This window comes from Xenopus laevis, chromosome 3S (assembly GCF_017654675.1).
Source record: "Xenopus laevis strain J_2021 chromosome 3S, Xenopus_laevis_v10.1, whole genome shotgun sequence".
Classification (NCBI taxonomy): Eukaryota; Metazoa; Chordata; class Amphibia; order Anura; family Pipidae; genus Xenopus; species Xenopus laevis.
The window spans coordinates 80803686-80875774 of record NC_054376.1 but is presented as its reverse complement, the minus strand read 5'-3'; the positions used below and the strand labels follow the sequence as shown (position 1 = coordinate 80875774).

The following is a 72089-nucleotide window of genomic DNA, read 5'->3' as shown; positions in this document are numbered from 1 at the left end:
AGAAATTCCACTTTTAACTATATATACAGTATATGTACATATATATATATATATATATATATATATATATATATATATATATATATATATATATATATATATATATATATATATATATATATATATATATATATATATATATATATATATAACAAGGGAAAGTTGTGCTCACCACTAATTTTTAAAACCATTAGACGGGGGTGCAATGAGGGTGTGACCACAAAATACATATAGTCAAATACAAGAGTGCTCTGCACTCAACCCATTATCAATATATTTAAGACAGCGACATTTTGTGCATACTGCTACTAAAAAATGCCTTACCCTTTAAACAACACAGAGATTGTTTGTCCATATATTGCAATATATTTAAGCTGGCCAACTAGAAAGCAGCTAGTAAGTTGCAGGTAAAACTTAGTCCCTTTGTAAAATGTATAATTAAGCAATTGAATTCTTAATGAATCAGATGAAAATTAAGCATAGGACTGGTCAGATATGGGATGACTTTGACGTAGTTGGCCAGCTTAAATATATTGCAATATATGGATGGACAAACAATCCCCTTGAGCACAACTTTCCCTTGTTTTTTATATATATATATATATATATATATATATATATATATATATATATATATATATATATATATATATATATAATCACATACAAGTTATGAGTGAAAGTGACCAGTTTTGCTTTGCTGCAAAATTCACAAAATGGTGACATTTTATCAAAATGTTGCCAACTGCAGTTTTTGTGTCTGAATGTAATAGAAACCGTAGCTTCTAAGGGGCCCCATTTACTAACAATCAAATTTCACAAATCTTTGTGGTTTTCTGATATTTCTAGAAAGCTCTGAAAATTCGAGATTTATTAGGTGTAAAAACCATGAAAACCTCTAAGGCAAAACTTGTTGAGGTACTAAAGAATAAATGGGAACTGCGCTGATCCTATTAGACCATTTAAATCAATTGGGACTTTTAGAGGTTTTCGGATTTTTTCTTTGCTAGAAATTGTCCAGAAAACTCAAATTTTTAGTTGTTTTTTGTTTTTGTTTTCCTTTGCACTTTTTATAATTGGGTCTTTTGATAAATTCAATGACAATCATGGCTTTAGAGTTTGTGACTTTCAAAAAGCTCTAAAACCACTAAAATCTTACCATTACCATTATCAGGCCATCCCTTAGCTTATTGCAAGATTACTGATATAATCACAGGTACCCTGCTAGGGTTTGAGGACAGCAAAAAAGCATTTACCTCTAAATTAGTGATGGGCGAATTTATTCACCAGGCGCGAATTTGTGGTGAATTTGCGTGATTTGCCGCGGGCAAATAAATTCGTGAAACCCCCTCGAAAAGCTGGCGTAAAAAAAAAAGGACGACCGTTTTTTTGATGCCAGCTTCCGTTTTTACAGCATCAAAAAAACGAGACACCGGCGCCGTTTTACGAATTTTTCGCCATTGCGCAAATTTGCCCATCACTACTAGGGATGTAGCGAACTGCCGATTCGCTGTTCGTGAACGTTCGCATTTTTTGCCGGTGTTCGCGAACGGCGTTCGCGAACACCGGCAAAAAATGCGAACGTTCGCGAACAGTCCGCGAACTACGAACACCCGCTAAAATCGTTCGATTCGAACGATGGAAGGATTTTAATCGTTCGATCGAACGATTTTCATTCGAATCGAACGATCGAAGCATTCGATCAAATGCTTTTCATTCGATCGAATGCTTACAATCGTTCGAACGAATGGAAATCGTTCGATTTTTAGCGGTCGAAGGAATTCGAATGGTCGAATGGTCGAATGATTTGTATTCGAATCGAACGCGAACTCAAAATGCGAACGTCGGGCGACGTTCGCGAACATTCGGCGGACGCGAACGGTCGAAGTTCGCGCTAACAAGTTCGCCGGCGAACAGTTCGCTACATCCCTAATCACTACTCTAAATATAAACATAACTGGCACATAGCAAAAATATTCCACAAATCTGCACTAGAATTTCATCATGTTTCTTGTTTCACAAGGAAAAACTCTCACTGACTCCAATGCATTTGAATTGAGAAAAATGCAGGGAAAACATGCCCATTGATTCAAATGCATCTGGTGCAAGATTAAAGGCAAGAAAAAATACAAACTGCATTGCATTTGACTTGAGAAAAAACACCGATTGACTCTAATGCAAAACTCAGCGGTTTCGCACAACCCTATTTGGGAAATTTATTTGAATACATTACATTGAATACTTGAGAATTGGGCATATTCAAATAAGGTGTCTGGAGCACATTAAACTGTTCAAAAAAATATATAAATGATTTACTTAATTAAACATTCAGTACAAGGGATTGTCTAATTATTAGAGAAACTGCATGTGTTTACATTTTACACTTAGAGGAACATGGAATTTTTTCAGACTTTTTTAAATAACTGGTTTAAGGATAATAGATCTCACACCTGTATCAGTTTTTAAAATAAATGCCTCTAGACCCTAAAGTACAATTGTAACTGCGGTATTGTAAAATATCATGGTCCTTTAGGGTAAATGTATTCCCGTGTCACAAAAACAAACAAAAACATTAAGCCCAAACTAATATTTAGGCAGATCACATCCTGTTCCAATAATAATGAGCTGAACTTTTAAAGCTTCTTTATGGTGAAGCCTTTAGGGCTGTTTTAGTACTCAGGAACATTACAAAGCATAACTATTAACATTAAGAATATAATATTGTAGTGTCTGGTATCTCTCACACTGTAAGCCAAATGTAAAACACACTTACATATAATGGATGACTGACTGACTGGCAGCTAACCAAGACATGTAAATCATACACTTTCCTAAGTGCTTAAAGCTGTGCTGCTCTCTAAAATATATTTATTTTCACTCCTTATAATATTTTAAATGAATACATGAATATATTCAGAGAACAATATAAACTACAGATTACAAGCAAGAATGTCACACTAAATAATATTCAGTTATGAGACATTTAACATTTCCCAGCAATGCCTTCTGGACTTATTTTAACAGATATTAGCAATATTTCAGAATCAATGGATTTGTATTGCATGTGTAATGTATAAATATGTATCAAGTTGTTTAAGTGTGAACTTGTTAGCATTTATCCATACAATTAACAGGTCAAAACTTGGTTACAGTTTGCAAAGAGAAATACTTTACAGGAATTCATGGCAGAAAAGAAAAAATGTGTACATCTATTTATCCTATTTTAATACATAGCTGCTTTATTGTATATGACTAGAGAATATCAAAGCTAAAGATGAACTACAACTCCCATCTTGGAGACTCTGGGGCAAATTCACTAAGCGCCGAAGCGCCGAACGCTAGCGTTAATTCGCTAGCGTTTGGCATTTTCGTTACTGCGCAAATTCACTAATGAACGCTGGCGTAGATTCGCTAGGGTTACTTCGCACCCTTATGCCAGGCAAATTTTCGCTAGCGACGTAACTATGCAAATTCACTAACTTGCGCAATGTACTGAACGCTACCTTTTACGCTAGACTTCCTTCGCAACCTCAGACCAGGCGAAGCGCAATAGAGTAGATAGGGATTGTTTCAAAAAAAGTCAAAATTTTTTCTAAGTCCCAAAAAACGCTGGCGTGTTTTCTACATTATGGGTGATAGGCTGAAAAAGATCGAAAAAATTTTTGGGGCTCCCCTTCCTCCCCCCTACATTTCCTGACTCATGGCAACTTACCTAGACAGTGGGCACATGTGTAGGTCAAAATAAAAATTTTATTTGATGATTTGAAGGTTTTCTTGGCATTTGTAGTGCTGATACGTATTCCTCCATTGAAATTTGAATTTGGCGCCGTATGCAAATTAGCCTTCGCTAGCGTAACTTCGCTTTACATAGCGAATCAACGCTAGTGCAACTTCGCAACCTTACGCTACCCCTGAGCGCAACTTCGGATTTTAGTGAATTTGCGGAGCGCTGGCGAAACTACGCCTGGTGAAGTGCGGCGAAATGCGGCGAAGTTGCGCCTGGCGCAAATTAGAATCTTAGTGAATTTGCCCCTCTGGGTCTTTGCAGCGTCTTGATATATCAGATTTGCCAACCACACTATGGGGGTTATTTATCAAAGACCGATTTTATCTCATCATTTTCTGCTGCAAACTCTGATCAAATCTGCTTGGGTTTTTTACGCTTATTTATTATTAAATTTTCCTGAAAATTTGCTTTGCTGGGAAAAATCTGATTTTCGCGATTTTTTTCGGATTTTCCCCCCGAAAAGGTATGCTTTTTGCCAGAAAACTCTTGATTTCTTCCAATTACTTATATGCAACTTCGACAGGTCTGAGATGACAGATTTTCTAATTCAGACTTTTCCATCCTCGGGGTTTAATAAATTCCGAAAAATTTGTGATTTTTTTAAAAGTACGATTTTATTAAAAAAAAATCACAAATTTTTTCATGATTTTTGCATTTGGAGTTTAGTAAATAACCCCTTAAATAAAGACTATTTTCCGGTATGTCCCCAGTAGCTCAGCATAATGATAATAATAATAATAATAATGGTGATAAATGCAACAAAAATTATAAAAAGTCTTTGAGATTTTATTTACTTAGGTTAAAATACCCTACCCCATACAGTCATATGAAAAAGTTTGGGAACCCCTCTTAATTCTTTGGAGTTTTGTTTATCATTGGTTGAGCTTTCAAAGTAGCAAGGTCCTTTTAATATATAACATGCCTTATGGAAACAGTAGTATTTCAGCAGTGACATAAAGTATATTGGATCAACAGAAAATATGCAATACGCATCATAGCAAAATTAGACAGGTGCATAAATTTGGGAACCCCAACAGAGATATTACATCAGTACTTAGTTGAGCCTCCTTTTCAAATGTAACAGCCTCTAGACACCTCCTATAGCCTTTGATGAGTGTCTGGATTCTTAATGGTGGTATTTTTGACCATTCGTTCATACAAAATCTCTCCAGTTCAGTTGAATTTGAAAGCTGCTGAGCATGGACAGCCTGCTTCAAATCATCCCATAGATTTTCGATGATATTCAAGTCAGGGGACACAATATTGTAATTCTCCCTCTGCATTAATGCCTTTATAAATTTCCAAGTGTGTTTAGGGTCATTGTCTTGTTGAAATATCCAACCCCTGCATAACTTCAACTTTGTGACTGATGCTTGAATATCCCGAAGAATTTTTGATATTGGGTTGAATTCATCTGACCCTTGACTTTAGCAAGGGCCTCAGTCCCTGAACTAGCCACACAGCCCCACAGCATGATGGAACCTCCACCAAATTTGACAGTAGGTAACAGGCATGCAGTGTTCTTCTTCCGCCATGCAAAGCGCTTTTTGTTATGACCAAATAACTAAATTTTTGTCTCATCAGTCCAAAGCACTTTATTCCAAAATGACTGTGGGTTGTCTAAATGAGCTTTTGCATACAACAAGCGACTCTGTTTGTGGCGTAAGTGCAGAAAAGGCTTCGTTCTCATCACCCTGCCATACAGATGTTCTTTGTCCAATTTGCACTGAATTGTAGAACGATGTACAGATCTACGATGTACACCATCTGCAGCAAGATGTTCTTGCAGGTCTTTGGAGGTGATCTTTGGGTTGTCTATAACCATTCTCACAATCCTCCGCATATGCCTCTCTTGTATTTTTCTTGGCCTGCCAGACCTGGGTTTTACAACAACTGTGCCTGTGGCCTTCTATTACCTGATTACATTCCTTACAGTTGAAACTGGCAGTTTAAACCTCTGAGATAGCTTTTTGTAGCCTTACCCCAAACCATGACACTGAACAATCTTTGTTTTCAGATCTTTTGAGGATTGCTTTGAGGATCCTATGCTGTCACTCTTCAGAGAAGAGTCAAACAGAAGCACAACTTGCAATTGGCCACCTTAAATACCTTTTCTCATGATTGGACACACCTGCCTATGAAGTTCAAGGCTTAGCGAGCTAATCCAACCAATTTGGTGTTGCCAATAATCAGTATTGAGCAGTTCCATGCATTCAAATTAGCAAAATTACTAAAAAATTACCCAAAATTTTGCACAGCCAGTTTTTCACATTTTATTCAGTTTCATACAACTGAATACTGCTTCACTAAAAAATCTTTGTTCAGAAAACACCCCAGTACTCAGATGTTCCTGGGAACAACTTTTTGTTGAAAGTGTTCCCAAACTTTTTTTATATGACTGTATATACATATAAAACAACATTGTGAGGTTGAAAAACCAATAGATAAACTCTGCCTTGGAGAAGCAACTTAATGATCTGAAGAAGAGCAAAACAATAATACCACAAGAACTACATACTTTACAAAACTTTTAAAAATAATTCTCTTGGAATGGAAGTTGGGAGTTGAATGCATAAACAGAATCCCAAAACCAAAGGCAACCCCAAACAAAGCACCAAGAGGTGTGTTAACCATGTTTCTTTTCTACAACACAAAAAAGAAGGTACTACTTGCAGCAAGACAAGTCTAAGACAAGACAGATTATGCCTATAAATCTTCAATGACAATCTGATGTGGTCAAAACTGTCAATAAGAAGTCTTACAGCTACACCACCAAATTGCTGTGGAAAGCAAAATTGCATACCACTGGGAATACCCATGAAACTTTGGGTAACCAGAAATGGAATCTAAAAGGAGCAAAACATCCCTTGCAAGATGGAAATTACAAATAAGATACAATTTTTCTAGGAATCTATAGAACTAATGGTAACCTAAAATGTTTGCTATTTCATCCCCAATTAGATTAATACTATATATACAAAATACCCATGCCACCCTACAGTAATGGGTTTATATAAAAAAGGCCACTGAAACTGTAAAATGGTGGTAACTATATTTTTAGTGTTACATCTCTTTTACAATCGATACAATCACAATCAATGCAAATAAATATTCTTCATGCATCACTAGAAGGACTGAAAACTAGATAACAGTTTGAACGGAAGAAAATCTATATTCAATACCTACTAAATATCACAAATTTGGTAAGTATCCATCACCCTTAAACCCACTGACAGCACTGTCATTATATATACTATAAGTATGGCATTATATATACTATAAGTTGGTCAAGTAATAGTTTTGGGGGTAAAGTTTTCCTTGGAAAATGGAATATTTAGGATTTATTTGTAAAATGGTCTGAAGAACAAATAGAATGCTCTCGCATTGCTACAGAATACAACACATCTCACATCTCACATCTCTTGAATGATCACAAACATTTTTAAATGAAAAAGTATGAAACAGCAAACAGAACTGCAAAGGGGGATTTCAGACTTAATGACAAAAATACATTTCCATAACAACAGGAGCATCAACTTTTATATACCACTTAGAAAAACATATGAAATTAATTTGGTGATGGCATCTCATTCCCTACAAAATGCTCAACATAGATATGTAATATGTAATAAAATAACAAATGCTAGAGAAAACATGCTCAACAAGGAACTACAACACACATGTGGTGGCATTGTGTCTCAGTCAAAGAACCTTTGGTCAACTCATTCACATACATAAAAGACCCTAAAACCAGAAATTCTGTAAAATCCTGAAACAGATTTCTCCACTCTACTTTTACATATATTTAAGGCAACCACAACTGTCATTGCCAACAATAGGAAAACTACAACTACTCTCAATCTTCTGGAATATTACCTTAAAACGACTATAAATCCACAATGGAAAAAATGTCTGTATCAAACAATTACAAATCGACAAACTTTATTAAAATATGGTAAATCTATCTCAAAAGAAATAAGAGTTCAAAACATAAACCTGAAGAAACCTGACAAAGTCTATTGTATGTAAACATATGTAATCATACAACATTAAAAACAAATACTTTTCCCACCAGAGAGAGAGAGAGTTTAAATTTTATATTTGTTGAATATTTGAATGTATCTATGAAGGTTTTCATTCATATAGGTCATGGTATACAGTAGCTAGTGGACCAAGTGTTCTAGAATATGAGCAGCTATTGAACGAATAAAGATAACACACTCACAAACAGGACTGTCATCAGAGGGGAGAACCATACTGGGCCAAAGGAAAGTCAAAATGGAGCCAAAAGCTTTCGTTAGGAGCCAAAGTTGTTGAATGGTTGTAGAGGATAATGAAGAAGACCTTTAAAGGTATGTTCCACTGAATACCAATAGTCTTTAAAAAAAATAATCCTGGAAACCAATGTTTTTTTTTAATTATTGGGGGGCTGGCCACCAATGTTTTCTTTTTAACTTATGGGGGCCTTGACTACCAATTTGTTTTAACTTGAAGGGGGGCTCTGGCCATCAATGGCTTTTTATAACTTGAGGGGGCTGGCTAGTAAAGTTTTTTTTATCTTGGGGGGCTGGCCACCAATTAATTTTTTTAACTTGTACAGTTTTAGTGCTGATGGCGGTATGGTCTTTTTACTGTGGTGTGGGTGAGATCTGACACGGGGCTCAGGGCCCAGCTGTGGTGGGCAGGATCCAGGGGGCCAGAAGATGTTGTTGCTAATGGCGGCCCTGCTCACCAACATGCAATGATAATGTTTCTATTGAACAAATTCAGGTAGGTGTTAACTTCATCTCATAGTGATATGAAAGTGTGATTCAGTCACAATGGTAGCATGATTCCCATTAAGGCAGGTGTTTAACATCTACCTGAATAAGTTCAATTGAACAAATGTGATTGGATGTTGGTGACTGTAATTATCCTTAAAGGGATTCTGTCACGGGAAAACATGTTTTTTTCAAAACACATCAGTTCATAATGCTTCTCCAGCAGAATTCAAAATAGCAAACACATTTCTTTAAATTTAATTTTGAAATTTGATATGGGGCTAGACATATTGTCAGTTGACATGTGCTCTGATAAACTTCAATCACGCTATACTACTGCACTGCAAGTTGAAGTGATGTCACCCCATCCCTTTCGCTCCCAGCAGCTAACAAAATAACAATGGGAAGGAAACCAATAATAGCTCTTTGACACAAGATAAGGGTTCCCTGATAGATATGAGAATAGCACTTAATAGTAAAAATTCCATTATGAAGTGCTAGCTCTTTCTAAAAGCTCAGGATCAGACAAAATGACCTAAGATGGCTGCCTATGCACCAATATTACAAGTATTTTGTTGGTTCAGGAATAACATTTTATATGGTGAAGTGAATTATTTGCAGTGTAAACAATGTAATTTAGAAATAAAAACTACACCATAAAAATCTTGACAGTATCCCTCTAAGGGTTTAAAATGCTGGGGAATTCCTTTTCAATCAGTTGAACCTATGAAGCCACTTGGATGAGTGTTGAAAGTTATGGGGTCCCATATATGGAAACATCTAGAGAGATCAGAATTACTGGAAGGTAACTCCTTTACAGTTCATGTTAAGCAAACAATTCAAAAGGATTTCCGTTTTTTCTGTAGCAAAAATACAGTACCTTGTACTTGATGGTAACTACAATGAATCCATATGGTGGCAAAACAATCCTATTGTTTAAATTATTTTTAGGAGACATAAGGTACAGTGATCCAAATTAGAGATCCCTTACCCAGAAAAGCCCAGGTCCCTAGTGTATTTTTCTAAATTGGTATCTTCAGCAGAATCAAGATGTTAAAAATATTACAATAGAACCTCTATTTTACATTTTTCAGGGGACCACAAACAAATGGTGTAAAATAACTGTATAAGCTAAACAATTGTTTCAAATTTGATATTCAGTGGATTCACATGAAAAGAGGCTTAAAAAAATACTTGCACTTGATAAATTCTAACAATGTAATCTATGGAAACTTAACGCTTGGTGAGAAAAGAAAAAATATGCAGATAAACCCAAAACAACGAATATAGGTTGAGAAATATTTCAGATTTTTGATAAATATATAGTGAATAAAGTACCCCCTCTTGTAAAATATAAGGATATTATAAGTTACCGAGGAGTTTCATGACCATATACAGGTCATGGAACTCCGAGGTAACTTCTAATATCTAATATCTTCTAATATCCTCATATTTTGCAACTGGGGGTACTTTATTTATTATAATACACAAGTTTCAATTCAACTCACCGTTTATAACTGATGACATCATAACTCACCGTTTATAAGGATATAATTTACAAGATATTCATGGCCTTTGTGTATTATATATGTATACTCAACAATTAACAATGACATATTGAAACATAACTTTTTTGAGTTGTAGGAAACAGTTAATACTAGCAAACTGCTCTGTGTTTAATTTTTACTATGAGAAAAAAATGAATTCTTAGTAGGTCAATAAAATAAGCAATTATAGCGAGAATAATTGGTTTATATTTTCAGCAGATATTTGTTTGAGTGGGCTATGTTGTACAAATGTGAAATGGCATCAACATCCCAAGAGTATTTGATCTGATTTGTAATGTACTTTAGAAGAAAGTAGTCTAATACTAAACAGCATCCAGGGAATTTTAGATATAGTTTTCCAATGAGCATTTAGATTTAGTTTAGTCACATCTGAAAAGAATGTAACAAATGCTATATTTTGCCCATGCTCTATTCCGTGTAGGTTAGGTAGACTAACTAAGATCAACGTATTAGTGGATTTCTAAATTACTTCTATTTTTATATCATACGTGTTCCACATTCATGGGAACAATAATTAAGTAAATTACTTAACCTGTTAATTTCTAAATGCAAAGAATATTAAACAATGCTTTGTGGATGTATGTAAAACAGAAATTATTGAATAAAAAAATACACTAATTGCACAATATCAGCTACGTTTTACTAAGTTTACTTTTTTTATAAATAAAAAATATCCTTTCAATTCAAATAAATTTGCTTTAAGTGGTTGAGTATCATAACTCAAGTCAGCATTAAAATGAATGAAACAAAGGAAGGTTACCTAATGTGGCATGATAAGGCTTGGCAGGGTCAAGCACCTCTCTTTCAATGCTTAAGTTCCTCCATATATTGAGTCCAGGGTAGCCAAGTAGCCCAGTGTTTTCATATGGCAGTTTGAGATTTGCCATGGATTTCCTCAAATTTGCGGATTTCTTCCATCTCTGTAATCCATTCAGATATTGTCAGGACACGTGTGGATTTCCACTTTATAGGAATCAAAATTTTTGCCGCATTTAAAGCGTATTGCATCAGGGAGTTTTTATAGATATGTATCAAAATCACATTTTGGTGGAGCAATATGGTTGCAGGTGTCTTGTCGATATCAATCTAAAGTTTACCCTTGCAGAACTTCAGACCAGTATTTCTGTATATTTGGGCAGACCCAGAAAATGTGTAATAAGGTACCTCGTTTTTTGTCACAACACCAGCATTTATCAGATGTACCTTGAAAAATTTTGCTCAACTTAGTGGGTGTATTATACCATCTTGTCAATAATTTGTAATTGTTTTCCAAAATGCGACAGCTTCTAGGTCCAGTACAGGATTTAAGGATGATCTCCTCTTGTTCCTGTTCTGAAAAGGTATAGTTGAGTGATTCACCCCATTTGGCAAGATGTGGTTGAGGGGGTAGCTGTGCATCCGGGTACGTTATAAGTGATTGGTAGATAGTAGAAATATTGCGTCTAGGAGGCGTGGTGAGCCGACAGAGTGTTTCAAAATCTGTGCACATAGGGGCTTCTGTCATCGGGGGAAGGCTAGTGCGAATAAAACTTGCCAGTTGTTGATATCAATTGATGGCAATTAAAAACGTTCCTTTATGTTTTCCCATGGAGGAAGTGTTCCATTGGGGCATAAGTATAAAAATTTTTATTTCAATTGTGTTACATATTTCCTAATTTGACCAGGAGGAATTTTAGCCTATTCTTCTATACATAACAGCTTCAGCTTTTGGATGTTGGTGGGAATATGCATTTTAGGTCTTTCCACCACATTTTAATTAGATTAAGATCAGAACTTGACCATTCCAGAGCATTCCCTTTATTCTTCTTTAACCTTTCTTTGGTAGAAGGACTTGTGTGTTTAGGATGTTGTCTTGTTGTCTTGTTGCATGATCCACTGTCTCTTGAGATTCAGTTCATGAACAGATGTCTTGACATTTTCCTTTAGAATTTTCCGGTATAGTTCAGAATTCATCAATGATGGCAAGCTGCTCAGAACCAGATACAGAAAAACAGGCCCAAACCAAAATGCTTCATAACCATGTTTCACAGATGGAATAAGGTTCTTATGCTGGAATGCAGTGTTTTTCTTTCTTTCTTTCTCCCAATGTAATGCTCCTCATTTAAGACAGAAAGTATTAGCTGGAGATAAAGGATATGTACGACCTCTGGGGAGCATGGTCCCGGGAAGAAGAGTGATGGGACAATCATAGGGGCAGAGAGGAGGGAGGAATTCTGTTGACTTTTTTTTACAGAAGACATCAGAGACTCCTTGTAGATAGCTGCCAAAGACTGGAGATCAGTAATGAAGGTTGTCACCAGATGAATGGGATTATTGGGTAAATCTTGTTGGCGGACCTTTTAATGAAAGGGATGTGCAACCAGGGTAATCCTAAAACAACAGCAGCCAAGGGGCAATTCATAATGAGAAAAGATAATTTTTCCTTATGCAGATTCTGACTGTCAAAGGTAACTCCCCATTAGTCTCAGAGATGATTTCTGATGTCAGTGGTCTATTATCAATTGCCAGGACTTGCAATGGGGTAGATAAGAGAAACAGGGGAATACCGAAATGCTTGGCAAAAGCAGAGTCCATGAGGTTTCCTGTAGCCCCAGAGTCTAGGAAGGCCTGCATGTTGACAGTCTAGGAGGTCAACCAACCAACCAATGCAGGGGTCCCCAACCTTTTCTACACGTGCCACATTTAGATGTAAAATTTAAATGTAGCATAAGCATGCAAGAAGTTCCTAGGGGTGCAAAATATTGAATGTTATTGCCAATTGGTAACCCCTATGTGGACTTGCAGCATACAAGACACTCTGTTTGGCAGTACACATGTATTCGTGCAACTAAAGCTTGTCTTCAAGCTAGGAATTCGAAAATAAGCACCTGTTTTGAGGTCACTGCAAGCACCTTCCAAGGGGTTGGAGAGCAACATGTTGTTTGCAAGCCACTGGTTGGGGATCACTGCTGTAATGGAAGGGGAAATAGTTGAGTTTTTTTGGGGAGAAGGTTCAATACCGCCCAGATAAAATTTCCCAATCTTATCTAGGCGCTGGAGTTTCTCTGCTTCAAGGGACACCACAGTATTGGCATAACCGGCGAAGTGTCTCCCGAGTTACTCTTGCTCAGAGAGATGTGCCCTGCCAATTTGCATAGGTTCTATGGAAGAATTAGCAGGAAACTGCGAGGTAGGAATCGGAAGGAGAGGCCATTGAAATTGAGGAGCCAGTGTAGGCTGGAAATTTTTTGCCACGTTCTTTCTCAGCTTGTTGTTCCCTAAGACGTTGTTCCACCTTTATAGCGAGAGCAATCAGGTCCTCCAGTTGTTCTAGAAGATCTTGAGACACCAGGAAGGCCCTGATAAAAGTGTCATGAACAGCACCCTAAATCCAGAACCAGTGCTAGGCTCCTTAGTCTAGGCTCTTGCTTCTGCCTTTAACAGCTGCCTTTCACCTCGGGAGGAGCCCTCAGCTAATTGGATGCCACCAGGTCTTACTAAGAGAGGAGCAAAGCTAGACCACCACGGAAACTATTTGTCGTTACAAAAACACAGCCACATACAGCTCATTTTTCCAGTGAGATTCCACCACAGGGTTCTGAAATTGACAGCAAACTCACGAGCTCAGTGATTTCTTTGCCAGATCTACAGGAGGCGAGAAAAAGCATTAGCAACACATCCATATGCATCAAAAACAGTTTGAGAGGTCTGGAGGAAGGCCTTGACATCATCAATTAAGGGGGGGATTTTTCTCCAAGAAGGAAGATGCCCATTCCAGTGCTTTGCCTTCCAATCTGGAGATTATGTATCCCACCTTGGCCTGCTCTGAAGCATAATGCATGGGTTTAAACTTAAACTGAATAAAACATTGGTTCACAAAACCACTGCAGGCCTGGAGATCCCCATTATTGGGAGGGGGTGGTGAAAAATGGCGTTCATTAGTTGGTGTGGAAGCTGGAGGAGGTGGAGCTACTGAAGCAGGGTTCCCAGCAACTGCTGAAGCAGAAGGCATCTGGGAGAGAAGAGCTTCAAGGACTTGCCCTATGTGAGTTTGCTGAGCTTTACAGGCCTCCATGCAAGTCTCCAAACCCTGGAGAACCTTTTTCAGGCAGAACTATCTCAGTAGGGTCCATGGCCCAAGATACTGTCAGGGCCAAATGGCTCTAGAAGAGGGAAAGTCCGGACCAAGCAGGAAGAGCTAGATTTAGAATTCGTAATAGCAGAGGGCTAAAGAAGGCTGTAGTCGTATACAAGCAAGGGTTCAGAGGCAGGCAGCAGACGTGGTCAAAAACAAAGCAGAGGGTCAAAGTCCAAGAAACAGTCAATAGATGATCAGGAACACACAGAAACACTGACAAGTAAGACCTATCTCTGAGCATTGAACCTGTGTCTTGGCTTCCTTTTTATTGTGAAATTTCTTGCATGGTATGGTGCAATGACCTCAATTTGCATCACTGGAGGCTGCCATCCTGGCTCTGAAGTGAAGGGCTTTGGAAAAGAGTGTTCCTGACACCCCCATCTGCTAGAATGGCTAAAGATGGTAAAAATGTGAAAACTATAAAAATAAATAATGAAGACCAATTGCAAGGTTGCTAAGAAAAGTTGCTATATCATACTAAAAGGTGAACTACTGTTAAATCATTTGCATTCCTCTAGATTTCATATTTCAACTAAACATCTTGAGTATCTGTTAAAGATACCCATGGGACTTTGCCTTATTATCTTTATTCTGTATTTATAGTTAATGCACTTTTAGTTCAGTACTATAAATAGTACAATAGTTACATCAAGTAATTTGCAAGCCTTACCATTTCAAAGATTTTTAACTTTTTTTTTGCAGTACACAAAAAAGGATCTTTTACCCAGAATGCTTGGGACATAGGGATTTCCACATAACAATGTTTTCTGTAATGTGGAGCACCATGCCTAACGTGTAAAAAAATTGTAACTAGTAAAGAATAACAAATGACTTGTTTAAATTGGACTTATGGAAAATTGCATTGCCCAATATACAGTAGCAACTTTTTAAATGACAGATTTCCAAATACAGGTATGGGATCCATTTTCCAGAAACCTATTATCCAGAAAGCTCTGAATTACGGAAAGGCTGTCTCCCATAGACTCCATTGTATCCAAATAATTCAAATTTTTATAAATGATTGTTTTTTTTTCTTTATTTATAAAACAGTACCTTCTACTTGACCTAAACGAAGATATAATTAATCCTTATTGGAAGCAAAACCAGGCTATTTGGTTTATTTAATATTTACATTACTTTCTAGTAGACTTAAGGTATGAAGATCCACATTATGGAAAGATCCGTTATCCAGAATATCACAGGTCCCGAGCATTCTGGTTAACAGGTCCCATACCTGTAATAGATAATACACCTGTATCTATAATACATACACAAAATGACAAGACTTAAAGAAACAACTCGAAGGATTTTACTTAAATGTGCAAGGACATGACAGTCATCAGATAACATTCTACTGCATGCATGACCTTAACATTTGTGACAGTTTGATAGAGAATGATTAGTATGCAATGCTCCACTTGTGCAGGACAAAAAAACAAAACTGGTTAGTGATATATACATAACACAATAACCTGTGACCAAGAAAACCTTGATCTGCATGTGTAGTTTTGAAGAGGTTTGCCATTTTTAACAGGCCTTAACATGTGAGGAAAGCAAGTGCTTGAACAAGAAGCATTCCTTTAAACTTTGTAGCTGGCAATGAGCCCTTAAAGAAGAACTCATTAAAGAAGTGTATACAGAACTGTATTAAAGATGTTTCTGTATTAAAGCCAAGAGCCACAGCTGCCAAATTTCTGCATAGTGAATGCGCTCTTTGAGTACAACTGCGGCTTAGCATCTGATGGTGCTTAGGTAGAATAGTGAATAAATAAATTAGAAGGAGCATTTAAAGGACGAGTAACATCAAAAACATTTTTAAAAATATTTGTTAGTATACATTGAAAAAAATACCACCAAGACAAATTAAATTTTAAAATCGCAAAGCCTTTATTAAGAAATAACTTACAGAAACGCTGCTTCTGCTCCTCTTCAGAAAAGGTGACATGGCGACGATCCATCTTGCGGCGCTCGATTTCTTCTCCCATATTCTTCTGACAGCATGTGAAGGAGTGTGGCCTGGGAGGAGCAACAAGGGGCACTAAGCCGTGCACCCCCCCCCCCCCCGAGCGGGACAGGCGCAGCTCCGGGGCACAGTGACACCAATTAGCCATTGGTTGTGGTTCAATGTCCAATCAGTGTGCCCACAGCTCCCGGGCACTATTTCTTTTCCACCAAAAAATTAAAAATGACACAGTGGAGGTTACATGGTACGTGTCCATGGACATTGCTACCTTGTAACAACTCACTGTGTTTTGGCTCTGCGGTGTGTACATTCTAAAGGCAAAGGAAGGAATTGAGGGATAAGCTTACGAGGTGAAATATTACTGGAATCCCACTAAATATTTCAGGTAGATTGATCTTGCAACTGGTCCAGAGTATATGATGGCCAAATTGAGCAAAAATCCCCTTTTTTCACAGCCATGTTGGGGCACACTCTTGTGCATAATGAGCTAATGCGACAGTGTTTATTTTTAAGTGGCCTTTAATTAGCCTTTTCAAACTCAAATGTCACTCTCCGCCTATGATCACAGCAGTACATTTTTGGCAATGTGTATGGGCAGAAGGGGCTACACCAGGCAAAGCCCAGTTTGGCTATTTAGAAATGCAGTCAGTGTTATGATACTCAGTACCACCATGGCTATTATACATCTTTTAATCCAGATTTACCTGTAACTATCTACAATCTCGCATGACTTGGTTTACCTAGCTACCCCAATTTAAATTGGATGGTTGAGACGTAGGTCCCTAATAAAAGACACCAATGATTTCACTGAAAAAACAAAATACGCACCTTACCATAAGCCCACCGGCTACTGTTTTTGGCTCCTAATGTCAGCAACAAACCAGTTTACTTACTAAGGAAGAACTGAGATAAGCTGTCAGATGACATAGTGATCATATACAAACATAAGCATATGATCACTGCATACATAGAAAAAGTTAGCTTTCTGGCCATCCTTTAGAATAATTGTCACTCAATACCATTAGAACCATTACATCACAAAACAATGAAGTGATTGTTACAAATGCCTCATTAAGTATGTAGGTTTATTGAGATTTTCTGGGGAGAGTTCTGTAATGGTTACAAACTTACTGGGCTCTAAAGTACTTTAGATATTTGGGTTGTAATGAAAAATACTTACATATCATTCTGCAGAATACCTACAATCTAAATTTGGGAATCAGCGAATGAGTTGCATTTAGACCCGCTACTATGGGTTTAAGGCAAAAAGAAACAAAAACCTTTTGTATGAGAAAAAGAACGCTATGTAATTTGGGTTTTATTAGAGATCCACTGGAATCGTATTCACATGGTAAAAAGGCCTGTGTTGGCAGACCTAGATGGAGAGTGATTTTTGAGTTTGAAAAGTCGAATTAAAGGACCCATATCACCTAACAGAACACACTTTTCTTGTGAGGTGAAACAATAGAATTTTTATAAGAATGGGAAAATAAATTCAGTGTAAACACAATGTATAACACTGCTGTGGCGATGCATACGTATAAGAAGGTTGAATTTTGAAGTTATGTGAATTTTATTAACTGTAATAAATTCGAATGTATTCACAACTCAAATGGGAGGTTATTTGTGAAAAAAAAACATCTAACAATCGATTGAATAAGAACAACCAGACAATTTTAAAGAAGTTCGAATTGAGTTAAAAAAAAAAAAACTCGAATGTCAGGAAGGCAATTAACATTTTCAAATGGTTCAACGCATCTCTGCCATTGACTTCTACATAAACTCGGCAGGTTTTAGGTGGCGAAGTATTGAGTTAGAACTGTTTCCATGGTCAAGGTGTGATAAATCTGACATTTAAGGTTATGTGCGTAAAATAAACACTGTGGGGCTCATTTATAAACTTCAGGCAGGGCAGATTGGTTCGCACAGCAAACGTATTTGCCCTGCGCATAGTTACATTTAAAAAGCTGAATAAGAGTGTGCAAACAGAATTGCGCATTTTTTTTTTGCAATGTATGTTTATAAGAGCTTTTTAAATATGTCAAGAAATCACAAATGACGTCACAACTTTGGGGGCGGAGAAAATATTCAGAAAACAGTTTCTCAAATTGTAAATTTAAGTTACTGTTAACGCTATTTTCGCGTGCAACAACCTTGCGCAGGGGGCGCGCCGCGCACTCACGCAAACACCCGTCTCATTTTTTGCTAAAATGTATTCACAATGCGGAAAAAAACAGAAAGACGGGCAGAGCAGTGCATTGTATTTCAGTTCAGGAAAAAGCCTGTGCAGAACAAACATTTGCGAATAAATACACGCTGCGTGAACTTTATAAATGACCCCCTGTGGTTCTTTATGTTGTTTCTTTTTCACAAAACACTCTCATAATGTCCTCAGGCAACTCGGGGCAGGAAGGAGTTAAAGTGCAGCAAGATGAATTTAGATCCACACTGCCTATACACAGCAATTCAGCTTTTACGTGTGACTCACTCTTCACTTACTCATTGGTTTCTGAATGGACGTCAAAGTAAAGGCATTAAAATATATGAATAAAAATCGATAAAGTCTGACCTATACCTATACACACACTGTGTTTAAACACGAGGCTCAACTTAAAAAATTGTTTATTGCACATAAATCAGCTGTGAGCATGTAGATCCCGCCCCCTCCCGCTCCGCAGTCAGCTGATCTCACAGGCTGCTGCAGACTCCAGAGGCAGTAAGTACAAACTAAAGTCGCTGCTTCCAATTGAACAGTGCGAAGTTGGAATGCTTTGCTCAAGCTCCCCGGTTTTAAGGAAATTCACACCGCTGGTTTGGGGAGGCTTAGCCTCCCCAGGGCTTCATTATAATCTCGTGCTGGTGCCATTTGGGGAGTTCTTTTTACTTGACTGGCTATCGTGCTGTGGCATCTGGACTCTTGAGTGAGGTATCCGCGCTGCTGTTGCGTCTTATCGCTGTGTAGCCATTCCCTGCTGCTGCTCAACTCACTCACTCTCTCTCTCTCTCTCTCTCTCAACCTAAATAACAACTGCACTTGCTATATAAGAAACTGGATAACTACAGATAAAACAAGTAGCCTTTCTCACTTTCTCCAGCATCTTTAACTGTACCTTCCACTATGGAGGGAGTTAATGTCTATAGCAGATGCGAAGGTAGAGCTGGGAGTTGTAGTTACAACTTGTGGGTTAATTGTCAGTGGGAAAGCTGTATAGCAGCAGTGTAGTTACACTAGGGGGCCCAGGTAGGGCTTTCCTTGTTTTCATGAAGCATGGTGGCAGGGATTGGAGCTTGTTTGGGTTAATGTAAGTAAAGTACAGGCTAAGACATGCACAGGTAGAAATCACTTGTATGGTACTGTGCATTAGGAACATAAGCAGTGCAAGTTGGATTCCTGCACAGACCAGCAGAATAAAAAGGGAAATGTTAAGACTAAATAAAAGTAGAGTAGAAATGCTGGTTATTAATGGTACCTTAATGCTGTCAATCATCCCTAGTTGTTGGTGTATTCTGTGAGATTTGTCCATTTACAATATAAATAAAAGAATCCTGGCCGTTGGGGGGAAAAAAGAAAAAAAGAAATGCTGGTTATTAGAGTGGATCAGTTTCATATTCAGCCCAGCTTTCTGGGCAGCGTGAGGCTGAGCAAAGTCATTATGGGTGTGGGGGAATGTATCATGTGTAAGGGGTGAAGCCTGGCTCATGTGAAGGTGCGCTCTGGCTCATCCCCAGGCTTTGGGCAGGGCCACCTCTGGATGAATGTATCAAAGTGTCACATCTGGCGCTTCTGCTTTAAGCTTGACTCAGGGACTGGGAGGGGGGCAGCCCCCCCCCTGAACCGCCTCCTTTGTGTCTTTCAGGGCGGGCATCTGTCTGCCAAAGGGGGGGGATATGAGGCTCCGGATATGATGAAAAATTGGGATTGAAACTGAGAGAGAAGAGTGAGTAAGAGGGGAAGGAAACAAACTTCTTTTCATGCAAGGTAAAGTAAAGATAGAAAGTGGGACGTGCCTGAGCTGGACTAATTATCGTATTGCTCTGTTACCTCCTAAGTAAAGGAGTAGAGCTAGAGAGAAAAAATTGTTTACTGATCTGTCTGCAAAAATACACCGGTCAGGTTTGTGTGACAGCAGGTACTAAACCATTCATATGCTGGGAGTTAAAGTTAAGCTGCAGTTGCCCATTCCGGGGATATAGTGATAATACATGTAATCGATAGAAGATAGTTACCTTCATGTGCAAGAAAGTGATGCTGTGAAATTTGTAATATGCTCAGTATCAATCAGCCAGCAAAAGTTGATCATTAACCCTGAGATTTAGGTTTCCCGTAAAACTGATTTTCCTTCACATTGAAAGTGGCTATGGCTTACCTAAACACAATGTAAAAACTGTGTAAAGTAATGCAGTTAGGAAACATGTTTTATTGTATGTCTTTAAACATCATTTGCACCTTTTGTTCTGATGTTCACCTAATATATACTGTATCTGTTTACTTTCTGTCAAACAACAGAAACCTATCTTTTTGACTGAAACTTTAGATAAACTCCCAGAAGCAGAGCTACTGTCCTTCAAGACAACGCAGGATCAAATAACCTTTATCTAATAGCTTCATAGTTATTTAGTATACAGGTATGGGAAATAGAATGCACGGGAACTGGTTTTGCAGATTATGGATCTTTCCATAGTTTAGATCTTTGTACCTTAAGGGTGGTGGAACACTTGAAGATTCAGAGAGATTAGTCGCCTAGTGACAAATCTTCTTTTCTTCGTGCGACTAATCTCCCTGAAATGCCTTCCCACAGGCAAGAATATGATTCGCCGGTGGGATGGCAAACAAATCGCTACGGGTTTTTGAAGTTTCCTCGTGAGGCAACTTCGGAAATGTATGACATCCGGCCAGTGATTCATATTCTTGCCGGCAAGAAGGCATTTGGGGAGATTAGTCGCCCGCAGTAGGGGAGATTTGCAGCTGGGCGTCTAATCTCTCCATCTCCCACTAACCTAAATCTATTAGAAAATTATGTAAATGTTAATTTGGTTTTGTTTCCAATAAGGATTTAAATATATTTTAGTTTGGATCATGCACACAGTATCGTTTTATTATTACAGAGAAAAAGGAAATCACTTTTTTTTGGGATAAAATGGAGTCTATGGAAGACAGCCTTTCCATAATTCGGAGCTTTCTGGATAATGGGTTTTCAGTTAACGGATCCTGTACTACTGATGCTTCGAATGTCTGCGGATGGTTTAAGTGCCACATGGGGCTAAATCTTAGGGCTGAACTTCACAGACATTTTTCGTTGGATCGGCGCACGACGACAAAACGCAGACGGCAGGTCGGATGTAGTCCAGGCTTTAAAATATAATGGGACTCAACGAAAAGTCACAGGTAAAAACTACAAAGTTAGACTTTCGGATGAAGATGGTGCTTTCTGCGTTCACATCTGACAGTCGTGACGGATGTAATGTAGTTTTTACCTGCGATTTTTTGTTGAGTCCAATTATATTTTGACGCCTGCGTTTGTATCTGACTTGTCGCCGTGTGTTTCGTCACCGTGCGCCGATCTGATGAAAAACGTCCTTGGAGTTCAGCCCTTAAAGGGGTTGTTCACCTTCAAACAACTAGTTGTTTTCAGATAGATCACCAGAAATAACAAAGTTTTCCAATACTTTTCTATTTTCTATGTGTCACTGTTTTTATATTATTGAAGTGTAAACTGTAATTTTTCACCTTTTAAAGCAGCTCTGAGAGGGGAGTCGTCGACCCTGTAAACTGTTCTAAATTGATACATTTAGTTGATACATTTCTTATCTTTGTCCCTGCTGAGCAGAATCCCTGGGTTTCATTACAGGCAACTGTTGGAATTGATACAATAGTTGCTAATACTACATAGATGCTGCAGAGTAATGTATCAACTAAATGTTGCAAAATTGTTTAGCGTCTACACCTGAATTACTGAGCTGCCAGACTGAAACATCAGAGACCGGAAAATTCAACTTTAAACTTTGATTGTGGAAAAACAGTAAAAATTAAACAATGGAGAGTAATTGAAAAAAGTCTTTATTTCTGGGGAACAATCAAAGTGTTTGGAAGTGAACAACCCTTTTAAGATGTGTCATTAGCGGACCTGCTGGCCTGTTTCCCATGTCTCTGCCTTGACAGGGACAACTTTGGCCTGTGTGCTGACACATAGCTAAAGCATTTGATACAGTGCCACACAAAAGGTTACTGGTTAAATTAAGGAATGTTGGCCTGGAACATAGTATTTGTACCTGGATAGAGAACTGGCTAAAAGATAGACTACAAAGAGTGGAGGTAAATGGAACATTTTCTAATTGACCCAGTGTTGTTAGTGGAGTACCGCAAGGCTCTGTACTAGGTCCCTTGCTTTTCAACTTGTTTATTAATAACCTGGACGTGGGCATTAAAAGTTCTGTTTCTATTTTTGCAGATGATACTAAATTGTGCAGAACTATAGGTTCCATGCAGGATGCTGCCATTTTGCACAGTGATTTGTCTAAGTTGGAAAACTGGGCACCAAACTGGAAAATGAGGTTCAATGTTGATAAATGCAAGGTTATGCACTCTGGCCAAAAATAATATAAATTGCAGGTTATACACTAAATGGCAGTGTGTTGGGAGTTTCCTTAAATGAGAAGGATCTAGGGGTTTTTGTAGATAATAAGTTGTCTAATTCTGGGCAGTGTCATTCTGTGGTGACTAAAGCAAATAAAGTTCTGACTTGCATAAAAAAGGGCATTAACTCAAGGGATGAAAACATAATTATGCCTCTTTATAGGTCCCTGGTAAGGCCCCATCTGGAGTATGCAGTGCAGTTTTGGACTCCAGTCCTTAAGAGGGATATAAATGAGCTGGAGAGAGTGCAGAGACGTGCAACTAAATTGGTTAGAGGGATGGAAGACTTAAATTATGAGGGTAGACTGTCAAGGTTGGGGTTGTTTTCTCAGGAAAAAAGGCGCTTGCGAGGGGACATGATTACACTTTACAAGTACATTAGAGGACATTATAGACAAATAGCAGGGGACCTTTTTACCCATAAAGTGGATCAGCGTACCAGAGGCCACCCCTTCAGACTAGAAGAAAAGAACTTTCATTTGAAGCAACGTAGGTGGTTGTTCACGGTCAGGACAGTGAGGTTGTGGAATGCACTGCCAGATGATGATGTGATGGCTGATTCAGTTAATGCCTTTAAGAATGGCTTGTGATTTTTTGGACAGACATAATATCAAAGGCTACTGTGATACTAAACTCTATAGTTAGTATAGATATGGGTATATATAATTTATGTAAAAATATGGAGTGGTGTGTGTACGGATGCTGGGTTTTCATTTGGAGGGGTTGTACTTGATGGACTTGTGTAAACACTAGTTATGCATTTTTGCTGGAACTGTGCCTGTCAGTGCAGAGACACAGAAGAGCGCATGGGAGCACATTGGCGAAGAGAAGCTGAGGTACAGCCCAGTGTGCCATTAACCTAAAGAGATACTGTCCTCAGATCTGTGCTTCCTTTTTTCTGAACTATTTCTTTTTTTTTTTTTTTCAAGTGTTTTTCTTTTCTTTCATGTCAATTACGAGTTTGTGTACTGTGTTTATACAATTGCAACTTCAATATAATATACTTTGCATCAGCTAAGCATTCTTATCTCTTTAATGCTTAAGTCACTAGTAATCTTTTCTCTGGAAAACACCAATATGCTTCTAGCCTGCTAAAAATGCACAGTTGATCCTTCTTCAGGCCTGTGTGCGCACTGATTACTTGCAAGAAATGAAATAGACACAGGAAATTGATTCCCTCATAAAAGGACAAAAAGTGACAATAACATTTATAGAAGTAATGCAAAACTATTTTCCCCAAAACCATACTACAATACAGCTTTTTATACAATATATAATCTTATTGTTTTCAGTAACTTTACATAGCAATCACTCATGTTTTAATGTTTATTCTGTTTCAGTGTCTACTCGGGATTCATTGTTAATTACAATTATATTTCTTGCTGAGAGGCCTGGCAGATGTCCCAAGAGAGAGAACCATTTTCTCCAAGGCCTGAAGGGCCTGAGCAAGTAACTTCAACAGAAGAGAGTCTTTTGGTCCCCCTCCCACATGGTAGGTCACAACATATTTTGCAACGCTGTAAAAGAACATAAAGAATTACATACATAGCGACCAGTAACCAATACAAAAGGTGAAGAGGGTCTTGCCCAAAAGAGCTTCTATATTTATTTCTGCTCTATTTATGACTCATAATTCCCAGGATGCCACCTTGCATTTATAATATCCCAGTAGTACATCTGAGAACTCAACCAACTTTTTTAGAAGTTTCTGTCCTTGCAAATTTTTTCAGACTACATAGCTGCAGAGTTGTATATTGTGAAAAGTCTTGGGCAAATTCATTATTAAGCTATAACTCTAATATTAAACACAAAACTGGCAATACCCAGATATACACAGATTCCAACCATTTAGGCTCATAGGGTGATCCAACTCCTCTCTTAACTTGTCCCATTTAGACGTGATGGATTCTGGGACTTGAATTCCCTCTGCTTTCTATTTCGGGTGGTTCACAGATACTCTGAAAAGCAATGAGTCAAGTCCCAGAATCTTATCATTTTGCAACAGAACAAGTTGAGTATGCCAATATTTGTGAGCCTAAGGGTTGTTGGAAAATAATTGTTATGCATAACATGGCTTCCATTTAAATTTGTCAAGTAAGGTTTGTGGGTATATATTTTACCTTTCCTTTAAAACACAGATGCTATAATTCTCCTCAGCAAAACGAGATGGTGTTATAATATGGCCACTAAGAGTTGCTTGGATAAAAGCTTGCTGCTTTGTGCCTTAAGATAAGTTGGTCTCATAATAAAATTTGCTTAATATGGTAATAATTGTGGGAGTTGTCAAGGGTTAATAAAATGGTAAGGATTCCTTTTGGTATGTGTCTGTATTTTACTGCAGTTAAATGGTATTGAGTTTGTGAAGTGCATCTAGTTGTATACTGGAGTAGTGATGTCCTGGGTCAGTATCAGACTGCTAGGCCATCATCCTCCAACTCAACATGGCAACTGCTATATCTTATTTACCCATGTCTCCCTGCCTTGGGTGAGGTCAGAGATGGACGAGTGGGGTGCTGTTCTACAAGCACCACACTGATTTGTCAGGGTCTGAGTTGAGAAAGGGTGCATAGGGTCAGGGTGGCTGTTCATATTTGCTGGTGTTCGGCCTGTGGCGTGATCCCGGTGGGCCCTAGGTCTAATGATGGGTGGGATGTTTATTCCTGTGCAATGTGACATCAAACTGAGACACTGGGATGGCTGCAATTTATTTACAAATATATTGAGTGCCAATATGAAATTAAACTACATCTGCAGAGAAATGGAGGGGGGGGGGTCTATTGTAGTCATAAGCATGCAGGGGAAAAGCTGTGTTACTGTTGGTCAGGGCTTTGGAGGTATGCGCTGTGCAAATACTTGGGGTATGGATGAGAACAGTTTACAGAACTGTAAAATGGGAGTAAGGCCTGTAGTAAACAGCTGTGGTGTAAAGCACAAACATAAGCAAAGAACAGATATGTTCACAAAAATATTGCTTGCAGGCACACACACATCCTATTAGTAAAACCAGAGATAGGTTCAAAAAAACAAATATAGGTTCAGAGCTGTGCAGAAATATACACAAAGGAACAGTAAGTTAACATGTACAAAAAAGTATAAAAAGGAAGTCATGGCAATTTCAGACACTCATCACAAACATACACCAAAATGGACAGAAATCTGGACATACAGAAGAAAAGTGCATACATAGATATTCACACAAAGCAGATAAGACATATTGTATACACAGCTATTTTTACAAAAATGTTTGGCACTAACTTTTATAAAGAACCTTTTAAATGTTCTGTATGTTTTTGGTACTCTCAAACACACTTGCACACCCAGGCTTCAAAATTCAAATGACACTCATTTCTCAGCACACCCACTTGGTACATGTTGAATTAAAGCAATGCAGCATACAGAATTTTTGCAAAAAATGGTTGAGCCCCTGTGGTTTAATGAAAAATACAACATTTTAGGGGCATACCTCTTCACCAGGAAGATGACAGGAATCTTGAGCACCCACAAGTATGAAGAGATCATACAGAATTGTTGCAGTTTGTTGGAATCAAACCTAGGGCAGTAAATTGCAAGGCAGTAAAGTGGATACCCAGCGAACCTGTAGTTCAGGCAGGTCCTGGCTGAGAAATGAAGCCCCATATTTGTGTTCAGGCTGGTCAAACTTAAATCGGACCCTCTCTTGTGGTGATGCACTCGCACCCAATTCCCACATTCAGTGACGTCAAATTTACAACCACAGCTATTTGAGATGTCATTAAAGTGGGTCAGGTTTGTTAAGGTGAAACATTTTAGACCACTTTGGGTGTGGGTAGGGTATGGGAAGACAAACAATGGATCAGGTACGACCCATTTTCTGATTTGATCTTAACCAATATGGAGTGATGTGCCGACTTTCATATAATCTAGAGCTTCACAGAGTAGCAAAAAGCAACTAAGCCTTGGCTCCCCTATTTGGGCAGTCATAAATTATATTTATTTATATAAAGGAAACAAGTTATTTTGAGTTTTTTCTTAAAGCATGAATATACTGTATACAACTTATTAGTCTGAAGGAATTTTGTTTTGGATCCTTGAAAATTCCCATATTCATTTCTTCCATGTGCTCTTTGTATGCTCGGCTGTATAAGTTCATTGTCAAATATTCAATGTAGGATGACATCTCATTAACGTCCTCTTTGTCAGCTTCTGTAAATCCTGCTTTCTGAGCCTAACGGACAGTGTTTCTGTTAACCACATGCTTTGTTTAAACTTTGCTTAATAATGGATTCTGTCTGGTCACATGTATTTCCAAACATTTTTGATTGTACAGCTTTATAAATTCCAATCTCTTTGAAACAAAACATATCTCCTTAAATTTATAATTTCTCCATCTCACCAGCAACAATTGAATTGCAATTTTTTTTCCACGAATCTCGAAACATTTGTGGTTTTCCTATATTTCTATAAAAAGGTCTCTAACACTTCAAGATTTAAGTGTAAAAACCACACTAGGAGTTGTCCAAAATTTTCTGCACGTCATTGAGCGCTTTTTTCTTTTGTACTTTTTATATTTGGATCTTTTTATAAATTCAGTGACAAACGTGGTTTTAGAGATTGTGAGTTTAGTTGTGGTTTTCAAAATACTTCTAAAACCATTAAAACTGACATGTAATAAATAAGTCTGAGTGTTTGTGTGTGTGTGTGTGTTCCAGTCTCAGAACCCTACTGCTGTGCCTGTTTTTGGTGCCCCTGTTAACGTAGTGGAAAGTATGGTTTATTGTACCCTACTACTCCAATTCTGATCCATAGCTCAGTGTTTTGACACCTAATTTCCTTTGAATAGGAACTCCCTTTGTTTTCCTTTGCCTAAACTGGGTTCTGCTACCTTCACTTTCTGGAGCCCTTTCTATTACTGGAACTTACTTATTTTTCTAGTTACTGTGTGCTGATCCTATTTACCATCTTCTCAGACCTTTGGCCTTTTAAAAACGTAAAACATTTTGAAACATTTTTAAACTTGCCTCTTGTCATGATTTTTACCTTCTTGACCTGAGGTTTGGACTTCATAGCCTGCCAATTACCTTGACCCTCTGCTATTCTGAGTCTCTGCTGTCTTTGTTTTTACAGTTGGTCATGTTATTAAATCTGAACAGACAGATTAGAACTGTCTTGAATACTCTGGGAAAAGGTGAGATAGAAACTATCTATTATAAAGCAGTACTAGCTTCCTGCAGTATTTTAAGTGAATATTGAGAACTTCTTTTGACTTCTGTAGATCTCTTCCTGAAATATGCGGCTGTAAAACAAAAGAACCATGAATAACTTGCTTAGATAATTTATGTGACTTGGAGCAAATGTGCTTCCTGAGTGGAAATGATATCATCTTACAAAACATATACTTTACATTTTAGGCTTTGTCCGGCTATTTGCGTACTGTGGAAGTCTTAAAAAATAAAATGTTTTTATCCTACCAAACCATAGAACCAAAAAATAGTAAAATAGATGTTACGCAAAAAAAAAACCCCAAAACACACTTTGTGTTTTTGACTAATGCTTCAAAGAGGCCTTTAACCGTCACATGAATAACCTAATAACCTTGTAACGTGGTTCCAGAAGTTTTGTAATGCCTTCAATCATAGCAGTATGGCAATAGTGTGCATATTTTGGAAATTTAGTTCTACCTATCGACTTGTATACATTCTGTGTTTTAGCCCATTTCTATCTACCTGTATTGCATTTGCAATAAATGTACCAGCACAATGGACGGTTGAAAACAAGTTTTATTGGGGTAAAGCCAGGCAAGCATTGTAAAATCTCAATATATAAATCAGACACACTTTCTTCTTCAGAATGATTATGGCTGCTTCCACTCACCAGAATAATGATAAATTGATATGGAACAGGATCAGGTATACTTTAAACTTAAAAAAAAAAAGTAAAAAAAAATGCTGAAACTACAGATCAGAAACTGGTTTTTTTTTTTTTCCTTTCATAAGGCTGCTATAAATGACCTAGCTTTAGTAGACCCTGACTTTCTCTGCAAATTTCTCCGCTTTGCAGTGCAATTTACTAAAGCTTGATGTCATCAACTTCTGGTTATTCGGTACATTCAGTGCTGGGCCAAGTCAGAGAGCTGGCCAGGGCAAGTTGACCATGATCGCAGCATCCTCTCCCTCCTGCGTTCATGTGGTGACAAGCGGTGAGGAATGATGAGCTCAAATGCCGTCATCCAGCTATCTTCCAGGACCCTGAACTAAGGGTAGGCAGAGAAAAGCGGTACATGCCTAGCACTGTTGTGTCCTAGGTACTGTACGTGCCTCTTCGGCCTATTTCTGGCCCTGAGTAAATTTAAGATGTGTGATTTTAGATGATTGAAACACCAGTACATGTCCTCTATGCAAAATCACAATGTTGTGCCCTAGCAACCCTTTTAACTTGCACAGCTATTGCTAATTTTGTTAAGGTAATTACTTTTATTAATTTCCAAATTACAAGGTTCTATGCGGTTGCACCTCATTTAAAGAGATAGTGTCATGGGAAAAGGTGTTTTTTTCCAAAATGCATCAGTTAATGTGCTGCTCCAGCATACTTCTGCACTGAAATCCATTTTTCAAAAGAGTAAACAGATTTGTTTACATTTAATTTTGAAATCTGACATGGGGCTAGACGTATTGTCAGTTTCCCAGGTACCCCCAGTTATGTGACTTGTGCTGTTATAAACTATAGTCACTCTTTTCTGCTGCCCTGGAAGTTGCAGCGATATCACCCCGCTCCCCTAGCAGCCCATCAGCAGATCAATGGGAAGGTAACCAGATAACGGTTCCCTGGTAGATATAAGACCAGCAAAATATATGTCCCACTGTGATTCCTTCCATTACATTGAGTAGTAGAAACTATAGCCTGTTAGAAATAGTACCATAGTGCAGCACTGGCTCTTGAAAGCACATGAGCAGGCAAAATGACCTAAGGTGGATGCCTACATCCAAATTATAATTAACCATTTTTACATGGTAGAGTGTATTTGCAGTATAAAAAATATAATTTAGAAATAAAAGAATACACCATAAAAATCATGACAGCTTCCCTTTAATAATTATGTTTAGTGACAGAATTGCTGAAATTTCAGAAACCCCCTTTTGTGTAGTCGGGCCCCTCTGGCAGAATTAATGAACAGTGTGAAGTTATGAGTGGATAGATTTGGCTTTTCAGCTCTCTGATTATAAAGCAAAAGTGCCAGATGTTTGAATGTAGCCTGTAAAAGAAGCGCTTTTTATAGTTAATGTCCATAAATATGGAGGTTTGCAACTATGGAAACCATTCATATTGCCATCAAACAGCAATCTAGAGCTCTTTGTTAGAAAGTGAAATCATAAAAATGTTTATTTTATGAAATACGTCACTGGCCTTTTTATTATTCCTGCTATTGGAGACATTGCTTGTTGGAGCATTTGGAGAGGTTTGGTCTTGAAAACATTCTTTGCAGTACATGATGTGGCTCCCCACCCACTGTGATATTTGGCACTGAAGAAGAGTGCTGATGAACAAATGTTTGTGTGTTGATGTACCTGTAAATACTAAAAAATTATTTGAGTTAATAACTGATACAAAATACATTGGTGTGCAAATCTTTTCAATTAGTGCAATTCCTGAGCTAAAGGGGAACTATATACCTGTCTGTAGAAAAGTTTTCACATAAATCAGCCTGTACATAAAACATTTGTATAAATAAAGCCTTTTATTGAAAAATATGTTTTCTAATACAGGCCATCGTCCAGACTGTTTGGGACCTGTCCAAATGCATGTTCTGTATGTAATTTGGAGCAACATATTTTAGAGCTACTAAAAATGTCATTGTTTAAAAAAACAGACAAACAAAAAACAGGGTTGCCATGAATGTAGACTTAGTTATCATCGAGTAAAAACTACTGTTCTTTTTATTAGAGAAAAGGCAAATCTATAAAAAAATGAAGAATTGCTCATTCAGATAAGACTCTATGGAGGCAACAGTGCTATGTTTTCCCTTTGGATAAGTCTATATTTCTGGATCCTGAGGTATTGCGCTCACACATATAGTAAGGACACATATGTATTAGGAATGTACTGTACTCGGCCAATGAGTGGACAGAGCCTTTTACTCCCACAATTCTTCCTGTGTTATTTAAGTTTCTTATTGGGATATATCTGTTGGTAAAGTCTTCGCTCAGAATATTTTAGTTCTCTTTTAAACACCTATACCTTTTAGTTGAAATATTTGCAAAATGTAATCCTAAAAAAATAAATGTATTGTAATTATTTTTCTCTTCGTTTTGTTTTTCTCTTGACTTTGCTTGGAGTCACTTACTTGCATTTATTTATTATAAAACTGCTTGGCCACACATTTTCTTGATCCTATCTAATAGCTCTTCCGTGTGTTCTAACTAAAACTTGGAGCATTTGTAATTTGAAGTAATTGTAGGTGTAATGGTTGAAAATGATGTTGTCTCCTGTTATTAGATTTATTTCCATAGCTCTGCAGTGATTATTGTTTTTTATGCATTATAGCAATGGGACAAGTTTTACTACAATTGCTTAAAGTCTCTATTTATACAGTGTTGGATTTATTTTGGTGACTTCATTTATGTTAGTATGATTTTTTTAATGCTGCTGTATAAATGATGTGTTACAACCCTTAACTTTTATTTTCATTGAACAGTGTCTCCTTTGCACGTCTTTGGTTGTTGCAGGTTCTATGATGTATAGAGGCTTCACCAAAGTATTATTATTATTATTATTATTATTACTATTACAGTGAAGATGTCACTGGTGAGAGGGAAAGGCATTTTCACGATATTCTGTCCTAAGGACTCTAATGTAGTTCTAATTTGCCTTTCAGTTAATTACTTTGTGTGTGTGGTTCAAAAAATCAAGTCTGCTATATGCACGAACTTGCTTATGATCTATAATATTGCACAGTTTGTTTTCTACACACTGCTAAAAACACTAGCTCCGTTATAGTAGATTAAAAATTGTGACAGTTTGACAAAATCTGCTCTCTAGATGCATAACTGAACCTACTTACACATACATAGAAACACACACATACACATGTATTGACACTCCAGGGTTTTAAATGTTTTTTTTTAAGTAAATGTGCTGTTTTATTGCAATTTACTTGCACTTGGTTCTGCAGTGTTTTGCCATCTTCTGCCTGTGATCTTAAAACCCCACTAGGTCTTGAGCTGCTTTTCTGCTTAATAAAGCCTTAGGGGCAATGGCACAGAGGCTGATTTGGAGTGTTTGGTAAATTCTTTAAATGTCATCTGGGTGAAAAAATTGATGAAAAATGTAAGCTACAGTACAGGAACATAGAACATTAGTCGGGTATTACATCAGAGATTTCACATGTTTTGGTATAAAAAGTATGTGTCTTAGTGTCCGTATAAGAAAGCTCATATTTAAATGCATTATAAAGTAATATTTTTACACTGTATATTTAGTTGTTTTGTATATATGTTTTTATCATCACTTGATTAATGTGATTATGGATGCCCTGTGTCCATGATCCCATATAATATCATTTTGCAGAATTTGAACACTAAGCAAGTGACAAGAATTAATCCAACCTTTAAAGTCACAAAACTCATAATCGTAAAATCATAACACTATACAACTGAAGATGACACATTTCTCACGTCACAATTTAAAAATAAATTGCTTACATTGGAAAAATGGTTATACCCAAATCAGGGTTCCCATTTTCTTTGCATTTGTTCGATTTTTAATGGTGGACACAGGATCTGGGCAAATGCAGATAATTATGTATTGAGTCCCTTACATCTCCTGTTTATTTAAATCCTTAAGAAGCCAAAGTTCCTCTAACTTTTTTTTTCCTGTCAGCTGGCTAAATATTTCGCAAAACATTGCACAATTTATTGTGAAACATTTTTTTTTGATGTTGCAGAAAATTGCTAGCAGATAAAAGCCTCATTAAATACCACACCTAACCTTATGGTTATTTAGAGAATACATTGTTCCCTGTGTTCTTTATACATTTCTGTGCTTTGGTTCTTATAATTACCTTAATTTCTTACAGCTGTTTAGCACAAGTGTATCTGTGTTATGAAATACACAAAAATGAATCCGTTATACCCCAAGGCTACTCCCTTTTGAACTGTGGGTGGAGCACTTTCACCTTCCAAACAGTTCAGTTTTCTAACAGTAGAAAAAGTCATTTCTTTTTCACTTACTTTCTATTTATTTACTTTCTATTTCCTTTTATTTTTGTATTAAAAATGAATTTGCTTAATTCTCTCTTGTTTCCATGTATCTGCTCAGTCAGCCTACTCTTCAATCTGTAACAATTTGAGTAATAACAAACAAGGGAAAGTTGTGCTCACCACTAGTTTTTAAAATCATTAGGCGGGGGTGCAATGAGGGTGTGACCACAAAAAACATATAGACAAATACAAGATTCCTCTGCACTCAACCCATTATCAATATATTTAAGACAGCGACATTTTGTGCATACTGCTACTGAAAAATGCCTTACCCTTTAAACAAAGGGATTGTTTGTCCATATATTGCAATATATTTAAGCGTCAAAGTCATCCCATATCTGGCCAGTCCTATGCTCACTTTTTTCATCTGATTCATTAAGGAATCAGATGAAAATTGAGCATAGGACTGGCCAGATATGGGATGACTTTGACGTAGTTGGCCAGCTTAAATATATTGCAATATATGGACAAACAATCCCTGTTTTGTTTAAAGGGTAAGGCATTTTTCAGTAGCAGTATGCACAAAATGTCGCTGTCTTAAATATATTGATAATGGGTTGAGTGCAGAGGAATCTTGTATTAGACAATTTGAGTAATGTCAGCAGCTAATGTATCCGTAGTAACTTTGGTAACGTTTTTGGAGTATGCTCAAAATAGGCTGAATTAGTGATGCATAGATGCATCGGATACCTGCATGTCAGGTGGGTCCAGGTCCCCAAACAGGGTTGCTAATGCTGGTTTAGAAGGTTGGCAGCTCCTGATGCTGGGTATTTCCAGAATTACCACCTACAGTCCCTGTTTACTATAGCCCTTTCTTTTTCAACAAGGCCTCTCCCCCCATGACACACCGGTGGGTTTGAGTCAAGGGTTGCTCAACTGCTATGGGCAGGGTTTGGGCTGGATGTGGGTTACAGATTTAGTGACTGGCACATCACAGGGGAATATGTTGCCGTTAAGAAATGTATCAACTAAATGAGCACATTTTAACAGTTTATTATTATAGTTATTTTTAACATTTATTTATAAAAAAAACTATATAATCTGCAGTGTTGTACAATAAGTGGATGCAAACACTGTTCATTATTGCCAGTGTAGTCTAGTTCTATTAGTCATTAGTTATATTAGTCATATTCAGGGTTGGACTGGCACATTCAGCCTACCGGGTTCCAAACCTCGGGGGCCCCATGCACATACGTAAAAGCTTGAGCCCCGTGCGCATGCGCAAAGACTGGCACGTCTTTCGCAAAATCAGCGCACCACACAGATCGGGGAGTGGGTCTGGGCCGATATACCGCTGGCCCAGTCAGACCCTGGTCATATTATTTTAGAGACTGTTCCCCTAGATCAGTGCTGTCCAACTGGTGGATGCGGCCCATAACCCTCCCTTTTGTGGCCCCCCTTATGAAAGTCTTCCTGCTGTGACTGTTTCCCTTGTGTAAGCTTTAAAAGGTATCCGTACTGAGATTAAATGAAGCCTGCATTGTGTATACCTCAAATTCAGACAGTAAGCGCCTGCATTGTTCACTATGAGGCTATGAGTAATTGCCCATTTGGCACGAAACACGATAGGTGATGCATGTCCTAATAAATGCTTTTTAATTTTTATATATTTTTTTGCTACTGCCTTTATTTATTAGCAAGTCTCACTATCAAACTGTTTTTTACTGTTGGTAATACCCTTGGACTGGGCTGTTTTGTAGTGAGACATCACCTTATTACACTATTTTTGTACTTCTGTGCTTATTTTTATATTGGAATCAGACATGCACACATTTTTTCCCCTTTTTGTGTTCTATTTATATTTGAATGGTTGCTTTTTGTTTAAGGCTATCCACTTAACATGGCCTCCTCAGTTTTTTGGTGACTTCCTATCACCGAATTGTGTAGTGTTTATTCTTATAAAACTTGTACTGTTCCTTTGGCCTTCATATTGTATTCTGTGGTCTTTGTAGTTGTAATGTTACTGTTCCTACAGTAAATGATGGGGTTTTTTTTTGTAAATCTTGTGGTTATTTAAAAGAAGTTTGAGCGATACCTCTCTGTTTGGTTTATTTCATTTTTGTGGTCATTAGATATACTATTTTGCTGTGTATAATCACATGATTGGTTGAATTTAATGTCATTCTTTGTATAATTTGTGGTTATTTTTTACTATGTTTCACTCATTTTATTTATTGTATATTTTACAGGAATTATATTTACTTTACTTTACTTTACCACAATTGAGGATTGGTTTCATTTAATGTCAACCATTAGTTTTGAACATTAACATGGCTTTAGAGAATTAATGATAGCAAGCATTTAGTCATACACAACCCATTATTACCTAGTAGGGTAAATGGAAGATCATATATGAAGTAAGATTGTGGTGTTTTGAGAATAAGGTTTGAGCTAGTAATCCATGTGGTTTGTTCAAAAATCAATGAACAAAATCTTATGAACGTATTTCTACGTGTTCTTGTAGTTTTTATGTCCCTTTTCGAAGTAAAGCATTTATGTTTTCCCCCTCAAAGATAAATAGATTTCTGGTTTTTAGGTGGGCATATCAGAGACTTGATGGTTCATAAAGCTGTCCCATAATAAAAAAAAAAGTTGAGTGAGTGGCCATATTGTCCTTTTGAAGTCAGTAACACAAATCTTCTTATTTGGTTAATTGGAAACGACTTCGGTTGTTTTTTCCCTCTGTAAATTAGGTAGAATTTGTATGTGCAAAATTTTTAGTTTTATGGACCTTTATTTATGTAACAAAAAATCTGCTACTGGAGAAAACAACATTTCCTGTGCTGTGCATGCTTACTGCCCAGGGATCCCTGTACAAGAGACAAGAAAACAGAAATAGAATCTGGGCCTGTGCCTTTTTCAGTATAAAGGTGTGCTAGCAAGGGTCTGGTGTTATCAATCATTAGGGGTGCCTAATGAACTGTCACCCCCCGAGATTGATCCTTTCCTTGTCTTTTCACCAGCACACCAATAAAAGATAAAACAATCACTTGTACTGGTCTACTGCAGTTATTAATGGAGGATGATACTGCTTGTTTTGTCTGGACAAGGAAATATTGTCATTATTCATCCATTACTAAAAAGTAATAAAATAGAAATAAACATAGAATTACATAAAAAAATCTAAATATGTGGCAGTAGGTAATATATTTAAGGGGTGGTTCACCAGTACAGTTGTTATCTTGGTGCTCCCAGAGGTAGTCTTTGAGTTTCGTTTTAAAAACACTTAAGGATTCTCTCCGGAGAGATTCAGGAATGGCATTCCAAATATAAGGAGCCGCAAGAGATAAGGGTTTGATACGGGAAACCGCAGTAGTAGTGGAGGGTTCAACCAAGCGGTTGCTTGGAGAGGAGCGGAGGTTTTGGCCAGGTACATATAGAGAAACAAGAGATGAGGTGTAGTTAGGTGCAGAATGGAGGGCTTTGAAAGACTTAAGCAGGGGAGGGGCCGGAACCCTTTTGGATGAGAGGTGTATAATTCTGGCAGCAGTGTTTAATACAGACTGTAGAGGGGAGTGATGGGAGTTAGGGAGGCCAGTTAGTAGTAGGCTACAGTAATCTAGTCAGGATAGGATGAGAGCGCCTTGGTCGTATCAGGTGAAAGGAAGGGACGGATTTTGGAAATATAGTGTAAGAAAAAGTGACTGGTTTTGGCACTGGTGTTAATACGATCAGAGTGGGAGAGGGAGGAGTCAAAGATTACCCCCAGTGTTGACAGGGTTAATAAGCATGCCATCAACCGCTAGTAAAAAGGGGTGTAGGACCAGGCTTAGGTAGAAAGATGATTATTTCAGTTTTTGTTAGGTTGAGTTTGAGGTGGCATTGGTTCATCCAATTTGGGATAGCTAGGAGGCAGTTAGAGATTTGAGCCTCTGTTTCAGCTGTTAATGAAGGGGGGGGATAAATATATTTGGGTTATCCTATTGTTACCTTCTTCTGACTTTATAGTTTTCAAACGGGGTTCACTGAGCCCATCTAAAAAACAGAGTTCCATAAAGTTAAAAATATATTGTTTTTGCTACTTTGTATTAATCATCCTTTTATGCTGGCCTCTCCTGTTCATACTCCAGTCTCTTATTCAAATCAGTGTATGGTTGCTAGGGTAATTTGGACCCTAGCAACCAGATTGCTGAAACTACAAACTGGAGAGCTGCCAAATAAAAAGCTAAAGAATTGAAATAAAAAAAACAAAAAAAAAAAATTAAAACCAATTGCATATTGTCTCAGAATATAACTATTCTTAAATGCTTAGCTTAAATCTCTGCACAGTCCCCTATACATGGTCCTTGTGTCCGCTTTACAAGAAACATTGGGCAAAGTTTAGGGTGCAAAGGGGCCCTCCTCTGGTGAAGCACCCAATGGTGCTAAAACGTTCCAGGAGGGAGTGGCTAGCATGAGGTAGACCCTGCCTTATTATGATATAATGCATTTATATTTATTTTCACAATTTTTAGTATTATTTGCTGTTGTGAATTTGCACAAATAAATGGTTGAAGTGAGTCACTTTTCATGTCTTATTGATTATTTGCCAGGGTGCAAAGGAGCCATGGAATAAAAGCCTAACTTAAAGTTTACTGCATCGCTAAATTGTGTGCATGTTACAGCTACCCACAATTATGTTTTCCGGATGAGGAATCTTTTCTTAATTTGTTTCACCATACCTACTACTTCCAAAAGAATCCTTTAATCATTCATTAAAGGAGAAATAACCCCCAACAAGAAAAGCCACTACCTACTACTCCCCCACATAGTTAGTTACCCCTAAAATTGCCCCTAAGAGTTTGCTCATTTCACATTTTCACTGCCCCCCTTGGTAAATATGCTCTGAAAAATCACATTAAAATGAATAGTGATTGGTGGAATTTTACTATGGTGAAATGTGGCAAGCTCTAGTTTTAGTGTTTGGTAAATATGCCCCACTGTCTCTAGGATCAGGAGCCATTTCTTTGGTCAAATAATTTGGCCAAATATTTGCACGAAATTCCCAATTCTAAACAAAAGTCTTAAAAGAGAACTAAACCATAAAAATGAATATGGCTAAAGATGGCGTATTTTATATGCTGAACTTATTGTACCAGCCTAAAGTTTCAGATTCTCAATATCAGCAATGATTCAGTACTTCAAGCTTGTCACAGGGGGTCACCATCTTGGAAAGTGCCTGTGACACTCACATGCTCAGTGGGCTCTGAGCAGCTGTTAAGAAACTAAGCTTAGGGGTTGTTACAAATTATCCAGCAGAAAATGAGGTTGGCCTCTAATGTAAGCTGATGCTACAGGGCTGATTATTAAATTCTGATGCTAATTGCACTGGTTTATGTGCTGCCTTGTATTAATTATCTGTATTAATTACTAATCAGCCTTATATTATGACATTTCTATTCTATGTGTACTGTATATTGTGAGTGGGTCCCTAAGCTCAGTAAGTGACAGCAGCACAAAGAATGTGCAGTGAATCAGCAGAAAAGAAGATGGGGAGCTACTGGGGCATTTTTGGAGACACAGATCTTTACTGCTAAAGGGCTGTGGTTGCCTTGGGCTGGTACAGAAGCACAAAAAATAATGTACAACATTTCTAACCTACTTCTTTAGTTAGGCTTTAGTTCTCCTTTAAGAGTATTTTAAGCTAAATTAGAAATCCAGGAATACATTCAGCAATAACTGGTGCACAATATCACTGTTTGTGGTTTATGAACACAAAACTGACAAAAGAAATCCCCATTCTCTAAATCTAAATCTTATAAATGTGAGCGAGTTCGGTTTTCTCTTCTGGGCTATTTAACCAACAGAGGTTCACAGACAAGTAATGATTACAAGCACGTTCCAGCTGTGTGTGTACTTGCCATTCATTCGAAGAAAAGGCAGTCTTGTTATAGTTTTATATGTTACAAATAATAATAAAAAATGAATGTCAAAATAGCTTGGTGCAATAATTTAGCTTGCATACTGCAGCTAATATTTTCATTTTCGCTAGAAAACAACACCCTAGCTACCAGCTCATTTAGCTGCTTCTTTCAGATGCACTGCATTCCAGTGCTATGAGTCATGCACAAATCTTCATGGCATTACAGATGCAAAACCTTTCCTGGAACTTACAGCTAAAGTTTTGTGTGAACAGTAGTTTCACTATCACACCCGTTAAGAACATTTAGATGCATTTCAGCATTAAAACTAAAGCTGCAGATCCTAAAAGGGAAGATATTTTGTGTTTTCCAAGTAGCAACTATTTTACCACTATTTTTACTATTTTCTCTGCATATTTGCATGTGAAAAATGCTATATATGTAGTGAGCTGTCATGTCATTATTATTTTAACTTTCTGCATTGTTTTTGGATAACTATAAAAAAACACCCTTTATGTCCTACATAAATATCCATCCATCTGTTATTTCTTACTTATGCTTAAAGGGCAGAAAATAAAGTGCTAGAATCCTCAAAAATTCATTGAGGAGGGGGATTTAACAGAAAGAATAAAATATAGTATAGTATTTTTTTTAAAAAATTTTTTTGTTTTTTGTTTTTTTAAAAAAATTGTTAACACCCACCGTGATTATTAACAGTGATAATAGTGTTCTTTTATTTAAATAAAAGAACACTATTATCACTGTTAATAATCACGGTGGGTGTTAACAATTTTTTTAAAAAAAACAAAAAACAAAAAAATTTTTTAAAAAAAATACTATACTATATTTTATTCTTTCTGTTAAATCCCCCTCCTCAATGAATTTTTGAGGATTCTAGCACTTTATTTTCTGTACTTGGAGATCGTCTCAAACAGGTGGAGGAGGACCTGCAAGTGCTGAACTGTGGGGAAACCAAAGTTTGTCCTTGGATACAACCTGATATATTTGGATTATGCTTAAAGGGGTTGTTCACCTTCCAAATGCTTTTTTTTTTTTTTTTTTTAGTTCATTTGTTTTCAGATACCAGAAGTAAACAGTTTGTTTAATTGCTTTCTGTTTCTTATGTTGATCAGTTTTCTAATATTGACTTTTAGACATTAATGTTCCTCTCTCTGATGTTTCAGTGTAAGGAAGTTACCTGGTGGTCTAGTGGGCAGCGGGGTCCAGCGATGCGTCCCTGGCGTGGACGGCCGCTGCTGCGCTGCTCCCTTCCTGGTTCCGGGTTCCCCTATGGCGCGTGTTCGTTTTCGTAAAGTCGCAGGCGCATTGGCACGAAATTCAAACAGTATAAAGGGGAAATTTAGTTTTCAGCAAGTTGCCCGTTGTTAGGTTCTATTGGCAGAAGTGAGAGCGGAGACCAGGGAGCTTAGCTTGGGTTCAGGATATAGGGTGCCGAACGTAACATTCAGTCTGGGAGCCCAGTAATCCAGGTGCAGTCTCTGAACTAGTACAGTTTGCTACATTAGTTGGTACATTTCTTAGCAGCATCTGCAAAATGTTGGCAACTTTTGTTATAAGTTATAACAGCTGACTTTTAAAGATTAAGTAACCGAATCACATCAGTCACCGCAGCACAGAACCACAAATCTGTAGCACAAATAAGCCATTTCCTGTACCAGTGTGAAGCTCCACTCCCTTTACTCTGCTTCTTCAACTGGTTAGACAGTGAGAAAAGTCTTTAATGAGCATGCTTAAAAATCGGAGCTGTCAGAGTACGTCCCCATGCCTCTATATGTGCAAGCACATGCCTGTCACATATAGAGGCAAGCCTGGCTAGTAATATCACACGTGGAGAGAAGAATACAGCTGCCAAAAAGAGTGGACTTTATCTGGCTGCCTTGTCAGGAAAAAAGAATGGATTTTATCATGGCTGCTTTGTCATGAAAACAATGGTGGGAGAGGGGCTCTGAAGAGGTGTTAAGCAAACTACTAAATACACTAATTCGTTTGTATGCAACCTATATCCAGTAGGTATTAAGCAGTTTACATCTCCAAAATGAAATGTTAAACTTCACTAAAAGAAAAACAGTGAAAATAAAAAAAATATAAATGTTTATATAATAAGGAAATAAAAAAAATACTTTATTTCTAGTGTACTGTCTTAAACAGAACTGAAATAAAAGGTGAATAAAATGGAAGGTGAACAACTGCTTTAACGCCCTTACAACATATAGATACTGGTTTACTTGGCTCTTGAGAATTTAATGATACATACTTGACCTATAACCTGCTTCCCAGCTTTACAAGGTAGTACTGTATTTTCAATGGACAGCTTGGCTTTTATGTTTTAGTCAGGTGTTGTTGAAATTGCTGCACAGTTGAACTTGATGCAGGTGATGGATACTGGGAGAAAATTAGCAATAGTGCAAATCTGGATGCAGGTTGCTCACGCCAACTAAGGGATGCCACAAAGGAATGACATTTGTATGCTTTTTTCTTGTGTGCTATTCTATTCGCCTATAACCTGTAATTGTAATGCTTTAATTCAGTGTTGTCAAATTGGTGGCTAGCAGGCCGCATCCATCCATCCATCCATCCCATCTTTGTGTGGCCCAACACATGAAAGTCTGCCTGTTGTGACTGTTTACCTTGTCTAAAATTTAAATCCGTACTGAGATTAACTGGCCCCTGCATTGTGTAAACCTCAAATACAGACAGTAAACTCCTGCATTGCTCACACCTGTAATCTCCCCCTGCATTGTTCACACTTGTAACACCTCTACTTTTCACACCCGAAAATCCTGTACTGTTTTTACTTCAGACCCAGACTGAAAGTGCCCCCATTGTTCACCTGTTCTCGCCTAAGAAAAACGGCTGGAGAGGCACCATCATTGTTTCACTGTATGTAGCACAATATTAACTGTTCATCTTAGAGTTGTCCTGATTGGTGTCCCTGTCTCCTGCTGTATTCTGCCTTTCCTATGCTCCCTGTGTGTGCCATACTCTGCCTGCCCTATGCTCCCTGTGTTTGCCATACTTTGCCTGTCCTATGTTCCCTGTTTGTACAATGCTCTACCTGTCCTGTGTGCCCTCTGTGTGGCATATGAGTGATATCCCTGCAGTAAGCACCAACCATTTGTTTTTCTGGTGTGCTACCACCAGTCATGCAAACGCCTTACTCCAAAACTGCACTACAGATGCATATTATTATATTGCAGCGCAGGTAGTTTCCTTCTCCCTTAATTACTCGACTACCTTGGGTCTAATGATTATATTTTCACCATAGGCACAATCTGCATTTGTATTTCAGGGCTCCAATAAGCACGTGTTTTAGTTGTATGTAGTGAATTGCTCTGGATTGACACGCTCATCTAGCAACTGTGTAAAATGGAAAATTTACCGTTACATTTAAAAGTGTAATTTTTAAGCAACTTTGCCATATACATTCATTACCATTTTTTTTGTTTTTTTAAGAGATATATATATATATATATATATATATATATATATATATATATATATATATATATATATATATATATATATTAAAAGCAGGGTTTGTCTCTTTCTATTCTCTGCCCTGATTGCTCAGACTGTTAAAACAACTTAAGACTGGCTGATTAACAGATCTGTCTTTGCTGGGAACTCAGACTTTTGCAAAATGATTTAAAAACGAACAGCTAGGTGTAATGCTGCTTTTAATAACAAGTGTTTTTACAAATTTAAAAGCACTGAAAAATATTAATAAATGTATATTGGAAAGGTGCTTAGAATTATGTTTTCTTTTATTAGGCAAATTTTTATTTTGGGGTTGACTGGCGCTTTGTACTAAAGATAGTTTAAGTAAGGAATTGTTCAGTAAGTCTCAGATATGTAACATCGACCTATTTGAATCCATTTTTTTGTCTTTGATCTACTTTTCCTTTCTTATTTTTAACCCAGAAAAATGTGAAAAAGAAAATATGGATTTAGAAGACACAACTCTTTATAGGAATAAATCCATTCAAACTGATATAGAAGACCGATCTATATTGGAAGATAACAGCAATAGCCAACCCATCAAAGGTAAATTTTAAAAAATGGTATTTGCAAATTATTAGCATTATCCTAATAAAGGTATTTGCATTTAGTAGCATTATCTTGAAAATAAATTAAAGGGAAATGCTTCTCTTTGTACATCTTTAAGATATTTTAAATGAGATCATATATTATTTATTACAGGTAGCTATAATTTTAATGGAACCTCAACAGAGTGTATTTAAAAACAAAAACACCAGAAATAATGTTTATCTAAAATACTGAGCTGAAAAACGAACTATTTTCTTTATATGACCATACTGCATGTGCCAAAAACCTGTCTACTTAGTCCCTGCAGACAAAGTCAGCAGCTTATTGACCCATGTATGGTCTTTTAGCAGTTCAGAGTACAACAACCACGATCCGATGTTCTTTTTAGATGGGTGCCGAAGGGACCCGCCCCAGTTCAAAAAGGCAATCAACTGCAGAAAAGTTTATATCAAAAACGATATAAGTCCCAAGGCCTCTTCAAGTAAAATAAAATTAATTTATTGTTATTCACATTAAAACAGTATCTAGTACATACTACCCCACATATCCCACCTTACGCGTTTCGCACCCTCCGGCGCTTAGTCATAAGTGTATCTCACACACATGTGACTAAGCGCCGGAGGGTGCGAAACGCGTAAGGTGGGATATGTGGGGTAGTATGTACTAGATACTGTTTTAATGTGAATAACAATAAATTAATTTTGTTTTTACTTGAAGAGGCCTTGGGACTTGTATCGTTTTTGATATAAACTTTTGGGCTCACCAACAGACCTGACTGATAATGTGATCCTCATCAAACGGGGCTCTGTAATCCTACTGTATGTCCAGCTATGTTTTAAGCACTTAAAAGTACAGTGCAGTTCCATGCAAACACACACAACAGAGCAGAAGTTGGCCCAAAAAAGTCAAATTATTGATCCCTACTGATTAGCTTGCTTTAGTGACAGGTTCCTGCACTGTTGTTTCAATGCAGCTGGTAAATGCAACCTTTAACACCACCCCACACATATAAAAATAATTCAGTGACATATGGCTTTGTTTTACCATTTCACAACTGCTGTTTTTTCATGGGACAGGTGTTAAACAGATTAAGATACAGCCTCTTTTAAATAGATCCACTAAACAGATTAAGAAATGTTTGTTTCCATGCAAGATCTGAATTATGGTGCTAAACAAAACAGAATGTGTGTGAGATCACAGTCTTAAATTTTATAGTGCAAAAGAAAACTCTCCCAACTCACTCAGTTCTCAATTAGTCCGTTTAATAGGTATTTTATTGAAAATGTGTTCTGCCAGGTTAAAAAGCCTTCCCCAGAGGCTTTAGTAAGGGCATAATGTAATTACGCACCTCCCTTATTATTGGACAGAAAGTATCCCTTTCCAGTTGTCTCAGCCAATCGTGATTCATCCTGTAAGCTCACCACAGGATTTATATGGGCTATGTAATAAAAAGTGCAAAGTTTGCCCAGGTGTAGTTATCCATAAAAACAAAAAATGTCTGCCTTTAAACAGGTGACTAGCAGATGCCTTCTCCTGATCAGTTGATATATAACTAGACCACAAACAAAAAGAACTGATGAGCAAATACAGAACTCATTCAGTTGACTGCCTATAAACTCAGCTCTGGGTTTTTTTCAGCTGTATAAAGGAAGAACTGGTTATTCATTCTAACTGTTGCTGGTGTGTAACTTCCATCTGACAGTGTAGTGATTTTCACTTTTTCAGTGAACTTAATAGGGTTATGGCTTTACAAAAATGCAGGTCTTTCTTTTCTTACATTTTCCACTGCTCTCACACTGTAATGAGGCTCAATGTGCAAAAAGAAATCTCAGTTCAAATACTTGCACTGCACTGGTGCAGCTCTATTACAATACGACTGAGAGAGCAATTCAAAGACTAGAAAGACCTGCTTTTAGGAAAGCCATAATATTCAGCACAAACATTTTATTTAGGAACTATAGAAGCAACATGCTGTAACTATACTGTTTACTCAAAGGACCACTGTATCCTTAAGTGTTCTTGTAAAATTGTGTGTTGTACAGGGGAATACCAGTGTTGGCATTTCCGATTCCTTTGACCCATTGGATATCATGCAATACCCTCTGTTTAACTTAATACATATTGCTTCTATAAGCCTACACACTCTGCAAACCATGCTCCAAATAACACCCAAGGCAAGTATTCCAATCAGTTAACCATTTTTAAAGGTGAAATAACTACTTGTCACACAAAGTGCATACTTTGCAAATAAAATATTTAGGGGTCCATCCCTCTCTCCCTAAGGTCACTGCACCTGAGGAAGAAAGGAGGCACCCCCTCCCCTGAAACATTGAGGATACCACTACTATTTTCAAAGTGTGCACTTGTTGGCACAGGGAAGCCCTGGAGCTTCAATAATATATTAATGAAATTAGTTTTACTCTTTTAGTGGGAGTTTAAAGAAATAGAAATAAATCATACCTGCAAAAATCCCAAAATGATACCAAGATATAACCGTTTTACAGCTAGTGTATTTGTAACATCAAAAAAATTTTGATGTTACTGTTCCTTTAAAAATAAGTCAAACCAAATTAAACAAGGACCAAAAGAGTATTCTGCTTCTAAGGTCTAATGACAAAAATGGATTTTGCACTGGAGTTTTGTGACTTTGATATAAATTATAATGGGATTGTAGGGCTCTTTAATGTTCTCAAGGTACTGTACTCAAAACCTATAGCCTAATTTAAATCAACAGGGCACAATTCTTTATAATTCACAAAGGCACAAGGCAGGGATGCCCCATGCACCCCCCTTATTTGTGTTGGGAATAAATCCGGTGGTAGCAATATGAATATGTAACAATGTAAATACACACAAGGGCTAATTTACGACCAAAGCCACCACTGCAGTCTTGCAAAAAATGGATGCAACTTCTCATGGACATTAACACCATTTTTTTTAAGATACTTGTATCCAGAGATGTCGCTTGTACTTCTCTATAGTTGTTCACACCATCAGTATGTCTATGTTGCCTTCTCTTCCAAATTGCAGTCCTTTTGACCAAGTAGACACTCACAAATGTTGTAATAATTCTGAGCACCGAATATATGCAATCCCACTCTGGCAAACTGTATTAGAGTCAGAACATGGACCTGCAATTGTGCTTGCTATGCTAAACCCTAATGATGCTGAAATGTTAGGGGGAAGTACTGCATTGTGGGTTAAGAACGTGGCACGTTAAACCCAAAATTTTATTTCGCACACAGCACTTGAGGTTGTAAATGAGCTCTACCAAGTACATGTAAAAAAGTAACAATTTAAAATCTGCCTTTACAAAGATGACATATTTCCAATGGTGACACATCTCCTTACATCTCTCCCCAATTTACAGCAGCATTTAACCAAATATCACAACCTTTTAGGTATAGAATAATTTGTGGCATAACAGAACTTTGTTGTGTTAAAATAACTCCTTTACAATTAGCTTGCTAGGGTTTTTTGTTTCTCATTATTGAGAGTATGGCCGGTCAAAGTAAAAGTGTTTGGAAGTACTTTTCCATACAAATGTAAGCAGTAGAGCAATACCCATAGTAGTAGAAACAAATCCCCTAGATTAGTATAGTTATATAGTATCTGTCTTAATCCATCTCGCTCTAACAGGATGTGTCCATATTGAAGGCAAAATTAACTTTCCTAAAAAGCTAGCAGGTATTAGTGAATGTAAAGCAAATGCAATTTAGATTTTTACAAGAACAATTAAACAAGATCTGCAAAAAGCTTCACCATACATCACCCTTTGGTTAGATGAACAATATTTACTGAAAATGCTGAGATGCTTTGACAGCAACATAATGTATTAAAACATGTAAGCTACAGCTTTATATGTGTGGTTTTATATTAAGGATAAGCTTTTTTGCTTTGATAAGAAAATTTTGCCTTATTGAAATGTCGCATATCCATCTGATTTGTGATCATAATATCTACCAATTGTTACTAGGGAGGCACCGAATCCACATTTTTGGATTCGTCCGAACCCCCGAATCCTTCGTGAAAGATTAGGCCGAATACCGAACCAAATCCGAAGGGGAAAATATTTTTTACTTCCTTGTTTTCTGACAAAAAGGCATGCAATTTCCCTTCCCACCCCTAATTTGCATAATCAAATTAGGATTCGGATTTGGTTAATCCGAATCCTGCTGAATAAGGCTGAATCCCGAACCGAATCCTGGATTCGGTGCATCCCTAATTGTTACAGCAGTGTTATGATGAATATATGGAAGCTTGTACGTTTTTCTGATTAAACTATGTTTTCATTATAAAGCATAAAACATTTCTGTAACCATCTAAAAAGTTTTTTCATGGTTCTGTTCTATTGTATAAGAATCTTTTTTTTTTTTTTTTTTTTTTTTTTTCCCCCCCCCCCCCAACACATTTCTGGATGATTGTTAGTGCTTGCTTTGTTTTCTTATTAAGATCAGAAAAGCATAAAAAATTCATTGAGTAGAAAAATGATTTAAAGGATTGTGCCTAGTTATTACGTTAATGTATGCTATCTCTGTTATGGAAGATGCAGTACATGCTATTTACTACATTGAATATATTCAAAAATAATTGCTGACAAAAGCCACTTGGCAGGCCCTCTCAGAAGTACATCTTGTAATCTGAATGTTAATGCTTTAGATAGCTATGCACAACTACCTATTGATGTAGTTTAAAGACACATGCAGTAGGCAAGCATTAGTTCAAAAGAATATGTAGAAAATAGGTATTGTGCCAGGTTTTGCCTTGATCCTTTTTTTTTTATTATTATTTTTTTTTAATAAATGATCAGAGAAGTTACTCCTGCATTCAGCAAGCTTGCAGTGGCTAAACTTTTTATTCATGCAAAAACATCTTGGCCCTAGACATTGTCATTTGTAACCAGCTTTGCCATTATCATAATGTCTGGAGTTTAGGGAGTTGTAGCACACTGTATGATAGTCTGGCAGGGGTGCAGTATAACACTGAAGTACACTAACCTGTACATGTTCAGGGGGTTGCCATATCTTTAGGCCTATAGCACATGTTTTTAGTGCATGGTGCCCTTAGAGAGAACAGCAGTGCTCAAAATGTTTAAAGTCTCCTGTCACCGCTACCCATATCAAATTGTGTGACAGATGTAGTTGAGACCAAATTGTAAAGTGAGTGTTTCTGGGAAATAGTCACCTGTGACTGCTTGTGTTTGGAATAGGCAGAGCAAAAGTCCATACCACAGTGATCAAAAATGCTTGCCAAAAAAAGTTTGGCAAAGACATTAATTCCATTTGCATACATCACCCAGAGACACTTACAAAGACTCCATAACAGAGACTGCAAGAGATGGAAAGTGGTTTTACACCAACACATACAGTAAATGTTTCAAAGGAGGGCCTAGTTTGAGGTGGGTAGAGTCAAGTACTTAATGTCTAATGGCTATTTTAGCTATAAACACATGGTAAAAACACCTACAGTAGTTGGTGGCCTAACAGATAAGTGCTCAGTGGTACCGGGTGATTTATATTCATATAATACACAAAAGCTATGAATTATATGCTTATAAACGGTGAGTTCTGATGTCATTTCTGTCACATGACTCACTAAAATTTGTGCATTATAATTAATGAAGTACCACCAGTTGCAAAATATAAGGATATTAGAAGTTACCTTGGAGTTCCATGACCTGTATAAAAACACTTGGCCTTCAGCCTCGTGTTTTTATATGGTAATGAAACTCCTCGGTAACTTATAATATCCTTATAATTTAAATGAGGGGGTACTTTATTCACTATACAAAATACACAAAAGCTATGAATATCTTGTAAATGATATCCTTATAATACACAAAAGCCATGAATATCTTGTAAATTTTATCCTTATAAACAGTGAGTTCTGATGTCATCCGTTATAAACGGTAAGTTCTGATGTCATTTCTGTCACATGACTCACTGAAACTTGTGTATTATAATAAATAAAGTACCCCCAGTTGTAAAATATGAGGATATTAGAAGTTACCTCGGAGTTCCATGACCTGTATAAAAACACTCCGCCTTCGGCCTCGTGTTTTTATATGGTCTTGAAACTCCTCAGTAACTTATAATATCCTTATTTTACAAGAGGGGGTACTTTATTCACTATATAAACTGTGAATTCTGAAGTCATCTGTTATAAACTGTGAGTTCTGATGTCATTTCTGCCACATGACTCACTGAAACTCACCTTCGGCCTTGTGTTTTTATATGGTCATGAAACGCCTCAGTAACTTATAATATCCTTAAACTTTACAAAAGGGGGTACTTTATTCACTATATAATACACAAAAGCCATGAATATACTGTAATTTATATCCTTATAAACAGCTCTTAGTGATGTCATCAGAAATAAAAATGGAGCTTAGTGATGTCATTTTTGTCACATGACTCACCAAAACTTAATAAAACTTAAGGCCTTTGGCCTTGTGCATTTATATGGTCATGGAACTCCTCGGTAACTTATAATATCCTTACATTTTACAACAGGGGGAACTTTATTCACTATATTAGCCCTGTGGCAATGGTGTATTTTTGATTTCTATAGTTCTTTTAACTGTAGTTTCTCTTTTAACAAATTCAGTATCTTTATACCTTAAGTTAAAAAAAAAATTCATAGGACAAGATTCATACAAATTAAATGCTATCAAAGTATAGGAATTGTTTTGTCTTCTGTTAAAGTGAATTTGCTCCATTCAGTAACCCATATTAAACAATCCAGCCACCATTGGTTTGATACTCCTTTCTGTCAGAGCCCGAAGGCGCAGTTTGGAGTGCGGACCAAGGAGGAAGCAACTAGGCAAACACAGTTCGTGGTACTAAGGGTTTAGGCAGAAGAATCGTCGGTTCAGGCAAAGGTCGGTCCAGGCAGCAAGATAACGTGGTTGATATTCCAGGCAGAGGTCGGTCCAGGCAGCAAAATATCAAAGTCGAGGTTTCAGGCAAAGGTCAAAGATCAAGGAATCAATAATAGTAAGCACCCAGGAACTCAGGATAGAAGAACCTATACTCGGGCACTGAGAGAACCTTCTGGCGACTTTAAATAGGTGGATTTTTGCGCCAAAACGCGACGTCACAGGACGTGCGCCAGAATATGCGCCAGCGTCTGCACGTTTTTGGACGCCAGCGTCTAAAGGATGAACCAGTGTAAATACGCTGCGCGAAAACGCCAGCGTCATGCTTGCATCTGACGGTCGCATGGCCATCTTGGATGTGCCGAGGACGCCTTACACTTTCAAAGCATGGAGATAGTCACACTGCAATTCATTTCTTTTAGCCCCATAAATCTCCTCTTACCATTTTTGTACAGTGCATATGAGTGGTGCAATAAACACCTTTCCAGGACCTCTTTATCTCTTAACACAATTTAAGTGAAAATCCTAGAAGCTGCATTAGTTCTCAGTGTAATACTGTACTTTAGTATCAAAGGAGCATACTGTTGAACATCCATTGTTACAACTATAAAAATTGTGATACTTCAGCTCACTATGTCTTTTCCTGTTAAGGTTTGAAATTCATGATTGCCAGTAATGTCCCTTTAAAACAACCCTTCATATTTGAGTCTGGAATAATAAGACATGAATTTTCAGCAGCAGGTAAAAAGTACTAATTGGCGGTGATGAAACATAGTTTTGTATATATTGCCATTCAAACTGCACTTGTTTTGTTCTGCAACAGCTTTATATCACATAGGCAAGTAACAGAGCATTTTAAATCAGCCTTTTTGCTCTTCCTTTCATTGTCTATCATTCTGATGATGCCCAATTAGATATTGCATGTGTTTCCCAGATGTTAAGAGTTGTCAAATGGCTCCATGCCTACCTATGTTTGTTTGCAGATGGAATGTTGTAAGTGTGAACGTAATTTGTCTAATTAATGCTGATATAGCCTGTGGAGGGCCTGTGGTGTTATGCAAATGCAGACTGTGTGTCTGTCATCTGTAGTTCATTTTAACTGACAAATAACTGCCGATACTTACAGTCTTCACTATTCCAAATATATTACGTTTTTCTGTTTATCTTTTTCATTTGTATGTCAAACAGTGGTTATGATCCATAAAACAGAAGAACAGGTTCCCCCCACACCCCCATCAGAAAACCACAGACATATCTGCTTGGAGTAATACATGATAATTTAATATGACAGGCTTTAAAAGGGGTTTTCACCTTCCAAACACCTTTTTCAGATTGTTCACCAGAAATAAAGACTTTTTTCAATTGCTTTCCATGTAAATGTTCCTGTCTCTGGTGTTTTAGTCTGACAGTTTAGTAATCCAGGCACATATTCTGAACTTTTAGAATTTGTTACATTTCTCAACAGTATTTTTTAAATCTATGCAACTATTGCATCAATTATAACAGCTGTCTATAGCGAAACCCAGTGACTCTACTCAGCAGGGCAAAAGAGAAGAAATGTATCAACTAAATTTATCAATTTAAAAATTTTACAGAGTTGGTGCCCCCCCCCTTCACTGCTAACTTTACACCTCAATATTATTAAAATGTTCACAAATAGAAAATAGTAAATAACTTCTTTTTAATGTTGGTTTGAGACTATAAGTTACTAAACTATACTATTGTTGTGATGGACAGATACAACCTTATTGTCATGTTTATTTTATATAAATTACCATAACTAAAATTACCAGTTACTAACTTAAAGAGTTTGTCAGTAAATACAGTAGGAATCTGTACTTATTTTAAAATTAATGTGTATTTCCATTATAATCTTGATAAACATTTAAATATTAGCTTATTTTTTATTCTACAGCTACAGCACTTTGATAAAGTACTCCCAATAAAAAGCTTGGTGTATTTAAACATATGTCTTTATTGCTATATTTCCCTCCTGTGCCCATTGCTCTCTGCCAGCAGGGGAGGTGGGCCCACAGACCCACCTGCAGATCTCAGCCAGAAAAAGATGCCCTCAGCAGGGTTTTGGGGGCCCACAGACCCTGACCTTCATGGAAGAAGGAAGGCAGCACATATGGGTTGCCAGGACCCATCAGGTTTTCTCATAGTGCCCTGATGGTCCAGTCCGACCCTGCAATAATCAACCATATTATACTAGGGCAGGAAAGTGCATGATTTCAGTAGCTGTGTTCATTAGCTATTGTCAGAAATACATCACTTACAATTAATTGTCTGCTAGTCCTTGACTAGGAGGAAGTTCAATCCTGTGACTTTCTGCTATGAATAGGCCCAGATTTCAAAACAGTATGCATCCCTTTTCAACATGAGCTCAATGAATAGGGTTGTGTTGAACATACTTGTCTTTTGTACTTTCCAATCCCACAGAGCTAACAAATATAATAATAATAATAAATAATAATAAGCGAATTACCAGTCTACTGAGAAGCTTCTGATAATGAGCTGCTCAAAGGGTGTTACTTAAAACAGGGAGGTGTTGTTTGTAAAGAACTACATAGGGAACTCTTTGCTCTTTTTATGAAGTGGTAGGCAGTGGTAGGTTCAGGGAATATAGTTCAACTTTCAAATTAGTGCTTTATAATGGCAAAAGTGTATTTTTTATCTATAGGCAGAATGTACAGCACTGGCCCTTATTCATTATATTATATATAAAATGTATATACTATACATCTAAGTGCTTGATGTGCATAGACTTTCTTGATGATTTTTCTGTTGAAAGCTTCGGCTGCATATTAGATGGGCACAACTTATCCAAAGTATTATAATGTTCACAAGCTTTATTTTTTATTTTTTTGCAATAGTGTGCGCCAATTACCACATTTGTTGTAGTTTGAAGCCTTTGGGCAGGCTGTTGGCCACACAAATATGGTATGTTATCAACAATTAAAACAGATTTAACACACATCAGTTATTTAAGTGGTAGCCAAAAAGTTTGAAAAATAAATATATTTGTATATTAACCTGCTTACCGACAAAGTACACTGCCATGCCAAACATTACTGCTCATTATTATGGTATCAAAATTGCATTTGCTGTACAATACCAATCGACCACAACTATTTAAATTAAATCAGTGTAACTAAATGCAGCTGTATATTCAGTAAAGTTTCAAAAAATTTTGAATTCACTTTGCTATAACATTTTTTTCTATTTTGATAAGCAATTTAAAGCCATTCTTTGTGAGACTAAAGTAGGAATCTTCTTTTCTAAGAATGAAATTGTATGAATTCTTCATAACAGGCAGTATATTCTGCTTCCATTGCTCATGCTGTTTTCACATAGATGTTATTTTACATTTTGCCACATATTGCATTTGTTACTGACTAGTAAGAATCCAATTGTTAGCTTTCACATACTGTAGCAGTGTAAAATTAAATCTTTTGTAAAAGGAATAGTCTCTTAAGAATCATATAGCAAATGCTGAAAGTTCATATAAATATGCCACTTTCAAAAAAGATTTGTCAAAAGGGTAGGTTTAATGTTAATGATTATTTCACATAAAATGCAGGGTTTGTGAAATTCGATTTGAATATAGCAAAAAATATGAATAATTCAAAACAAATCAAAGTCCTACATCATATATTATTTTTTTACATAAAGCGGACAGGTGATGGCATTTTTCTGCAAGATGACACGAAGGTACAGTTCTGAAAGTACCATGTCTGCTTTGTGCACTATAGCGTATTTGAAGTATATCATTTGTATTGGAAGGATTTACTGTTGATTGATAAAATGTGACCTATTCTTTACTGAAAGTATTATTCAATAAATGGTGTGCAATGGAAGTGCCGCATTATACTTGGTATGTTAGCTATATAACTACAGAGAGTACTTGCCTTTTTGTGCTCTTTCCATCTAGGTTTACAGATAGTGTGAAGCTTTATATGTTGTGCTGTAAATTGAACTTTCAGTTTTGTACGTGTACTATTGTTTTGTATATAGCAAAATGTTGGTCTCATGTATTGTACCCTAAATTCTTCCTTTTGTCACCTAAAACAGTACAGTAGAACATACGATTTACCTTTTCCGGGGACCAGAACAAATGGTGTAAATTCGAGGAATATGGAAAATCAGGGAAATGTATTGTTTTATATATTGGTGGGGACACAAAAAGAAACTAACAATGTTGAAATGTAGAAATATTTAAAACCAGGGGATGTAACATTTAAGTTTTACTGCTCTAAACCTTCCAACATTTGAAAGATCAAATGAGGCAAACATAAAACTATGCCCATGTTCAGCCTGCATTGCACCCAGTTATCCACTGACACTCCCACACCACTCTGGATCATTGAGGTATGCTGCTGGATGCTAGCAGCCCTTCTGGTTCTGTTCCTTAGATGGAGGCATTAGCATTGTCAAATTAGCAGGTATGTGCAGCATTGTGTGTTTGGTTTTAGCAAAACATTTACAACTTAAAGTTAAACTCAATATGCATCAGTTAATAGTGCTGTTCAGCAGAATTCTGCACTGAAATACATTTTTTAAAAGAGCAAACTCATTTTTTATATTTAATTTTGAAATCTGACATGGGGCTAGATACAGTGTCCGTTTCCCAGGTGCCCTCAGTCATGTGACTTGTGCTTTGATAAACTTCAGTCACTCTTTACTGCTGCACTGCAAGTTAGGGTGATATAACCCCCCTCCCTTCCTCCCCAGCAGCCAACCATCAGAACAATGTGACGTTAACCAGATAATGGTTCCCTGGTAGCTCTAAGAACAGCACTCAATAGTAAAAATCTATCTCCCACTGTGACATCTTCAGTTACATTGAGTAGGAGAAACAATAGCCTGGCAGAAAGCAGTTCCATCTTAAAGTGCTGGCTCTTTATGAAAGCACATGACCAGGCAAAATTACCTGAGATGGATGCCTACACACCAATATTACAACTAAAAAAATACATTTTTTGGGTAAAGAATCAAATTTTACATGTCACAAATTACAAATTTTCATTGTGTCTGGTGATTTACTTTCAGAAAAAGCTAGCACTTCACTTTTTGGAACTGGAAAGTATTTTGTTTCTCCTTCTATTAGCTGGACTTGGATTAGTACTATTGAATGCTGTTCTCATAGCTACCACTAGGTGGGTTGTGGGGAACATTTTTAGCAATGCAGGTGTCAGGGAACTGTTATCTTGTTACCTTCCTGTTGTTCTGTTGATTAGCTGCTTGGGGGTGGAAGGGAGGAGCTGATATCACATCAACTTTCAGAGCAGCAGTAAAAATGAAGTTTATCAGTCACGTGGCTGAGGGCACCTGGGAATCCGATATGTCTAGCCCCATGTCAGATTTCAGAATTAAATATACAAAAGTCTGTTTGCTCTTTTGAAAAACTGCTTTTAATGCAAGATTTTGCGGGAGGAGAGATATTAACCAATGCAAATGAAAATAAAATCCCTTTAATGGCAGCTACTGACTACTTGAGCTAAATTATGACCTAGTTTGTATTAGACTGCTTTCATTATTTAGCAAGGAATGAAAAAATAATGTTTAATCTCTGTATTTACTGGTGTTTATTTCGTGTCTTTCCCATTAGTGGGCCAGAGGTGGTTTAGACAAGACTGCACAAGTTTTTGGCAGATATGAATGCACTGACCTCTATGAGAACAGTAGAATCATGTTTGCGAAGCAAAAGCTCTGTATATTGGCCAAAAATTCTTAGTCTTTCACACAAATTTGTGTAAACCTATGAACTGGTTCTTACTAACCGATTCTCTCATTTTGCAAGCTTCTAAAGAAGTGAATTTTTTCCCAGTTTGGTGTGCCAAATCAGCCTAATCCAGTCATTTTACCTGTGCTACCGATAGTATAACAGTAGGGACCTATGCAGACCCACTTGGGTAGGTCTGGATGAATGGACCAATGCCATTTTCATGGGAATTTCAGACTTGACCCAGATCAGTAGGCAAGCCTATTGAGTTTTGTCTATTTGCAAATCGTAAGCTATAGTTGGGGTCCAACTCCACATATTGCATGAGAATATGCAGCTGAAAGACCATTCAATCAGTGCATTTGCAACAGGGTAATTACTGGGGAAAGATTTGATTTACAGGGCCAGACTAATGTATATGAAGTTTTTCTTACTCTTCAAATGATGGTTTATAATAATTTCTGTTTTTTTAATAGGCAACTTTTGACTAAAGCACTTTGTATTTTAATTAATATCTGTACTGTTTTCAAGCCAAACCCATTATATACTTTATGTAATAATGTGTTAATTTTTTCTGTGAATTCTCTGTAAGCTGCTAATTGTCATTTGTTTTACTAGTACATTTGGTACTATTAATAATAAGTAATAGTGTTGAAACACATTTTATTCCATAAATATGTTGTTTTTCTAATATACATTTTTGCTCAGTTTTTTTTACTAAACAAAGGGTATCGTAAACACTGTGTTTGTCAAAAAATGATACCATAGATAGAATTAATAATTTTCAAGGAAATTGATAATGTCTAAAACCTTTCTATCATTTTTATAAAATATATTCTGGCCTATTTCCTTTTGGCTGTGGTTTTTACAGAATTCTGTTTAATCCTTTCATCTCTTTTCTTCCTTTTAAGCCCAACCTCAGCGCTTGCCTCAGCCAAATACTTCAGCACTGGAACAGAGCGAGGAAGAAACTGGCAAGATACAAAATGGTCATGTAGGTCTGAGTAATATAAATGGAATCCACAATGGGGTCAAACATGTTCCTGCAGATCACAGAAACATATCTGCTCCTGTTTCGCAAAAAATGCACAGGAAGATTCAGTCCAGCTTGTCTGTAAGCAGTGATGGGAGCAAAAAAAGCAAAGAGAGTTCAGCATATTCTCAGAAACCAAGCGCTTCACCAGAAGGTAAGAGTGGGTAAGAGAAGGTAAGGGTGAATCTCTATAGTAAATGTATCAATACAAACTCTTTCCATGCCAGGAATCATAGAATTTACAGTGCCAGTGCTTTAGTATCTCTACAATTTCCAGTTTTGGATCAATGTGTGGGAGTTCTTGAGATTCTTTGAAGTGTCAGGTACATTTATTTTGATGACTGAAATGGGAAAAATAAAGGAAACCATTTTGCATATACAGCAATGAGTGGTCAACCTGCTTCTCTTTCAGCAGTAATGGATCTGGAGGCCAGCAAGGACATACTTGATATATATTATTTAAAAAATTATGTTTGCTGTTTACATGCGCATTTTCTTACTTGTTACTGCTTGTTTTTGCTCCTCATACACCAGAAATAAAAAGTCGATTGTGAGTGCTACATGGAAGTGTTTGGAATAACAAGCAATACTATCACATGAAAGCACTTTATTTAAATGTAACCAGTTTTTAGTGTGCACTTGTAAAAATTGTGTTTGCTTAGCTAGCTTGTAGCAATGAAACATGATCCGTTAGAGCTTTCATGTTCCCTTAATGTATCATGCAGAGCTGTTTTGAATCCAGTGTAAAGTACTTAAGTGGTGATAACAGAGATAAAATAATATTATTGTTAACAATTATTACAAAAACTAGGAATGTTGCAGCTGTCAAAAACCAACATAGTATTGAGTGTATAAAATGTTTTCTTGTTAATGTTGAACTGTGAAAAATAGGTTGTTTTATACAATTCGTAATTTAACAATTTTTTTTATTATTAATATGCAAAAGTTTCATTCATAATTGCTTGCAGAGGTTGTAGCAGATATCAAAACCAGTCAATGGTTATAGGAGATGCAAGTAATAACTGTTAAGGATAGATTATCTGTGAAAAGAAATAGCAGACTTTGCTGTAGAAAAAATAGGAAGTTTAATATGTAAATTGCAATTAATACAGATAGATCACAAAGTATATTTTTAGAAGCATTTTCAAGAGATATCAGTCATTAAAATATGCAGTATGAATTACGGAAAAGGCAGTCTCCCATAGACTCCATTATAATCAAATAATCCAAATTTTTAAAAACAATTTCCTTTTTCTCTGTAATAATAAAACAGTAATTTGTACTTGATCCCAACTAAAATATAATTAACTTTTACTGGAAGCAGAACCAGCCTATTGGGTTTATTTAATCTTTACATGATTTTATAGTAGATGTAAGGTATGAAGATTAGGGCAAAAAATAGGGCTTGTGCTGAAAATATTTTTACCTAATGTTTTAATTAAGAAATATTGTTTTTTTTTTTTGATCTTGCATTAAAGACATTTATATTGACTGTTAGTCCCATTCCAACTACATGCTTAATACAAATAGCTAGATACAATGAGTTGCATCTGGGATTTGTTTTTACAGAGGACATCTCAGTGGACTGCTTTTGAAAAGCAAGTACAAGCCAGAAATTTTGAATTGGACTTTGTTTCAATTTTTGTCCTATTTAGTGCAAGAACCATAGATATTTCTTAACTTAAATAATATGCAAAAAAATTATTTCAGCAGCAGTTGTTAATCAAGTATTCTTCTTTGCACAATAAAATATATTATCCAAAATGTTGGGGATTTGGGATTTCCCATTAAAAGTGACTTTGATCAATATTGGTCAATGCAAATGATCTTGTAAGGTCTGCAAGGACCGCTTACGTGACAGATCTACTTACATAAAAATAAAATAACCTTAAATTTTTTTTTTTTTAAAAAATTGTTTTATAGAAGTGGAAGGGTTGAGGTTGGACTTTGCTTAATTTCATTTGTTTAGGGGTACCTCTTTTGCTGTTGGGACTGCTTAGCATAACGTAGCAACAGGGTCCTTGCTTGGCACTAATAGCCATTTTTAACTTATTTTGCACAGACACACTTTGACTGTAGAGCATGTTGTTCCATTTAGAGACCAGCACGCCAAAGCTAACTTGCATAAATGACATAGGAAAAACATTGGACTAATTATTTGAAATTCATTGGACCTCGGGTTTCCAGATAAGGGGTCTTTCTATAATGTGGATCTCCATACCTTAAGTCTACTCAAAAACATTTACACATTAAATAAACCTAGAAGGGTTGTATTGCCATCAAAATACACGTAGATGTATGCAGCCAATATATTGCCATTAAGTACAAGCTTCTATTTTATTACAGAGAAAATAATTTAAATAATTTGCTTAAAATGGATTTTATGGGAGATTACATTTGGAGCTTTTATATCCTATCCTTCTGGGGATAAGGGATCCTATACCTGTATATGTTTTATCCATTTTCATTACTAAAACCAACCTTTGCATTTTTTTTTATACTTTACACATTGAATTACGCAACCCTGCATCTGTCTGCATGCCAAAATGAAGCTTTGTGTGTAACCAAGATGTAACCTAAATACTCTAAATTTGCCATACACATTTAAATATTTATTTGAAAGTGAACTCAGTAATGAAAATGTATTTAAAGAACTAAACTATTAAATCAAATATGGCTTGAAATTCTAAATCTTATACACAGAACTTACTGCATCAACCCTGAGGTTCTGCCACCTTGGACTGGTACAGACCCCCAAAACATAATGTGAAGAATTTCTAGCCTAATTCTTTTTTTCTAGCCTAATTCTTTTTCACTTTTAGTTCTCCTTTAAAGGGGACTGTCACCCTAAAAATAAATTCCAAATCCTATTGTGATGTTAGTCAAGCAAAATAAATTTCACATACACTATATAAATTATTTTAATCTTGTTTTGTTTAGTCGTGCAATTCACAATCACATCAGGCAGGCAGGAGCCATGTTGTAGAATCTGTTATTAAAGGGGACCTGTTATTTTAAGAAATAATTCCAAATTCTTTTCTATCAAGTTGGCAAAACAAACTTTACTTACACTTATTACTCACATTTATCAGTTACATTTTGTTTCCTTCAGTCTTGGAATTGCACACGCAGCAAGCAGACAGGAGCCATTTTGCATCAATTTCTTTTTAAGACAAATTTTGTATCACCCCAAAATCTTGTGTATGCACCAGAATGGGGAACCTAATGCCCATGCGCAGTTCCCTACATAATTATAGAGTGCGAGGAGGCAAGAAGGAATGCTAGGAGTGCAGTGACATCCAGGAATTGCTGAATGGAAAGTTAAAGTAATTCACTGCTTCACCTCTATGCCTAGAGGTGGGGCAGGTAATATTTGATTGGCAACTCAGATATTTAAACATCTTTACAACATGTGTGGATGTTTAATTAAAAAAAGAAATTTGGGTTCCATGTTTAATTTGCAAATGACTTTCATTAAGGGAGTAGAGTGATGGACATGTTGTTAGAGATTGAAATATTCACATTACATTCGGTATATTCCTTACTAGTGATGGGCGAATTTGCGGCGAATTTGCGCGATTCGCCACCAGCGAATAAATTCGCAAAACGCCCGTGAAAATTCGTGGCAAAAATGCTGGCGTCAAAAACGAGACGCTGGCGCAGTTTCGCGAATTTTTAGCCGTTTCACGAATTTTGCGCGAATTTTTCTGCGAAGCGAAACGGCGCAAATTCACCCATCACTATTCCTTACATACATCAAAACATGTTTCTTTATTGGAATCTGACCGGTTCAGAAATTGTTTTAAACACTTGTTTTCATTATGCTTTGTTAAAGTTTACTATAATTTAGTTTGAATAGATTTTCAGTGTTTGTGCACATCATAAAGAAATTACATGCTAATGCTATGGAGAATATATATAATGGTGCCTTCCAGGGTGACATGCCAATTTAGATCTGTATATTTGAAAGTATTTTTATTAGAAGAAAATGCTACTAGAGTGCATGAATCTACTTCAATCTTCTTCTGCCAGTGTGAGGAATGCAACATTGTCATTTCTGCTTGTAAGGTTTCATTTGAATAAAGCTTTGATAGATTTTCCGAGAACAAGCCTGGGTCAGCAACATCTTTCAACTTGTTATGTAGCTGCGTTCAATTGTATCTTGTCTCAAGAATGGTTAAGTATTATTGTAAGCATAATATGCATACAGTAGTGCAGCAATTTCGCACTTATTTGTGCTTGTTGATATGCAAATTGAAACTTCTACAGTAAAGTGTGCCTTTTCATCTGTGCTGTACACATTCTATTGATATTTCTAAAAGGAAAGTATCGCCAAAAATAGGCTAGCGTAGCTTGATTAATTTAAAAATGAATTTTATTTTTTGTCACTGGTCTTTCAGCATATTTGCTATCTCTTCCTTTTGTTAGGAACACTACCAGTACAAACTATTATAATAGAGACAGGATAAGTTATTCTGTATTTTTAAAGGGGATGCAAAAATTTAAATGTCAATATACATTCATGAAAGTCTGTCCTTTGCTTCTGGCCTGGTCCTGACTGATGAAACAGTGTAGAAGAAATCAGGGGTCATTTATCAGTCCCCTGGTTGCAAGAGCATGAACACTAAGGGGTGCACCCTTGTGCCCACCATCTACAGAGCCCAAGGTTGTGCTGCTGTTTGTATGGTGTGCCGGATCAAAAATGTGGTACTCTGTGCAAAGAGCAGCTTTAGGAGGCACAGCCCTGTCCTTTACTGCCTGCCTTAGAGCTGTAATGACATGCTTGGTCATAGGCTGAATGACACACATGGTAAGGGCGAGGTAGGTGGGCACGCCTATACGGAACGCATTTTAGGACATCATCAAGAGAACACACGCTCCTGCGTGCGCTCTCCTAACAAAGAAGTATGCAGACTTATTTTACTCACTGATTCGAAGAGGCTGCAGTCACACCTCCGTGTTGCCCACATATCCTGTTGCAATCTCCCCCCTCATAGCTCGGTCCTCAGCCCTTCCTCCTCAGCCATCAGTACAAACACTCTCTATCCTCAAACCTCCCTCCTCAGCTCTCAGCCCTCCCGCCTTAGACCTCAGCTCCTAGGGCTGAGCATGGAGAGTGGGCTAAGGAGGGAGGGCTGAGGATGGAGAGCATTTGTACGGAGGACCAAGGAGGGAGGGCTAAAGGCTGATGGCTGAGTAGGGAGGACAGAGGACCCAGGACGGAGGTGCAACTGCAGCCTTTCAGGATGGGTGAGAGAAAAAGCAGGTCATGCTGCATTCGTCTGCTATAGGAGCTTGCATGCAGGAGAGCGATTTCCCCTGATGATGTCCTAAAATGCTTTTTTTATGCCTATGTGCCTCCCCCTGCCGGTCTCTTTTAAATCAAGCACTTCCTAAGGCAGGCAGCACTCAATTCTAGACTCAGTCCTCTGGTCTGTGCACTCTGAACATTCTTTGGAGGTCTGTTAGCTGTCTTCTGTTACATTAATTTAATAGAACCACCAGTGTAGTTTAATCTACTAGTAACTTTTTCAGCATTTGTAATGAATGTACAGTTTAAGAATGTATCTTAAACTGTTTTTCCATAGGCTGGTTTTGCTTCCAATAAGGATTAATTATATATTAGTTGGGATCAAGTACAAGGCACTGCTTTATTATTACAGAGAAAAGGGAAATCATTTTTAAAAATCTGGATTATTTTGATAGTCATGAGAGACAGCCTTACTGTAATTCAGAACTTTGTGGATAATGGGTTTGCAGATAGTGGATCCCATACCTGTATTTACAAAGCACCTACAGTACTTACAGGCAGTAAGGTTTTGCTACAAATAATTTTAGTTAATAATATGTATGTACATTTATTTGTGAGTGTGTGTATCATAAACTCTGTTGTATTTTCAATACATTTTTTTCTTGATATAGCTATATCCGTCTTTTAGTTAATCTTTTTTCTTGTTTGAATTAGACGGTTGTGCTTTTTTGATTCTGGCCTGTCTCTTCTGCCAGTGTATTTCATCCTCGGCCTGCATCGGGTTTGCTCCTGCTGTGGATGTTGTTTCCATGTCTGTGTGGGCCTTGAGGTGACTCCAGCTGAGGACCTCAACTTCCACTTTGATTGTGATTTTTCCCTCTGTGATTCTTGCTGTGAAACAGCTGAGTGCCTGAAGATCTGTTTTGAACGCTCTGAACTGTGTGAATATAGCTAGCCGAACGATGGCCGATGTCAGTGATCAGTAAGTGAGTGTATATGCTCTTACTGTGAGACTTGCATGAATATGGAATAGCTAACCAAAAATTAAACCTTTTTTTTTTTTATCCCTTCCCTGTAATAATATAATTATGCATGTGTGTTTATGTAGGGGCAACCCAAAACACAAGAAGTAGTTAACATGGATTGTAATTTTAATAATTTGCCCACAGTCAATACGTTCAGATTGTAAATTGAGCACGGTTAGGTTAATGTATTTGCTCCACAGGCACTGCACTCTTTTATTTCTTCTTATATCTATTAAATCTTTCTGTTTGGAATAAACGTAAGAAAGGAAAAAATATTTGTTTAGTATGCACTTTGTAATAATTATGTCTATAAATTTAAACGGGTGGCAATCTGACATTTTATCATCTGAGAGAGATGAAATATATGTTAAACTTTCAACTGACAATTTTAGCATTCTGTTAAGCAACCCCGGGGGTAAACTAAAGTCATTACTTATGTACCTGTGTTCCTCTACCTTAAAGGAGAAGGAAACTCCTGTTATACTTTGGGTACCAAAATAAATAAATGTGATCACTTGTGGGTGCTTACCTTTTGGCACCCCCAAGTAAGACCTTTCTTTCTCCTTTAAAGAACAAACCATCACAGTTACCTTAATGCTACATGGTGGCATCATCATTTTCCATGCTCCCCTTGTGGTGAATTCATACACAGTACAGTAGAACTTTTGTGCATGCAGCCAGGTAAGGGACACCTGGAAGCACAAATGAAAAAGGCACAAAGTATTAGGTAGAAATTGTGCAGTTCCACAATTTGTTGACCTGCCCCCTCACTAAAGAAAAATTCCTTAATGATGGGGGAATCTGCCAGTCCACATAGGGCAATAGAGTTCCAGGATTTGCACCAGTTCCCAGGGCACCTTCAATTACTCATTTAACAATCATATCCTGTAAATGACTTATTATAAAAAATCTAAATTTTTATTAAATTAGTATATTAAAAATAGTGCATACTGACCCCATATATTCACCTTCTGCTTTCACACCCTCCAGGACTAGTCATAGGTGTCTAATGAAAATGAATGAAAGTCTTCATAATTATGACACAGTTTCTACATCTTTCAGTTATAAATGGCAGTCCAATCATTCTCCATGACCAAGATTCTAGATCTGTTTATAAGTGTGAAGTGCTCATTGTATTATTAATACAACATGGCAGAAAAATACAAGTAGATAAAATAAAATAAAATACAATCAAAGTATTTTTGATGCAATTGCCATTTGTGTTATAGATAGCAGAGTCTTTGGGAATGTGATTTTCCTTTGCTCATTTGCACATCAAAAAACTGTTTCCTTCTGTTGTTAATCGCTAAACTGTTATGATCCTGATCCAGATCAGGGCTGTCCCCTTGTGTGCCCCCCATATGAAAGTCTGCCTGCTGTGTCTGCTTTCTATGTGTAAGATTTTAACAGGTATCACTGCAGAGATTAACTGGCCCCTGCATCAATAAACTCCTGCATTGTTCACAAATATAATCCCCCCCTACATTGTTTACACCTATAACACCTCTATTGTTCACACCCATAAAGCATGAGACCCAGACTGAAACTGCCCATATTGTTCACCTGTGAACACTCATACAAAGTGCTAGAGGGGCACAGCACTGTGTCAATGTATGTAGCACATCTTAGAGTGCTCCTGGTAGGTTTCCCTGTCTTCTGCTCTGTTCTGCCTTCCCTATGCTCCCTGTATGTGCCATACAAAATTCAGAACAGGTATGGGACCTATTATCCAAAATGCTTGGGTCCTGAGGGTTTATAGATAGGGGGCTTTGTATAATTTGTATCTACATACTCTAGTCTGCAAAAAACGATTTAAATATTTAATAAACCTAATAGGATTGTTTTGTCTCCAGTAATGATTAATAATTATATCTTTGTTGGGATCATGTACAAGGTACTGTTTTATTATTACATGAAAAAAGGAAATGTGTTTCGAAATGTTAAATTATCAGAATGGAGTCTATGGGAGATTACCCTCCTTTAATGTGTAGCTTTCGGAGTTGCCAGATAACAGATCCCATAACTGTACTACATATATAAAATCAAGAAGCATATTTATTAGTCGTTGCATTTCATTTACAAAAAAATGACATTTTACATTTTGCCTTGGGTATTTTTATCTCTGTAGATTTGTATGCTTACAATCAAAAATTTGATAAAAGGAAGGTGTTAACATTTTTAATAAATATACATAGCTATCAGTTTTGTATTTTGTCAGATTAACTATGCACCCTTTGATAAATAAGGTCTACGTTAGTTTGTCTACTGGTATCCATACCCATCACAGTTACCTGTTTCTTCAAATAGTATGAATAAATGCCATTTTCTATGCTGCAATCCAGCTGGTTAACAGTTCTACTCTTTCTGCATCATTTGAAATCCTGGCAGGGAAGGAGGGACTAAAACACTGATGTTACAAATTGTAACAACTTCTCCACAGTTTACAGACCGACCGGAACAATGCATTGCACTATGATGTTTGGTTTATTGAAATCACATGTGCAGGGAATTGTGGGGTTTGGAGGATGAAGGCTAAGGACAGCTGGCTTTTGATACAAAGTAACAGTAGTCAGCCAGCTTAGCAAAGTAGTCAAGATCAGCAGGAGAGCAAAAGGCTTAGGGAACTGTCAGAAACCATTAAAAATCATGAAAAGTCTGCATATTTTTTAATTGTATATTGCAAAGTTGCTTGAAATTATGTTTACTTTTCAAAAAGCTTAAGATATGTTTTTGTGGAGTTCCCCTTTAAGATAAGTCTTTAGAGTTTGTTTTGTGTTTTTCACACATTTGCAGGAAATTGTCCAAGTTGCCTCAGTTTCCTTTGAATAAAGGAAAGAAAGGAAAAAAGTGGCAGCTGCTATGTCAAAGCAAGTTCACTTTGATTTTGTTACCATTTATTTTGGTTTAAAATAGGATAAACATATTTATTCAGCGCCTTCCTACCATATTTTAGCTTCCTTATTTGACACACTTCTGTTTCTATATTTACTATAGGTACATGTATTTGTTTAGGATTTGTTTGGAGGATATCTAACAATTTCACATTGTGTTCCCTTTAGTTTTACTAAAAAGTTAAAATATCTGTAGTAACATGTTAATCACAGAGTGGTGAAGAAAAATGTATTTAAAGCAACAATTCATATTCACAAAATGTAACTTTCAAATATTTAATTCTAAATAATTTATATTTTTTTATGTTTTCACCTAAGTTTTCATTGATGTTTTAATATTACATTAGTTTTGCCCCCCCCCATATCCTAGTACAGGAATAGGATCTGTTATCCGGAAACCCATTATCCATAAAGCTCTGAATTACGGAAAGGTCATCTCCCATAGACTCCATTTTATTCAAATAATCCAAATTTTCAAAAATGATTGCCCTTTTCTCTGTAATAATAAAACTGCTCCTTGTACATGATCCAAAATAAGATTTAAGTAATCCTTATTGTATTAGAAGCAGCCTATTGGGTTTATTTCATGTTTACATGATTTTCTAGTAGACTTAAATTATGAAGATCCAAATTACAGAAAGATCCATTTTCCGGAAAACCCCAGGTCCCATACCTGTACAGGTAGTAGCTCAGTCAGACTATTTTCAGTTTTTAAACTATTGAGGGTGGGGAGAATAAAACAAATTTCATTTTTAAAATTACAATTTTATAAAAATTGCAAAAAAAAAAAGAAGGCAATTGAAAAAGCCATTTGTGCGGTACAGTTTACAAACAAGCCATTTTGTGAAGGTAAAATGCCTGTTTTAAAAATTTTCTGCTACTTCATACTACTGTCTGACACATTTGCATTAGTGGCCCTTTTCTTACAGACTGAGTTCCATTTTCATTGTATCTTCTAACAAATATTTTTCTTATTTTTTTTTCCCCATTATGTGCATTGATCAACCTCTGGAACATCAACCTAATGTGTGAAGATGGCTGCGTTCACTGTATCCTAGCCTGCTTATTCTGTGAGTTCCTCACACTGTGTAACATTGTAGTGGGACAGGCATCTTGTGGCATCTGTACCTCTGAAGCCTGCTGCTGTTGCTGTACTGAGGAGATGGGCGATGACTGTAACTGTCCTTGTGACATGGATTGTGGAATTATGGATGCTTGCTGTGAATCTTCAGACTGTTTGGAAATCTGTATGGAATGCTGCGGAATATGTTTTCCATCCTGAAAAACTATACTTTAACTGGAGTCCATTTTTATGTCATAATCCGATATGTTGACAACATCCTACATGCACTGCTACCTGTATGATTTCTCGTTATTTTTACTGGAACCATACAACAGTGAATTCCTATGCTGAGGGCTATATCTGAAAAAGTTTATAGTGTTATACATAGCTGCATATCAGATATCTGTAGTAACATTATAAAACTACGGTATGTATGTTAATAGTAGCCTTTCAGTGTGGTTGTATTATCAAGGTTGCTACATTTTAAGCAGTATTATCAAATCAAACACACCCAACTGGTGGTGTGCTGGTGCTGGTTAAGATATTTAATTAAATCAAGCGTTTTAATCAAAGCATTCCCCTCTTTTTCAAAAGATTTGTAAACCTGCAATGTCAAGGTTAGTAGCAGACAGTTACTAGGCAAAATGTCCAGGATGCACCCAATGTATTTTCTGTGGTCTACATGCCTAACTCAGGTCTCTGATGAAGTGCAGTGACACGAAACGCGTCAGACCTCATGGCGCTATGTGAAAGGTGTACCAAGATGTTTACTGAATAAAGAAAAAAAATTTTTTAAAGCGGAAATAAGCGATTTGTTTTGAAAAGGATCCCAGAGTGCGCGGTCTGAACGACTTACCTACATGCCTAACTCATTCTGGTAGAGCGAGCAGCTGTTCTAAATATACACCAGGCTTCTAGAATCAAGTCAAGTTATAGAAATTGTTTTCTCTTCAATTGAATAGGTCCGAATGTAAAAGTGTAGTCCCTGCTCTAAAAAAAGATATTGCATATCTCATGACCATTCTTGTACTGTCCCATCTCTAATCCTTTATGATTTTAATTTATTTCACTTTATTTAATATAACATTTATCAATATGGTATTGTTAGGATTAAACTCAAAACTTAAACTGTCGGTTATATAGAAGCCATTTTTGGGATAGCCTTAAAGATATTCAAACCTCAAAACTATCCTTTGCTTAATGGTGACTAATATAGGGGAAGCTACGAATTTGATTTGATCTGATTTGGCATCTGCTAAGGATTATATTGACTATTGGATGTAGTCCTCGGCCAATGGGGTCTACAACTATTGACCACATGGCCAAACAATTGTATCAGCCTAGCAGGCTGCCCAATTCAGACAAAAGTTTGCTCCTTCTTAAATCAGTGGGGGAGGAGTTAAAGATGATTACTGGATAAAAAAAATCTCTCTCTAAGACTAGGTTAAAAAAGTAGCAATAGTTTCAAAACATCCATAATCACAGACATCTGGAATGCTTGGACAATATCATACTTTCATGGTTTGGTGTTACTGTTCCTTTAAAATGAAACCCAGTATGGTTGTTTTTTTTGCTATAAACGTATTTATACCAGGTTAGTAAACATCAATTTATAGACATTGAGAGTTATTTAATAAAGGTTGCAAAGTTTTACATCTGATCTAGTTAACCAAACAACCAACCAGCAGACTTCAATTACTGCAAGCATCTGATTTTTCTGGTTGCTTTGGGAAATTTTAGATGCTGGTTAGTTTACAGACACAGTAGCACCTTATATGCAGGCATTGGGTATTTTGAAAATATCAATCGAATTCTTTCCATAATGCTGAGAAGCAAATAAAGCAGGGGTTAAGATCTGTGGGATTGACTGCTGGTTTCTATTGTATTCTAGATTGTGCCTTTCCAGGTTATTGATGCAAGTGTGTACATGTATGGGTTTTATGTATGTTTATTTTTTTGTTTGTATATATTTATATACAAGTATTTAATAACTGGAATCTGGGAATTGGATCTTCATATCTTAAGTATACTGCAATCATTTGCCACCTATAATGATTCATACAGATTAGTTGCCATCAAGTTCAAACTGCTGTTTTCTTATCGCAGAGAAAATTTAAATCGTTTTTAAAAATTAGAATTATTTGCTTAAAATGGTCTATGGCCTTCCTGTATTTCAGAGACTTTGGGTAACTTGTTTCAGGATAAGGGATCCTATATATCATTCGTTATGTCGTGTTGTAGAAGATACTATCCTTGTACAAAGAGGATCTCAATTCAAGAAGAAATGAGCATGTTGAGCCATGTTACACTGGCTGTGGCTTTACCTACACAAAGAGTGCTGCAGCCTTATAGCATGGTAACATATGCTTTAAACACAGTGTCAAAGATTAAGCTCTGTTTTAAGTCACTACACACAAATAAATAACCTTTATTGTAAAGTGCCTTAAAGGAAAACTATACCTCCAGACTGAACACTTAATATGAGATAAACTACCCATTGGTAAGTTGTCTTTTAAAGAATCTTACCAAACTGAAATATACAGTAGCTATCTGTAAATATTGGCCTTTTACCTTGAACCAACTTTTTATGATATTTTCTGTGCTCCCTCATAGATTACCTAATAATACAGTTCTAAATGCAACAGGAAGGGGAGTAAAAAACAGAACTTTGCCCAGTAATTGGTTGGTTTGTGTGCACTGTGAATCATATGCTCCCAGGGGACAGCCCTTTGTGCTTAAAGGCAATTTTCTATTTAGGATTACTCAGTGGCACATACTACTAAAAAAGTATATTTTTATGAAAAAGCAGGGTTTTACATAAAAACTATTTTATGCATTTTTATAGAGACCTGCACTGTACAGGGTATAGTTTTCCTTTAATAACCAAATGAGTGTACTTTGAGACATATTTATCAAAAAGGTGAAAATTTGGCAAACAGAAACTCAAGAGCTCTCTGTTCAATTGTAGAGGATTTTGTAGGAGCACATTTATGAAAGGGTGAACTGTATTCTCATATACACAATAATATTGAACTGATTCGAGAATAGAGAAGTTTAGATAACCATAAAAACCCTTTTGCTGAAGTATAAATATATGTAACTAAAATACACAAAAGTTTACCAAATAAGTTAATACATGCATTCAATAATTAAATGAAATGTCTGTTCTATGATATAAATGTACTTTTTTAGTTAGGTACACAGAAAATGGACCACGTAACTATGTAACTACTTGTTATTGACCACATATAACATTTTTTTTTTTACAGAAAATAATTATACTTGTCCCAAAATTATATATGTAAAGCTATGGTAAAGTTACTGTATATTCCTTAGAAATAGAGCAGTTGGTATTATTTTTTCTCGATCTAACAACTAGAATTTTACTATGTTACTGTTCTGCTCTACAATGATTAGCAATTGTATCATTTGTCTCTGTAGCAGAGAATACAGATGTATAGAAAATGAAATGTTTACAGTATCTTTGCCTTCTTTCTTTTCATGGTAGTTTTCATGTTAAATGTCTTCAGAATTTTTTGCTCTCAGTCATAGATGTGCGTTCAACTACAATTTAAAATGTGAACATGTATGCTATAAAAGGGTTCAGATTTAATGAATTCAAATCAGTGCTTACTGTTACTCTCTCTTTATTATTTAACTGTAGAACACAATAACTTTTTGCTTGGATCCTAAATTTGATGGTGTTTTCTAATCTTATGTAACTGGATATATTCTAGACACTATTTTAAAATAAAGAAATTTATTTTAACTTTTGACACACTAATTTTTCTTTCTGTATGTTACAGCAATGACCATGGTATTTAAAAGACAGATATGTGCAAAGTAAGCTGTATGTGTTGGCTCCAACAATTGGCTTAACCCTGGAAGTGTCAGTTGGTCTTCGTTTAAAGGGGGTTAAACAACCAAAGAGAAACTAAAATCAGGGTACTTTTAGTTTCAATGCCAAGGAAGATCAAATGACATGTGTGGTGCAAAAAGAGACTAAAAAAACTGAGGTATCCGAAGCCTTGATTATTTAGAGTTCTTGCCTTTTACAAGAAGGAGAGCAGAAACCTAAATTCCACGATGGCAGTGGATGTGATCTACTTAGATTTTTTAAAGCATTTGATACAGTACCAAACAGAAGTTTACTGATTAAATCAAGGAATATTGGCCTGGAAAATAATTAGGTTAATTTGCTAAGCACAGCCACAGTAATAATCAGTATGTTTGATTAAATGTACTTGTATCAAAACTCACTATTTCACTTTGGCATAGATGCCCTGAACGTCCATTGGTTCGTCCTGCCATTACAAAGAATCTTGCACAAGTGCACATATTGATGTTGGGGAACCCTGAAGTTGCTGCCTGAACATGGTTTCACAGTTCATCAATCCTGATCCTCAATAGGCCTAACAGACTTTCCCTCAATAAACCACATGCTAACACCATTTTAATGCCATACGTTGGAAATTCTGCAATCCCTATTAAGAAAATTGTAGCTACAATTCATAGTAACATAAGTTGAAAAAAGACATGTCCATCAAGTTCAACATTTTATTTCTATATAGTATATAACTTGCCTGTTGATCCAGAGGAAGGCAAAAATAAAATCAGTCCCTATGAGCTATCTTCCATAACCCTGTATTCTCTCACTTGCTTAAAAGCTATCCAATCCATTCTTAAAGTTATTTAATTTATCAGCCATCACAAATGATTTAGGGAGAATACAACAGCCACATCTCACTATAAAAACACCTGAATAATTAGCAGAACCTTATTTCTTCTATTCGGAATGGGTGCCCATATATCAGGACCTATTGGTAAATAAAATTCGAATTTCAAGCTATTTTTTGTGTACTTCGACTAGGGAAAAGTCCAAATTCGCTTTGAATTTGAAAAAAAATCGAATATCGAAATTTATCATGTACTGTCTCTTTAAAAATTCGACTTCGACCATTTGCCATCTAAAACCTGCTGAATTGCTGTTTTAGCCTATTAGGGACCCCCCTAGAACCTGTTTGGAGTCAATTGGCGGACTTTGAAAAATCGAAAACCGGAAAAACTTTGGATCAAGTTCGTTCAAATGAGCTATTCCTTCAATACGTATGATTCTAATTCGCCCGAATACGGACCTATTCGACCAAAAAAAACTTCGACTTAATTTCAGATGGTTTTTTGAATTCGAATTTCAAAGTTTTTTTCAATTCGAAATTCGACCCTTGATAAATATGCCCCTTAATCTCATCTACCAA

The 72089-nt window shown here is 36.7% G+C and overlaps 1 protein-coding gene across 8 annotated transcripts; it reads left to right on the top strand.

Annotated features, from left to right (window-relative positions):
• The first annotated feature begins 18703 nt into the window (after positions 1-18703).
• On the top strand, positions 18704-70603 carry mdfic.S (MyoD family inhibitor domain containing S homeolog). Of its 8 annotated transcripts, none has more exons than XM_041587527.1 (6): positions 18704-18911; positions 24170-24321; positions 42844-42966; positions 50498-50587; positions 56483-56758; positions 66806-70603. In XM_041587527.1, the coding sequence occupies exons 2-6, from the start codon at positions 24228-24230 to the stop codon at positions 67051-67053; spliced, it is 831 nt and encodes a 276-aa protein (XP_041443461.1). In that variant the 5' UTR covers positions 18704-18911; positions 24170-24227; the 3' UTR covers positions 67054-70603.
• Positions 70604-72089: the final 1486 nt, after the last annotated feature.

Excerpts from the sequence above, each read along its gene's own strand:
- mdfic.S (XM_041587527.1), top strand. The coding sequence starts at position 24,228 with ATGTCCCAAGAGAGAGAACCATTTTCTCCAAGGCCTGAAGGGCCTGAG. Across the intron at positions 24,322-42,843 it reads TTTGGTCCCCCTCCCACATG|AAAAATGTGAAAAAGAAAAT; the intron begins GTAGGTCACAAC and ends TTTTTAACCCAG. Across the intron at positions 50,588-56,482 it reads ACATGAATTTTCAGCAGCAG|CCCAACCTCAGCGCTTGCCT; the intron begins GTAAAAAGTACT and ends CTTCCTTTTAAG.